This window comes from Denticeps clupeoides, chromosome 11 (assembly GCF_900700375.1).
Source record: "Denticeps clupeoides chromosome 11, fDenClu1.1, whole genome shotgun sequence".
Lineage (NCBI taxonomy): Eukaryota > Metazoa > Chordata > Actinopteri > Clupeiformes > Denticipitidae > Denticeps > Denticeps clupeoides.
In genome coordinates this window covers 488,814-555,462 of record NC_041717.1, presented here as the reverse complement: position 1 = coordinate 555,462, position 66,649 = coordinate 488,814, and the positions used below count along the sequence as shown (strand labels likewise).

The 66,649-nt window shown below is 41.9% G+C and overlaps 2 protein-coding genes across 3 annotated transcripts; both read right to left on the bottom strand.

The window, feature by feature from the left end:
- Positions 1–4,192: 4,192 nt before the first annotated feature.
- LOC114799590 (interleukin-1 receptor type 2-like) lies at positions 4,193–11,636 on the bottom strand. Its single transcript, XM_028996369.1, has 9 exons — positions 11,625–11,636; positions 11,204–11,285; positions 10,820–11,081; positions 7,442–7,613; positions 7,179–7,356; positions 6,061–6,123; positions 5,815–5,950; positions 4,598–4,731; positions 4,193–4,407 (listed from the first exon to the last, which is right to left on the bottom strand). Exons 1-9 carry the CDS (start codon positions 11,634–11,636, stop codon positions 4,262–4,264), a joined length of 1,185 nt encoding a protein of 394 aa, XP_028852202.1. The 3' UTR covers positions 4,193–4,261.
- Positions 11,637–14,885: 3,249 nt separating this feature from the next.
- On the bottom strand, positions 14,886–58,531 carry LOC114799037 (mitogen-activated protein kinase kinase kinase kinase 4-like). Of its 2 annotated transcripts, XM_028995158.1 has the most exons (29): positions 58,229–58,531; positions 58,046–58,111; positions 46,127–46,183; positions 44,989–45,114; positions 44,317–44,427; positions 44,141–44,231; positions 41,954–42,084; positions 40,359–40,413; positions 39,687–39,765; positions 37,673–37,848; positions 35,672–35,744; positions 35,118–35,328; positions 34,856–35,017; positions 32,229–32,315; positions 27,509–27,661; positions 25,990–26,081; positions 25,768–25,865; positions 25,602–25,690; positions 25,168–25,349; positions 24,762–24,879; positions 23,493–23,604; positions 23,022–23,189; positions 21,927–22,070; positions 21,089–21,223; positions 19,632–19,732; positions 18,487–18,636; positions 17,857–18,016; positions 17,609–17,748; positions 14,886–16,938 (listed from the first exon to the last, which is right to left on the bottom strand). In XM_028995158.1, the coding sequence occupies exons 1-29, from the start codon at positions 58,283–58,285 to the stop codon at positions 16,855–16,857; spliced, it is 3,408 nt and encodes a 1,135-aa protein (XP_028850991.1). In that variant the 5' UTR covers positions 58,286–58,531; the 3' UTR covers positions 14,886–16,854. The 2 variants fall into 2 exon arrangements, with proteins under 2 accessions (XP_028850991.1, XP_028850992.1); XM_028995159.1 differs by lacking the exons at positions 25,602–25,690; positions 25,768–25,865; positions 25,990–26,081.
- Between the last annotated feature and the right edge of the window lie 8,118 nt (positions 58,532–66,649).

Here is a 66,649-nt window from a genome sequence, read left to right as displayed (position 1 = left end):
AGAATTTGGCAGTACATCTGCAGCAACATTTGTTTTGCATAACCAAAGACTTGCACAAACTGTCAGAATCTGTCTCAGGGAAGCTTTGTCATCCTCATTGAGATCTGGACCTGACAGCAATTCCTCATCATAAAGGACATAACATAATAGAGTGGGCAAATGCTCACATTCAGTGGCATCTGGCACGTTGGAGAGGAATTCTATTTATGGACGAGTCCCGGTTTTCACTGTTTCACTAAGGCAGATGGCAGACAGCATGTGTGGCGTTGAGTGTGCAAACGGTTTGCTGACGTCAGTGTTGCGGATCAAGTGGCCCATGGTGTCAGTGGGGTTACGGTATCGGCAGGCATATGCTACAGACCACAAACACAGGTGCATTTTATTGATGCCACTTTGAATGCACAGAGATAATGATGATATCCTGAAGCCCACAACCATCCCATTCATCCACAACCATCCCATCATGATGCTACATGTTAATGAAATGTGCCATATTGCCAGGATCTGTACACAATTCCTGGAAGCTTAAAGCATCCCAGGTTTTGCATTGCCAGCATACTCACCGGACATGTCACCATTGAGCATGTTTGGGATGCTCTGAATGGATGTATATGACAGTAAAACTGTTTAAAGTTCAAATTGGCCTTTTCTTGTGGGCAGTCTGAGGCACACCTCTGCGATATTCGTGATATGCCATGCCTGTGAGGTGGAATAGATTATCTTGGCAAAGGAGAAGTGCTCACTTTAGCAAATAATGCTGAAACACCACTTTCATCATCCAAACTCAGTTCGTTAAGTTTATAGGGAGAAGTGATCTCTTCTCTGAGGGGTCACATTTCTGCAATCTGTGAACGGACATTTTCATATTCTGGCATATTTTTCAACAGAAATATTCAGCAGGACATTTAAAGCTGCTTCCTATGTAGTTTAGTACAAATATACAACATTTCAAAGAACGTTAGCTCCAGAGGGTATTTTAATCAGAATTTTAGCATCTGTATTGCATATTTTATTTGTATGTATTTCTTTTTGTTTATATTATATTATTTGTTAATGTTTTTCATTGTGGCATAATGCTTTAATTGCATGAAAACTTCTTTACAAATTACATTTCATAATAATGATTCAAGTTTAAACCAAACTTACATTAGATCAAATAAAGTGCATTGCACATGGTAGGATAGATGGAGCATCTATGGATGTATTTAAGTTGAGTGAAGGTCATCTCATTTCATATGAGCTGTTTTAGGATGTGAAAGTGCCTGAGGAGTAAAACTACTGGGCGCCTCTCACTTCTCCATGCCCCCAAACAGAGAACATGCTGCCTCAGCATTAAATCCAGATTTTTTCCTTGAGTTTAAGGAACATAACAAAGTGCGGTGCGACTGACTATGGGACAAAAACAACAGACCAAAAATTCTACTAGGAACTGAACAATTATCAATTATTTGATAGAATGAATATTAGTACGACAGTTTTAGTGTGATGAGTTTTAAATGATGGGCTGCCATCCAAGATCAAATGTCAGAGATCTTGGGAATTGGCATGTACATCTGAGGGAGGAAAAGAGAAGAGTTGTTTGTCATTGCAAAGCAGTGGTAGGATAATCCATGTGAGGAAATAACCTCACCAAGTGATCTCATGTAGAGGGAGAAAAGGAGAGGACCTAGTACTGAGCACCAAGTCTGCATGAAGCAGACGTGGATTCTTTCCAAGTCACTTGGCGAAGTTTAAAGTGAAAAGTGAAGTGATTGTCATTGTGATACATAGCAGCACAGCACACGGTGCATACAATGTATCACAATGACAATCACTTCACTTTAATGCATGGATACTGCAATGCTCAAACAAGTTCAAAATGGCACTACAAGAATCTTAACTGGAGCAAGATTGGCTATGGCTAAAATCTCGCATACAACTATAAACTATGAAATTATTTTATTAACATACAAAACTCAACATAGACTGGTCCCTGATTACCTGAGTGAGTTGTTAACAGAGTACTGCCCTGAACAAGAATTATGCTCACAAGGCTCCAGGCTTTTGCTGGAATGAAGAATTAACAAATTCTCAGAATGGTGGTAGTAGACTAGTGGTTAACACACTTGCCTATGAACCAGAAACAGAAGACCCTGTTTCAAATCCCACATAGTACCATTTTTTTAGAGGAAAGCCACTCTCAACTTGAAGTGAAGTGATTGTCACATGTGATGCACAGCAGCACAGCAAACGGTGCACACAGTGAAATTTGTCCTCTGCATTTAACCCATCACCCTGAGTGAGCAGTGGGCAGCCATGACAGGTGTGTGTGAGTGAGTGTGTGTGTGTGTGTGTGTGTGTGTGGGGGGGGGGGGGGGGGGGGGGGGGGGTGCTTTGATCAGTGGCACCTCAGTGGAACCTCAGTGGATCGGGATTCGAACCGGCAACCTTCTGGTTACGGGGTCGCTTCCTTAACTGCTAGGCCACCACTGCCCCACTTGTGCCCCACATTGTGACTCTGAGCGAACTTAACCCTAAATGGGGAACTGTCCCTGTAACCACTATTTGTAAGTCGCTTGTCAGTCCAGGCTAAAGACACATCTTTTTAGCCAAGCATTCCATAACAGTTAAAACACACATATATTATTACTGTCCTAGATAGTCCGTCAGTCCATTGTTGCACTCGAAATGTACAATGGCATCTACCATAACCACTCAGTCCTAGCCACCCCAGTTTTAATCTCTCTGAGCTATTCTAGATTCCGGTTAATTGATCTGATGATGAGACATACCTGCATGAAATCTACCAGATGGACAAAACAGCCACCAAGCTCAATAACTGCTGAAGCTAGATGGGATCTTCAAATGTATCATTATAATTGACATACACCGTGGACCATAATTGGACTGCTTGAAACCTACTCTAGACAGACATGGACCGACCATTTCTCTAATGCATCATGTTGGATTTTATTACCAACTTTTCCATTATACCTCTTGGGCTGTTTCGCTTGGACAAATCATTACCAACCCTGCACTGACACCTGTTGCACCCTCACTCTATCCTGGAAGGGGGTCCCTCTGACTCACTTTTGTGTCTCCCTTTTTCCCCTGGATATTTTTAGTGAAGTTTTTCCTTGTGTGCAGAAAGGGTCAAAGTGTGGGGGGTGTCAACTGTAGGGCCTGTCAAAGCCAATTGAGACAAACTGTGTGTGAATTTCGGCTAAAAAAGAAATACATGTTTCTGCAAAATCACTTGTTCAGTATTTAAATCTAACCTTCTTTACATGTTCTGTAAATAGGCTTCTAGACCAATGCAGAAGGAACCCTCTTTTTCCTGTAGAGGATGACAACAGATGCTCAGATGTAATGTCACAGTCAATGACTGACTGCCCATCAGGGACGCTGGGACATTTCCAATAGCATCAGTGAACAATTAATGGACAGTCAAAATGTCAAAATTCTTTCACCTGTTTGTCCCTGCTATATTCACTAGAGTCATGGCAAAAATATTTAAATGTTTACAGAACAGGTTTTGACAAATCATTGACTCAAGGCTTAATATTGTGAAAGCTGAGTCTGCACTGAGCTTCCTGTAGCTCCATACTGGAATTCTTGTAAATCTAAAGGTTGCCAACCAACAGAGAATAGATGGATAGCCTGATGACATCTGTGACCCACGCTGTGCTGTAATCCAGCCTAGCTCTCTTTTTGAGTGATCCAGAAGAAATGCCACTTTCATCACTCAATCTTATTTGGCAACATGAAAGGTGTTCTCTACTTCAAGCAGCTCCATCTTATTTTAAGTATGTCAGCAATGATTTCTAAGTCATTTAAGGCATTTGTGACTAGTAGAAAAGGCTGTGTTAGTAGAAAAACGCAGGGCTGGAGAGAGAGATGGTATGCTTCAAAAACGTTGTGCAAAATTTGAAATTGCAGTCTATACATTGTGTATTTTATTTAATATTTTAACATCTTTTACCACACATTTGTATTTAATGTTTTTTATGCATAATCTTATGAAAGTTCCCAGACAAATGACAATGATAATGATAACCACTGGCATTGTAAGACTGAATATTAATGGATATAATTATGAAAATCAAATAGGGAACATGCAAGACAATACAATATTTAATTTAGAAATAAATGAAATAGTGTAACAATACTTTCATGTAGCTGAAAGTGCCAGTTTTGTTATGCATTTGTCTGTGTCTTTATTTAAAATGTCTGAAATGACAAGTTACTGAAACATTTTTGTACTGTGCTTATGATCCCATGTTTAAAATGTGCTATCTTGCCGAGCCAGGAAGTAGTCCCTCTGTTTCTGCTGTCTTGGCTTGAGGAGAAGGTAGAGGAAAACAGACACCACCAAGAGACAAAAGCTGGAGCAGATAACAGCCACAACCATCCACACACTCACAGAATCTGGAGAGGAGGCCGTGAAAAAAGGGGGATTGCTGTTAATGCGCATTAAAACTCAATAAATCAATCAAAAAAAATTTTTTTTTATTATATAAAATTACAATTTAGATACCCTACCATGGACCGTGAAAAGTTGCAATGATACATGAAGGCTAGATATTTGATTGAAACAGACCAATCAGTACACTCTTACCTGCCAGCTTGATCTGAGCAAACACTTCCTGCAGTCCAGAAGATGTCTGAGCGACACATTTAAACTCCACCTCTGTGTCTTCTTCCCTCACCTCCAGCACAACAAGACTAGCCTCCACATAGCTGGCTGTTGGCCTGACAACAGACAGAATGCAAAATCTCACACAGTCTTGGCTATGTATGTTTTCGTGTGAGATTATTTTTAAAATGCCAAATGTCTGATAAATGTTTGCACCATGCATGTGTAAAATATAAAGCTCTATATTGACTGTTTAAGCAAGCATCATCTAGGGCGGGGACATGTAAAGACATGCCACCTTCAAACAGGTGAGTTTGGGCACAATGAACAACAATGTTTGACCAAACTAATTCAGCATTCCTCTCTGCCTCATCCTCCATCATTACTGATTTAGCACAGGATGTCATAGAGGATGAACCCTCTACTGAATACACATTGACAGCTTCTCTCTGGGTGGCTTCCAAGATGGCTGCCCACTGCTCACCAAGGGTGATGGGTTAAAAGCAAAAGACACATTTTGTTGTGTGCACCCTGTGCTGTGACAATCACTTCACTTTCACCTCATGTGATCAGTAAGTGACAATTCACTGAATTTTATTTAGGTCTTTCACGGTTCAATTTAAATAGCACCGCCTCTGTCATATTAATACAAATAATTAATAATCAAGTACTAATCTCTTTTTTACAATAATCTCTTTTTGCTGATTTTTAAATTTTTCATCACTGATCTTTTTTTATATATATTATTCATATAACACTTACACACACATTTAGTTTCTCTGTGTTATTATTTACACAACTGAGTATTTTTAAAATATGAATGATCTTGACTATAATAAGTAATCCTCTTTAGTTATACCATAGTTAAATGCAGCTTCTGGCGACGTCTTGTGGTCAACATTTGTAATAAACTTGGTGTAAGAGAATAGACATCCTCAAAATCCTGACTTTTTAGGAATCCGCCAAGCACCTGGTTGGGACAATGTGCTGCACTGTGTGAACGGGACCCAATAGGGACAGCACTATCTTGCCAAGCCAGGTGGGAGTCTCTCTGTTTCTACTAATTTGGCTTGAGGAGAAGGTAGAGGAAAGACCTCTCATACTCACATTGAACAGATTTTTCACATCAGAATTATTATTCTGATTTCATAGAGATGATTGCTAAGTAGCATAAGAGGTCAGAACAGAGCATTCTTTACCTTCTCAACTCCTGAAAAGCTCGAGCACTCAGGAAGGAGTCCTCTACTGACTGGCCGCGAACCAACCATGTGACCTGAGCGGTCTCCGCTGATGGGTCTCCTGTTGATGCTCTACAGCGCATAACTAAGCTGGATCCTAAAAGAGTTGATCAGGAGCAACAGAAACAAAGACTAGGCTCACACACCCTGCACTATATACTTATACATATAGAGACACATGAAAAGCACATAAGACAAAATCCTTACCTAACTGACTCCTGTAGATGGTATTGTTAGCAGGAGAGATAACTCGAGGTAAAAGATCTGGAGCTGCAGGAGTTAAAAAAAACTGTCTGTAGCTTCCGTATCAACCTTGCAAGCATGAATACATCTACATAACAAATTATGCAACAAGTAAATGCAATTTAAACCTACCCCAAGATTAAAAGCACATATTTAGTTCTAAAGTCAAGTACTTTTATTTAGTAAATAATCTTTTGTTAAGCATTTTGTCCACTTATATTTGAATACTTTTTGAGCACTATGATATAAACACAAATATTCACAGCCTTAAGAACAAATTATTGAACAAAATAAACACAGAAATATGTGACACCCAGAGAAACATACTTTCTTGTGTGTGTATGACACTGGAGGTGGAATCAGGTCTAATAGTAGGAAAAAGGTCTTCTGTAACAAAACACACACATTAGCATTTTATTACATTATAAATATGGTTTTCGCAACACTGGTACATGTTTAGGGCCTTAAAGCAGAATGCCTATAAATACTGCATGGTTGCTCTTCTGGGAGTAACTACTTCACTTCAATCACCTCAATTTGGACATATTGTATATGTTAAACATATGATTAGATCATCTTTTTTTGAATTACATTATGTTCCTGACAACGTCTCATACTGTTCATCAACCCTCACCAGTTTTCTGACTTCCACTCAAGTCCCATGGTGTGAGGGAGTTCCTGAGAACCAAACTCTGCCAATGCCTGGCTACTCCTGCGCCACACTCGTTCATAGCGGAACTCCCGTTATCCCTGTCCACAACGGTTCTCCAGTGCATAAGCCTTTGCTGCAGCACTTGTGAATTAATGCCCCCTGAATCCTGCTGTATTTTGCTGCTCTTAAATCTCCAACCGGACAGGGTTGGTTGAATTTGCATATATCCATGTATCATTCCAATGATGGTCTTATTGGGGATGTCACACATATATGCAGACAGGAACAACCCCATAGACAAGGTAAGTTAGTGAAATTTATTGTCATCTCTGCGATATACAATAGAGTATAGAGAGTGATGAGACGATGTGGCCCCAGGTTACACAGAAACAAAAGAAACAGATAAGGCACATAATTTTTAGATGTGTACCTGTGGTATGTATTCTGAAGATTCTGGTAATGCGGTACAGTGAGTTAAAGACCCGCACAATGACTCGGCAGGTGTACATGCCGGCGTCTGCAGAGGAAAAGTTGCGAATGGTCAATGCCATATCTCTCTCTGAGGCGTAGCGCCCTCTTCCTACTGGGAGGGCGAAAAGACTGTAATCCTGCACACAGACATACACTCCTCAGAGACAGGTCACAACAGAGCAACACACATGTTCATACATTAATACACAGTCTCTCACTCACCCTGAACCACTGGGGGTGCTCTGTCCTGTTGAAATCATTTGCTGGACATATGATTTTGACATTTTGACCAGGCTGAACAGACGGGACTGAATATGACATCATGTCTAGATTGGGTCTTTCTGTTGGGTAGACAGTCAATGAGACGTTGGCTTTTGCACAGAATGTTGAGTTCCTACAAAACACACGTAAACACACTTGATAAGATTAATCTGATTCAAGGATTAAGACCAGTTTTAAAACAACAAAAAAAAAAAAAAATTGGTTTATCACTATGTGTCACAACCCTGAAACATTTCTGCCATTTGTGTTCTTCCTTCAGGCCATAATTTACAAACTCAAAACTGAAAAGTTATGTCTACATAAAAAAGTATAGCTGAATATCAGAACAGCCACACTTCATCTCTGCTGGAGCCAAAGAAATAAATGCAGAAAAAATGGTTGTGTCTCCTCTTTGAACCATCACCTTATTGTGTAGTTTGAGAGCCCTAATGATCCTTGGAGCTATGTTGTCTGGGGCACCTGGTGCCCATGGTAGGGTTTCCCATGACAAATTGGTCTTAGGTAAAGGGCGAGTCAGTGTACCAGACTTGGGGGGAGAGCCTGGTAGCCGGGCTTTCGCCAATGGGGCCCGACCGGGCCCAGCTCGAACTGGATACATGGGCTCATCCAACTGTGGAAACACCACCCGCAGGAGGAACATGAAGGGTCCGGTACAATATGGATCGGGTGGCAGACCAAAGGCGGGAGCTTTGGTGGTCCGATCCCCGGACAAGGAAACTGGCTATTGGGACATGGACTGTCATCTCTCTGGCAAGGAAGGAGCTGGAGCTTGTGGAAGCGGTTGAGCAGTACCGACTAGATATAGTCAGACTCACCTCGACACATAGAACCCAAGTCCTTGAGAAACTGTTGTTTGCACTTATGCCCACCCTTGAGTCCCTGGGACGAGTGCTAGATAGTGCTCCGACTGGGGACTCCATTGTCCTGATGGGGGACTTCAATGCTCACGTGGGCAATGACAGCATGACCTTGAGGGGCCTGATTGGGAGGAATGGCCCGCCAGATCTGAACTCAAGTGGTGTTTCATTATTTGACTTCTGTGCAAGCTGCAGTTTGGCCATAACGAACACCATGTTCGAACAAGTATGCCCATCAGTACACTTGGTACCAGGGCAGACTATGTCGCTGGTCGATGATTGACATTGTAATTGTATTGTATGACCATATGTTTTGGATACTCGAGTGAAGAGAGGAGCTGTCAACTGATCACCACCTGGTGGTGAGTTGGATCAGATGGCAGGGGAAGATACCACGTAGAACTGGCAGACCCAAAAGTATAGTGAGGGTCTCCTGGGAACACCTGGCAGAAGAACCTGTCAACATGGTCTTCAGAGTTTTGACCGCATCCCGAGAGCAGTGGGGGGACATTGAGTGGACCTTGTTCTGCTCTGCGATTCTTGAGGTGGCTGTTGCTAGCTTTGGTCACAAGGTGGCCAGTGCCAGTCGTGGCAGTAACCCCTGTACCCGCTGGTAGACACCAGAGGTTAGGGGAGCTGTCAGGCTACGGGGCATGGCTGGTCTGTGGGTCTCCAGAAGCAGCAGGTAGGTACCAGACGGACAAGCAGGGTGCAGCAGTGGCAGTCGCCGAGGCAAAATCTTGGGCATGGGAGGAGTTCGTTGAGGCCATGGAGAAAGACTACCGATCAGCTCCAAAGAGGTTCTGGCAAACCATCCTGCGCCTCAGAAGCACACTGATTACAGTGGGGATGGGGAGCTGCTGATGTCAAGTGGGACTATAGTTGGATGGTGGAAGGAATACTTTGAGGAGCTCCTCAATCCCACCAATGCACATTCCGATGAGGAACCAGAGCTGGGATGCCTGGATATGGACTGTCCAATCTCAGGGGCAGAAGTTGCTGAGGTGTCAAACAGCTACACAGCAGTAGAGCCCTGGGTGTGGATGAGATCCGTCCTGAGTATCTCATGTCTATGGATGTTGTAGGACTGTCATGGTTGAAATGTCTCTGCAACATTGCGTGGACATTGCAAGCAGTTACAGTGGATTGGCAGAGTGGCGGTGGAGTGGGGTGGTGGTCCCCATTTTTAAGAAGGGGGACCACAGGGTGTGTTCCAACTATAGGGGATCACACTCCTCGGCCTCCCTGGAAAGGTATACTCCAAGGTACTGGAGAGGAGGGTCCGGTCGATATTTGAGTCTCAGATTTAGGAGGAGCAATGTGGTTATTGTCCTGGCTGTGGAACTGTGGACCAGCTCTTTACCCTTGCTGGGGTGATGGGAGTTTTCCCTACCAATCCACGTGTTTTGTGGATTTGGAGAAGGCTTATGACCATGTTCCCAGAGGCTCCCTCCAGGAGCATGGGGTGGATGGCCTTTTGTTAAGGGCTATTCAGTCCCTCTACCAGACAAGTGTGAGTTTGGTCCGCATAGCCGGCAGTAAGTCGGACCTGTTCCCGGTGAGGGCTGGACTCCGCCAGGGCTGCCCATTTGATGATGTGGTCCTCCTAGCCTCCTAGGTCTCTGACCTTCAGCTCTTGCTGGGTAGGTTCGCAGCTGAGTGTGAAGCGGCTGGGATGAGTATCAGCAACTACAAATCTGAGACCATGGTTCCCGACCTGAAAAGGGTGGCTTCCCAACTCCGGGTCAGGTGAGAGGTCCTGCCTCAAGTGGAGGAGTTTAAGTATCTTGGGGTCTTCTTCACCAGTGAGGGAAGAAGTGAGCAGGAGATCGACAGGTGGATTGGGGCAGCATCCACAGTGATGCGGACGCTGAACCGGTCTGTCGTGGCGAAGATGGAGCTGAGCCAGAAAGCAAGGATCTCGATTTACCGGTCGATCTACATCCCGATCCTTGCCTATGGTCATGAGCTTTGGGTAATGACGAAAGAACAAGATCGCGCATACAAGCGGCCAAAACAAGTTTCCTCTGTAGGATGGCCGGGCGCAACCTTAGAGACAGGGTAAGGAGCTCGGACATTCGGGAGGGACTCACAGTAGAACCACTGCTCTTCCACATCATAAGGAACCAGTTGAGGTGGTTCGGGCATCTGGTCAGGAAGCCTCCTGGACGCATACCTGGGGAGGGGTTTCGGGCATGTCCTGCCAGCAGGAGGTCCCCGGGTCGACTCAGGACTCGCTTGAGAAATATATCTCCAGTCTGGTCTGAGAACACCTTGGGGTCCTGCCGGAGGAGCAGGTGGAGGTGGCTGGGGAGAGGGCTGTCTGGGATTCCCTACATGGGATGCTGCCCCTGCGACCCGGACCCGGTTAAGTGAAGGAAGAGAACGTGTTTTGTATCTGTTATGTATGTGTGTGTGAGTATGCATGTTTATGTGCATTAGTGAAACACAGATGTCTAACCTGAGAAAACAGGTGTAAATTCCAGTGTCTGACTGTTGAGATGGGAGGAGCCATAGACCACGGCCTTCAAATCGGAGCCGGCCCCCGATTCCTGATGGGTCAGGCACAGTGCCATTGGCATGGATTATACCAAATTTGTAGCCGTTGTCTGTAGTCAGGTGAAACCTTCGGATAAGGCCATCCATAAAAGAGCAGCGTAGCAGCAGAGGTTCACCCTCAAAGCGATATGCACTCAACTCAGAGTCCATCAAAAAGCAACCACCTGAACACAGAAAATATTATACATATGGAAAAAACAGGAAACCACACACACACACACACACAATACACACATCTGCATATGAAGGCATGGACAGATCACACACACAAACACACTCTAATTACCTTCAGTTTGCTGGTTCAGCAAATAGTTGTCAGTGCTGATATGCGCAAGAGTGCAACTTAGAACAGAGGACAGCAGCAAATACTAAGGAGCAAAATGAAGCAATTAAATTACACACACCTGCACACACAGTCACTCTCTTATCATACAAAAACACTCACATTATCAGAAGCTCTATATATATATAAATATGAATATATATATGAATCAGTTAAATGAACAAACTCATCTGAACAGATGAAAAACAGATTTTTCTAGAAATGTAATAATAATAATAAATGCTCACAACATATCATTATTCTAATCCATTATATATAAAATCATTTAAACAGTCAACAAACATCAGTTTACATGATGTGCACTAAAATTGGATTAATTATCTATGATGGACAGACAGACAGACACAATAGAGACTCTCTTTACCTGAAACTGCATTATGATGTGAGATGAAGTGTAAAATGTTAATGAGCAAGGTCCCAAGTTCTCTGCTCACTGTGATGTGTCTGTCCGGATTTGGGGAAGAGCCACACTTTTAAAGTCTCTCTTGAACAAGGGAATTCCCAGACACGTTTTGGATTAATGTCACACATACATATTCATATAAAAACCCATCACACAGAGGAATTTCTCAAAAGTAATTTCTACAGCGAGATGCTCACTAACCACAGTGTCTGATTTAACACTTAGGGCATACACAGATTACACATTGAAAAACACACATACTTATTGAGCCATAGATGTTCCTAATCGTCAGTACAGGATGTTCTGTGGCCAAAAGGGGGGATTAAAACATCTGCAATACACTACAATGTTCTGTCTACACACCAAGCACTGTTTAACATATGTGTGTGTGCCTTATTCTTTAGTATAACTGGCCATTTTGCCCTCTCCACCTATCAGGCACCTCAGCTTGACGTGCTATAATCAGAACGGACAAGGATTGAGCTGCTAAGGGTGTAAATGAATACAGAGCTTAATGGACCCATTAAAGTCTAACCTTACCAGCTTCAATTATATTTACTGTCCTTGTATCATTTTGGGGAAAAAAAAAAGTTTATTAATATGAACATATAATATACATTCTAATATATTTGTATTTCCTTACAAGACATTCTGTGATGCAGAGACACACCAAATCTACCTCTTGGGTTTAAACAGTAGATTCATTTTTAATATTTCAAATTTAATGTAGTTCGTTTAATGTATCAAGCCATTAAAATTTCTGTAAAGACAGGATTCTGTTGCCTGATTTCATACAATATCATACAGAAAGAAGCAAAAAGATAAATGTGCAGCCTTCTTTATCTGTCAAAATAAAATAATAAACATAAAGTGTCTAATAAAGTGGTAATAAACAAATCTGTCCATGATTTCGCAATCCCAGTAATTAATACTAAATTAAACAAAAATGTTTTACTTCCAATTTGGCTTCCTTCCTCATCTTGATACATGCTGAAAAGTTATGCTCTTTTGTCACCATGACAACTATTATGGAATATGTTTTCCATGATGACTATGCAGCACACATTTGACATGAAAGCACATGGAAACTGGAGAGGAAGACCTGACAGGGTTGTGAAAGACACACAAATTGCATGTTGTTGGAATTCACCCAATAACCTGAGCCTGCGACATGTTGCTTAATACGACACTTTCCACTTACAAGACAGAGGATGTTGTTCCAGGTTTATCAGCAGCAGAAATGGTGGACGACATGAAATGATCAATTCTACATCTCCCCTGACATCATTTCCTGAATGTATGAGCCCACATCCCAGAAGTGCATTATCTCCTGTGTAAAATAATAAATGCTATTCATCAAAATAGTTTAAATAATAGTTGTTATGATGCCCTTATGCAGTTCCTAACTTTTCACCTCTCATTGTGTCCCTCTAACAAAGGCAACACTTTTAATCAAATTTCTTTACTTTTTTTTCCTTGACTGACACAGACACATTACATTCTACAGAAAACATATATTCCTGAGATAAAGCTAACATTGATACTCTATAACAAGTTTGCATTGCATTCTCTTAATATCTACAGAAAAATTTAATAATATTATAACCATGTGCCCTTTTCAGAATGTTGACTCTCCTCTAGAATCCTTTTAACATCATGCTGAACTTGTATAAATGTATACTCATTGTGTCATTGTGCTATTGTGTGTCACAAGTGACACTTTCTAGTCTTGGTCAGGTCATGTGGGCAGTTGTCCTGTATGTCATGTTTCAAGTAAATCCCTGCTATTGGTAGTTCGATTTATACATTTGCATTGTTATAGTTTAAAAGATTCTATATATATTTTGTAATTTGGTTTGAACCTGTCAAAGGAATCATAGTGTTCTTAATTTTTATGGCATATCTGGGTATTTGTTATGCAATGCTCTCACATTATTATGAATCTTGTTGCATTCAAATAGTTAATTTGGGCCTGTCAGTATTATAGACCATTTACTATTGTTCTGGGAATATGTTTTTGGCTCCCTGAAGGTACCCGTTGAAGCTAGTGACCCTGGAGTAGAGACCTGACATATGGGAGTCGGGGGTTGGGAAAACATGGAATACTGGCCTTCGGCCTGACCTCTCCACACAATAAGATATATTGTTTATTTTGGTAAGTCGTACGAGCCGCCCACAAATCGGGTTCAAAGTTTAAAAGTACAGTTTACCATTGGGTAATGCAGAGGAAGAACTTCTCAGATCCCTGTGAGGCCTTTGGCCTTGCTGAGTCTCATAATCTTTCTTTATTGGATGTGTCGCTACCACCAACAGGGGTCAGGAAACCTGAAAAAACCTGGAAAATTTCGAAAAGAGGAAAAAAAGCCATGTCTTGCATTCGTGGCTGCCACACTAAGACCTTGAAATGCACAAAAAAACAGAGAGGTCTGGCCTAGGTCTCTTGACAAAACACAACAATGACAAAGCAGTTTTTTTAGAATTTGCGTGACATGGTTGAGCCCACACACACGAATTTCATGTTAGGTCGTGTGGCTTTTTGTTATGCACGGTTTAACATGTGGCTTGGCTCGGTGGGATTTACGGTACTGTGTCCAGATGGTTAGACATACAAAGACCAACATTTTGACAAATGGCTTGTCTGTCTGATTACGCACAATTTTGGAAAAACAAAAAGTGTCAATGGGTGACAAAAAATTATTTATTATTCTTTTTCACTCACTTTTTCAGCTATTACAGTGCTATTACTTTCATAAGCAATCGGAGTGGGCGTGGCCTAGTTATTAATGCTCAAATAGGGTCAATTGTCCATAGGAATTTTAATTTTAGCATTGGTAGCATTTTTAAATTGGGGGCCCTAACAAGTGATACTGCTACAGTGTCATTGCCAACAAAGGGGGCCCTACAAGGGGTACTGATACTGCAGCATCGGCAACACTGTAAATCAATGTAATCTTAAACCAGCCACTTCATTAGGATGCCTTGTTCTATTACACCTTAGCCAACATGCAACATATTCCAAATGTCACCACATACAACGTGACGCATCTTGGCTACGCCACGTTAGCATTTTTTTATATTGGTAGCTAATGCTAATTTTTGAACATTTTCCAAACATCACCTAAAGTCATGTGATCGTCTGTTTCAGCGGCTACTTTAATTATACATTTTTTTACTTTTGACATGTTACATGTCCACAAGGAGAGAAGGACAGCAGGACACATGTTCATTAAATCATTTAAAGTTTAATTTAAAGGAAAAAAGTAGAAATACAGGAGCCACACGCGCACACACACACACACACACACACACACACACACACACACACACACACATCAGAGCCAGTGCCGGCACATGGCTGGTCACTGTGGAAATACTGGTGGGGTGTGGAACACTGCAGGTCACCATGGGAACACCATCAGGTTTTGTGACTTGCTTGCTTTAGCAGCTGTGTTTGAGTTCAGTTGTGAAAGGGTCACATTTCAACCACTGACAAATCACTTATGAAAAGAACAAGGAACATAAGACTGCTAGAAATCATAAGCCATGGAGAAATAAAACATAAATATTAAGGATACACATTAGACTTACAAAAACATTACCCCTTTAAACATCTCAGAATAAGGTGTTATAATATTAGCGCATTGCAGTTAAATTATTATTAATTACTATTTATGATGATTAAATACAATAACAGAGACAATGGAAGCAATCATTGATCCTCTTTACTATCTAGAATGGAGGAATATACAACATTTCAAGTGAGGGGAAAAAAGAAAATTCTAATCTAATGGTTTCAGTAAACCGCGTCTTTTCGCCATCTTCAAAATCGCCATCTTTAGTCAAAAAAACAAAAAAACTAAAAAGGCTGTTTTCTTCTTTTGACACCTTCATTGCTTTTCACATTAATGGCTTTCATGGTAATTAACTCTTCTGAAAAGTGACAATAAAGATGAAGGAAGAAAGTGTCGTGAGAACCTGGTCCAGAACAGCTGGAATCTCTCAACCTAAAGAACCAACATCTCATTCGCTCCCACTCTCCGAACTGCCAAGAAAAGGGTTGGCTTTATCTGTCTTTGAGACAGATATAGTTCTGCACAGAGTGGGGCTCACTGGTGAGAAGAGTGCATATATGTGTGTGTGTGTATATGTGTGTGTTTTTGTCCATAAGTGACAAAAAACACAAGAAAAACACCTTGGTCTCACACACACACACACACACACACACACACATACAGACACACACAAAAAAAACGTTGTTAGCAGTAGAAACACAAGCATTAATGAAAACTCTCCAGAAAGAGCCAGAAAACAGACATCCAGCAGGGCTGCAGGTCAGAGATTTCCCATGATCTATGTGGATCCTGGTCACACACACACACACACACACACACACACACACACACGTCTGACATCACAGTCACTCCAACAGAACAAGGGCATCTGGCAAAACCAAGACAGGAGCCAATCTTGTCAGTCCCATCTGATTCGGTAACTTCTGTTTTTTTACCCAAGCACCCCTCTGCAGGTGGAAGGCGTGGTGAGTTGAAGAAAAGTTTTTTCTAAACATATTCTTTCTTCCATCTTCCCCAGCCAGAGGTACCAGATCACACATACCAAAAGTTAAAATCCAATTACACTTAGAAGTCATTTTAGAACAACAGTAACTATAATAATAACAACAAAAACAATAACAATTATTATTGTTATTATAACTGTTCTAATAGAAAATAAACGCACACACACATTAGTCCTATCTGTCACTTTGGCCCATTTGCGCACACAGTCCCTGCTCTCTCAGCAGGTCTCACCAAAAAAGCCTTCATGCATCTTGAGGACAACCCTCATATTTCCCTTTTTAAAAATCCAGTCTCCTTCACAGAAATGATTGACAAGCAGCGTCGCCTAATCAAACGGCACCATCAGCCTCACATGCTCCAGTAGAGACAGTAACACAGACTAGCATTAATACTGAAAGCTCAGGTGGCCCTACCCACCTCACACTCATTTCAACATCATGTTTTCAGGTTTAATTGGTTGCTGTACATGTTCCCAGTCTGTGACATCATCAGGTGCCACATGGCTCCTCACAGTGGGGAAATCCAGGCGTATGTCCAGTCCATTCATGGAAGTTGTTTTTTTCTTTTTCCGTCGTCTTGAAGTGTCTTGGACTGGGCTTCGCTGGGCAAGACTTTTACCAGCTCAGCAGTGAGGTGCGGCCCAAGGTCATGAAGTACACCTGACTGGAGCCACCCGAACGAACAGAAGCGAAGAAAACCTGAGAAGATAAACACAGTTTCCTGCTCAGTTTATATTCTGTGTGATGATGAGACCTGGTCTTACATGGATTTACCCTTAGTTATCTGACTGATGCTGTTTGGTTGGCCCAGGTATTTTCTACTTTGTGATTTTCTGTTTTCTATTTACAGTGTGCTGTGCCATGAATCACAATGACAACAGTTTGTTCCATTTCACTTAAATTCTGCTAAAACCGAGGTGCTATTAATAGGAGCAGATGACTCCCTGTCTTTATATTTGACTGTCATGATAAAAAAAAGACCTGAGCCTTACATTACTCATATTATATTAGTCATTACTCAAATATATGTGGCTTTCATTTCATGTGTACAGATGGTATTGAATGCCACAGCATTGATCACATTACAACTATACTGGATTCCCAACAGTTGGTTCTGGTCCATGCTAGGGTCTATAAATCCCTACATGATCAAGCAGTGCTGTTTATTGTGGTCTACCCTTCTTTTAATTAAACTATATGAATAAGTATATCAATAACCCATATTTACATATAAACCACAGAACAGAATACATTACTTTTTCATTCTTTACTGTTGAATATAAAATGTTCTGTATCCTAATGGGAAAAGACTTCTTGTGGTTTTGTCAGTGGGGTAGTGTTCATGTTTGGAAAACCGTGAACATTTCACCTTATCATTCCTCTCACACAAAAACTTGAGTCTCTGTGCTCTCTTGTGCATGAAGACACCATCCAGATGTCCGGTCTCCACTGAGCGAATCTCTATGGCCTTCTCTCCCCAACCCATAATCTGGTTGGAACGAATGTAGGCTGCAGGGAACACACAAGCAAAGAGGAAAAATCATTCACAAACACAGACACACATAAACAGTCACAACCAGCGTGGTTGAATATGTATACAGTCAAAGCCACACCCACCTACGGAGGTGGGCATCTCGCCCCACTGGAGCACCACGTCCTTGGTGATACGGCCATAGGTGTTGACATAAACGCCCTCATCTTCGTAACAAAGCAGCAGCTCAATGCCATCAGTGTTGGGCAGGATGATAATGGCATGAGGCTGGATGCTGGTTTGAATCTGACAGAAAAAATGTGAGAAATTTAGAAAACATTTTTTCCATCCTATTAGAGAAAATACATAGATATGTAAAATACTATGGTGCTGTTTTTATGTGTTTTTATATCAGAAAACCAAATAACCAACTGTGGTCGGTTTTTGCAGTACAGTGGTAACGTAAAAAAAAAATGTAGTAAAAAATTTAGTTACACACACCATGATATTATTGTCGACTACTGTCCTGTCATCTCACCAAAATTAAAAAGGTAATTTTTGTAATGTGATTTTAAAAGGTAAAGCTTCCTACATTGTACACATTCATTTTTGTTTTACATTGATTGATCTAATATTATTAGAATATTGCATACAATCATTTAAAAGATTCAAAATACATAAAGGTATTCTCATTTGTATTCATTTACAATATTTTGAGTACTGATATCCACCAATATCACAATCACATAGGTATATATCACAATGGTAACCATTACATGGGTGGGCAAGTAGATGTCATACACAGCCCCAGAGTCCACATCCACTGCATGAAATCCAGAGCATGATCCGTAGATGACCTTTAACCTCTGGCCTTCCTCGACTGTCAGGTCAACCAGCAGTGGTTTGTGCACCAAATCTCCAAATGACTACAACAAAAAAATAAGACATTCATTCCACATCTACAGTTTAATACAGGATGTCTCAAGATCAACATTCAAAATATGCTGTAATAGCTTGCCTATGACTTTTAAGACAACGTGGACTTGCCCTGTATATAGTGATTGCAATCTGTTCTAAATTTTGCAATGTAATATAATGTGAGTAAATTATGTAACCAAATCAGAACTTATTTTGAACTCAAATTAGAGCTATAACTCAAGATTTACAAATGCTCTAAATATGAGAACTTGTCCATTAATGTCATCTATATACATACATTTGAACACGCAAAAAAACTTGTTAAGAGTGTCACCCAAGAGTGTCCCTTAATTCTTAAGAATAAGGGTAAACCCACATTTTGGGAGGATGCTTAATTTTAGCTTAATTATGCTAATTAATTATATTAATAATACATTTTAAAAGTCTTTGCTATTAAACCTTTAATGGGTCAAGAGATATGTTTTTTTATTTTCAACAGAAGGCTTATATTTTGTCAACTGTCAGGTCCATGAAAATGTGCAGTAGTATAATAAAGTAGTAAATAAAGAATGAATATTATGTTAATGTTTAATTAATTAAACACCCATTATACTGCTCAAACATAAAAGCATTTATGAATCAACATGTACATACATTTAATGACAGATGTTACACCCATTCTTGAGAACGGGGACAAAAAGGTCCTATCCCCAAAAATTAACAAGATTATGTATAACTAATATGATTTGAATTATGTTGATGAATTTATGAAAAAAAAGAAAGAAAACAGAAAGCTTTCTAGTGCTTGAGCAGCATTCCCTAAATCTATACCAAGAAATCAGACAGGGTGCCCAGGATACAGCTAACCTTTAAAATAATGTTTTTATAATGATAAAAGATGACAAAAACCTTGGATACACATTTAAAGACAAAATGTGTGTTTGTGTGTATATATTCTTTTAAAATCATTATCACCGTATTTTTCTGTTTGCTTTCAGCTTACCTTGAATGCCATGAACTTGTGATATGGTTTGGGGGCCCAAGCATAGACCTCAACTGAGTTCTTCAAAGCCAAAACCAGGAATTTGATTCTCTCATATTTGACTGTATACCATAAGAGGGGAAACATTCAGAGCAAAAAGAACATTTACATTAGAATTCTCATATGTGAGGTTAAAGTCATTAAGATAACAGTGGTAATATAAAATCTATAGGCCTTGAATATACAGCAAGTCAATCTGGTCCTTAATCAGGATATACATTTTTTTTGTATGATTATCAGTTGATGAGGATGACATTTGGCCCACCACACTGTTCAGATAATTTCCCCCGGGCGCCCACTATTCATGGATGCCCACAGCTCACTAATGATGATGGATTAAATGCAGAGGACACATTTTATTGTGTCACCGTGTGCTGTGCTTGCTGTGTATCGCAATGACAAAAACAATCACTTTCACTTGAGTTTTGCAGGCCTTTGTTTATGCAGAGTTCCATTAAGGTCCTGCCAAAACTCTCAGTCGGGTTGATTTTCAGCCATTCTTTTGTAGATGTAGCTGAGAGATTGGCTCAAATTTGACTATGATATTTTGGTATACAGAGGAGTTCATGGTCAGGAGTTCAATGACTGCAAAGAGCCCAGGTCCTGTAGCTGCAAGACAAGCCTGAATCATCAGCTTGACATTTGGTATGACATTTGTGCTGTGTATGATGGCCAAACACCTCTACTTAGATCCTGATTGTCCAAAGGACAGTTCTAGGACGTCTTGTGGTTTGTTCAGATGAAACTTTACCAACCTAAACCATGCTGCTATATAATTTTTTGAGAGATAATTCTCCTGGCAATCCTTTCAAAAAATCACTTCTACGACTTCATGGACAAATTTTGTTGCGTGACCATGTGTTGTGCTGCAGTGTTTCTCAATGACAATTACTTCACTTTAACTTAATTCTGACAAAAATCCAACTCCATTTGCGAAAGTGAGCCTCAAACCTGCCAGGAACCCCTTACCATGCTTCACTGTTGCCTGCAGACACACATTACTGTACCGAATTCCAGGCCTGCAGCAAACAAACTGCCTTCTTCTACATTTCTATATACAAGCTCAAATACAAACATACATCTTAACTTTTTTGGTTGTGTGTGTCTTTATATATGAACAGTCTCTGGTATGAATCTGGTTTTATTTTTTATCATTTTAGTGTTCTTGTTTCATGACACAGGCCTGGCTTTTAAGCCTAGTCAACAAATTTTCAAGTTAATGTTAGCCTGATTTATTTTATTTTTATTTTATGCTGGACAATTTGGAGAAAGTCCTCCTATCATGAGTTTCTGGAATGTTTTAATATAAAATAATAATAGGACAACATCTGCAGTAATAACCAATTATTTTTATCAGTTTGCTTGCAGGCAAAACTTAAGTGTCTTAATTTTTAGACTAACGTGACAGGAAGACATACCAACTTTGTAATGAACACAACCCTCTAGGTCACCCACTGTGGTCCAGCCCTGCTTCTTCTCCACCTCAGGGTCATTGTGCAAGATCTTGTTCCTCAGCCAGGACAGGTAGTACACCCGTAACTTATTCTTCTTACCTGCAAAGAGGGACACAGAATGGCATGTTTAATTTATTTTTATTTTTTATATAAAATACCTTAGTTTAAGAGGGCTAAATGATTAACATTCCTTCTATTAATTTTGATGCACCACATGGTTGGCTGTTTCAGCAGTCTCCAAATATCTCTTTGGAAATTTTTGTTACTTTATTTGAACATCCATGGTCATTCTCTAATGATCTATTAGTTACTGCACATGACAAACATGGATGTTGTTGCTCAAGCACATTTGTGAAATCTGACATATAAAGGTCAAGGGCCAAGAGCTAACTCGACAGTCGCTGCTACTGGTGAAATCTTGTGTGTGTGTGTGTTCTCTTCTCTCTGTGATATGTAGATGAATGCATTTGTCCCCTTGAAGTGATGCAAGAACATGTATGAAACACAACAAAACACACACGTTACTCAATTTCCGTCTTATTTCTGGACGAGGGAAAGTTGCAAAATTCTTGGCAGCAAAAAACCCTGTTAATGTTGTAGACATGTTTGTGTTTTACCACAAAGAGGAAGTGCTGTAGTAATAGCAAAAAGTTGTGGGAAAATACATATACAAAAATATATACAGTATAATATAATATCGCTACCTGAATGCAGCAACATGAAGTATTTGTACTTCTTGGCACTTACTTCATTAATCTCTGCTTATTTCACAGTGAAAATAATTCATGTATGTGTGAGGTACCTGAAATGGTCACCAGCACATTGAGGCCTTCCAGGACATCCATCTGCTGAAAACGCCTGCGGTTGATAAGTGGGTAAACCTTTCCCTGCCCGCTGCGGTCCAGGAGCATCAGGCCGGATTCCGTCCCCACCAGCAGATTGACGCCTGATGCACACAGCCATATAACCATAACATGACAAGTGCAATTACTTAACATTGAAGACCCTTTCAGTATATTTTAAGCACTTAATGACAGCTTTATAGGCATGTTCACTACATGCAAACCTTTAATCAAAGTGCACAGCATATTCAGAATTTTGTCTTTAAATACAAAAAATGCAGGTCATGGGAGAGAGAGGGAGGTTCAATTAAAATAAGTTGGCACAAGGTGCTAATAGGTAATTTTGAAAACCACAAACCAACTGTGCCTCGGCCCACTAATGGGACATGGCTTACCTCTCACTAACAGCGGTATGAAAAAAACAGCATGCAAAGTCTACATTATATGAAAAATGGACTTAGCTGTGAGGAGGCACACCATATTTTGCCAAGTATTTTGCCCACAGGTTTAATTTAGCCTGGTGTTCCCCTCATCACACATCTGATGGCTCGCATGAGGTGAATTGTGGCCTTCTATCACTGAAGCCTGACAAACTCTTGTGAGGTGGAATCCAGCTAAACATGCAAGACTAAAAGTGTATTCTTTAGGAATGGACAAAAGTGAGGTGCTTTGTGTGCAGCCAGAAACTTGTTCAATAAAGTTGTTCCAATAAATTGAAATACTTGAAATACTTCATCAAGTAAAATCAAAATAGTAATATAACAAGTAATATAACATGATTTTTCTTTTAACTTATTTATTTAATTTTTAAGTTTTTTTTTTTTTTTTACATTTTATTTCAATTATTTTGCATTCGCTGTTCTGTTAGGGAAAATAAAAGTTTAATAGTCAGTTTTGGTCTTTCTTTTATGTGCAAACATTGTTATGCAGTGCGCAAAGTGCAAAATATGCAGACACACCAAAATTCACTTGCACTTTCCACTTAGATAATGCAGCACCTTGTGTGTAGTGATTGCATAGTTCAAATATACTATACCCCTTGTGTGTTTCCTCACCCCAAAGTGCAGCGCACAGGATCTCAGAATTAAATCTCTTCTTGTATTTGCGGATTTCCGGCGTGTCGCTCTGAGGACGTGTGTTTACTGGGTTCACGTTCACTACCGAGCCTTTACGTGATGCATCCGCACGGAGGGCCTCCTGCAGTCGGGCATCATTCCCGTAACCTAAACATCAAAGTCTGAAGTAAGTACCAAGAAGGTCATGAAGCAACATTTCGAGTGTGTGTGGATTGTTTTGTGTGACTGAGAAAGGATGGCCAGAATTTTGATGACAATTTTGATGAAAAAGTCTCTTGTATTCTGTTATCTTTTGATTCTGCTCATGATTGTTGTGAGTCATCCTGTCTGCAATAAAGTCCGTGACTGGCTTGTGCATTGTGCCTCCTGTTATGACATTCCTGCTGATGTAGTGATTGAGTTGTTGACATTTCCAAGATCTTCTGGGTGTCTGTGAGAGTGTGTACTGACCAACATTGTTGAGGGCGCTGCCGGTGGATGGAGACACCTGCAGGAGGCGTGGGTCAATGAATGGAGTGAAGGAGGAGGACGACTTGTGCTTCTGCATTGTGGCTGACTGAGACTGTGGAAAAAACATGCAAATAGGTACATCACATACTAATGTAGTTGTCATGATCCGATCCAGCAGGGGCCACTCCGGGTCCGGAGTTCGGACCAGAGTTTCATGTTAGTCCTGTTTTATTATGTTTCCTGATTGTTTTCTCCTGTGTATGATTGTATGACTGTTCGTGTCTGTTCGCCGTCGGGTCATTGTTTGGTGATGTTTCCCTTGTCCGGTCCTGTTTTAAACCCGTTTGGTGACGTCGTGCGTATGTCCAGCCATCGTGACAGTAGAATAAATATTGAACCCAACGGTTCATACAGTCTTGTACAATGGTCTTAGGCAAGCCTGAGAATTATATCTTTGAATAGTTATTTTGTCTTCATCCAACAACGGGGCAGTGGTGGCTTTGCAGCTAAGGAAGCGAACTAATTTCGACTTTATAAAGCACACAATGACACAACTAAATGAAATGGTGTTTCAATATGAAAGCTGTTACCACTTCTGGAAGGGGATCGAGTTTTCATGCTTTTGTCATCACTGGGTACCACATGTATTATGTATTTATAAAGTTCTTTGATTTGGTCTCGCTACAGTCTTTGTTTATCTGTATCACCACTGGTGATACACCACTGGTCAGTTCTGCTGCTGCACATCTCTGCAGTGATGGTTCTGTACTTCAGCTGTCAATATTAATAACCTGAGCTGCATCGTTGCTGCCAAAAAATATTTTCTAGGAATGTCTAGAAGAAATCATGTTTCCAGCTTGTTGATGAGCTAATAATGTAAATATGCGAGATATAAATTTATCATGTCCTGACCACAATTATGTCTGTTTAAAAACACACAGAAAGAAGACTCAGATGTTCCAGGACATGTGTGATCCTTGGCCAGAGAAGCAGTCTCTGCACTCAACAAATAATTTCATTTAGTTGTTTTTTGGGACTGCAATCTCTTTTTTTTTCCTCATTGAATAAAGTTTTCTGTTTTAGTGACATCATTTTAGTGACCTTTTATGACGTGGAAGCGAAGAACCCCCCGATGATTGCTTATGAGGAAATTTCTTTATGTTTCCAAATGTCTAAATTATAATGCCCATGGTGATAACAGACTTGTTGCTCTGAGTTCACTGACTTAAATTCAGTTTGAGATGTAGGGTAGGTGAGGTCTCATCATACCTGCCGCACCACCAGCGTGCTGTCCTTGCAAGAGGTGGAGGTGTGGTCACTCTCTCCATCATCGTGGACAACCATGGTCTTTGCTGACTCAGTCTCTCCATTACTTAGACGAGATGAACTGCATCATCATAAGAACATAAAAGAGATGATGTTTGAGCCACTTAGAAAAGTTAAGTAGTGGGAATGATGTTTATAGAGGAGATTTTAGTCAGAACTTCAAAAGGCCTGATTAACTGACATATGTAGTTGTAAAGCGATCAAAATAAACTTAATATACAAAGTCTGTAAGTTTTATATCACACCTTCATGCCTTCCAAAAAACAAAAATTAAAGTGTCCAGAACATGCGTCTAAATTATAAACTGGCTATACATTCCTTTAACATGTTTGCAGTGAGTTTTGCATACACAGCACGTGAGTCTTCAGGTCCTGAGGTTGACTCCTCTCCTGCTTCCTGGTCCACCTCTTCATCGTCATCATCATCATCAGTGGTGCCTGAGTCCTCACTAGAGGAGGAGTAGTCTGTCACTTTGTGCAGAGGCCGGACATCCTCCACTGCACGCAGCTCCTTAGCCAAGGCAGTGAGGTCCTGTAGTTTAGGGATTAGGTCTTTAATATTTCAGTCTCATTAAGCACTATATAAATGGAGTCTCTCTCTCTCATCTAACTTCACTGCTCCAATCTGCACAGGCAGTGGGCAGGGCGCTGCTAAGGAAGGAACTGGTTAGACAAATGCGGCAGTCAGCATCTAGCAAAGAGAAAGCAGGGTCCATGTTGCATTTTAAAACCTGTTAGACAAAGCAGGTTAGTCACACTGAGAAGCACACACAGCCCCTCTCACCCCTGGACAGCCAGTGCGGGTAAGATCCTTCTTCTCCTCCAATTTTTTCCCAGCATGCTCAGCATGCTGCAGTCCCGATTTAGATGAGGCTGTTAAAATGGAGGTCAAATGTCAAATGACAGTCAGGGTCCAACAGGTGTGTGTGTGTGTCTGTCTATGTACTCACTGCGTGTTCTATGTTTTTCTGAGCCAGTGCTGGACCCAGAGGAACTCCCACTGCCTAAATGCTCCATATGTTCCCATAGCAATCTAGGCTCCACATTACTGTATATAGAGAGATACAGAGAGGTTTGCACACCATAATCTTTCTCTCTCTCTGCCTCTCACACACACAAAGACACATACAGTGAAAATGCACACATTCAAATTCAGCATGCTAATATCATACCTGGGAACATTTCTCTGTGCTGCCTGGCTGCCATGGTAAGAGTGTTCTCGATGGGAAAGGGCAGGTGACCTGGAGTTGTTCCTTACTAGAACCTTTCATAAAGACAGTTGTGCTCATACAAGATGCAGGCCTTCAGTTGTCAAGGCATTGCCAAAACTGCATTTGACTCAACCTTCACAACCTGAAAAGTGAAAACCCAAGACTCTGCTGCCCTCTACTGGCACTCAGCCAGGTCCCCACTGGGGTTCAGGGTGCAGAGGTCAGGCAGGGTGGTGAGGTTGCTAAATGTGTGCGAGTGTAGGGACGGACAGAGCGGCCCTTAAGGGAGGACAGTTGTGACCACTGGACCATCCAGAAATCATTTTGCACAATTTAAGGAGGAAGAATCACAGCTAGTGAGGTCCTTTGCTGTAGCTAATGCTAACATGCTAAGAAAACACAAGATGTGATGGTAATGTGTACGTCTTATGACTACGCTCTATAGGTGGTGACAGCATTTCAGAATAATAATGTTATATATACTAGTGGGTATTTCTCAGATTCAGGGCAGTCAGTCAGCTGTATCATAATTATGCCTGTTCCATTGTTTCCATGGCAACTGAGACTAAAGCTAAGAACAGCACAACTAGAATGAAAATAATATCGCTGTTATGCTGCTATTCAATGCTGGAAGCATCCACAAGAGTGCACATGGCCAAATATATAGTTTCTGCCCTGCATTCTGTGGGGATGGTGCCTTGCTTACGACCTCAGTGGTACCTTGGTGGTCGGAACCAAAAATCTTCCAGTTACAAGTGTACTGCAAGGGCTGCACGATTATGGCCAAAATCACGATTCATTTTTATCAGTATTGTAATCATGACTATTAATCACAATTATTCATTATTTTAGGCAAAACATTTTAAACAAAGTAAGTGAACAAGGCTTTCAGATTTTTGGCGATAAAAGACAGCCTCTCAACCTTTTCTGGCTTAAGAGTTGACCGAAGGCAGGTCACTATGAAAATACTTTTAAAGGCTCAAACATTTTTTGTGTATGTTTCATTTCTATTTGCACTGATACTGAGGCACAGACTGATGTATACTAAACAGAGATCTATAAAGCATGAGCGCTGGAAAGGAAGAGAAGGAAGAGGTTAACTGTAAATTATTACTAGTCCCCTATGAAGAAATCAGGAAACAGAAATACACAGGAGTCAAAGAGAACAATTATGACAATCACAGACAAAGAAAGATTAAGATTTACATGCTGGCGATTACACAAACATTTGCAGCAACCTGCAAGAAAATGAAAAAGACGTTCAAAGATAAGGAGTTAGGAAAGCAGTTAGGAAAGCAGTTAAGCAGTTAAGTGGAACTAGATGAGAGAGAGTGAACCCCAGTAAGAGAGAAACATGACCAGTGAAGAACATGTACAGCAAAAAGAAGAGGGTCATGCGGTAATACATTAGAAAGTTACAGAAAAACAGAGGGAGAGGAAGCCAGAACAAGCGGAAAGACAACAGGGCTACCATGGTTACCTGGGACTCCATCGGACGCTGAATAGCAGATTGGTTGTCAGGGGCATTGCCGTTGGGGTGGGCATCCATGCGAGGTGGAACGGCAGGCGGGGGTGGCTTGGACGCAGCTGCCTGAGGGGAGCCCTGCACATTCTTCCTATAGCGTTCATCAGCCTGGAGCCAGACATGAAATTTCCAAATGAATTCAATAACAATGAAAAGAAAATATGTGAAAACACATTTCGCTCACAAAAGTTCCCTTAGTGTTCCTATATGTTCACAAATAAACATTTCTCATGATTCAACATGGTTGAACTTTCTCTTGATAAGGATCCTTTCATAGTCAGGTCTTTCAGAGACACATCAAGACTCCTTCCTAGCAGTGGAACAGTCTAGCAAGAAGTGAAAGTGAAGTGATTGTCACTTGTGATACACAGCAGCACAGCACACAGTGCACACAGTGAAATTTGTCCTCTGCATTTAACCCATCACCCTGAGTGAGCAGTGGGCGGCCATGACAGGTGCCCGGGGAGCAGTGTGTGGGGACGGTGCTTTGCTCAGTGGCACCTCAGTGGCACCTTGGCGGATCAGAATTTGAACCGGCAACCTTATGATTACGGGGCCGCTTCCTAAACCGCTAGGCCACCACTGTATCAGTACTCTAGCCCAAGTAGAAAAAAGAAATTCAACATAAATTACAGCCTTTTACACTTGTACCTTATCCCCTGCTCCTCGTCAGCATAGCTTTTGAGCTTCTGGCAGGAGCCATCATCTTCCCCAAGCTATACCCAGTAGAGGTGGTAGAAGCCTAGGAAGGTCTAGCCTAGTAACCAGAAGACCACAAAGTCACAGGTTCAAATCCCACTTCCTATCAGTTGTTCTGGATGTCCTGAGCGGCCACAATAAGTGTTGTCATGCCTTTCGACCTCTCACACTGCTCAGTGAGTCAAACAAGACTTTCCAAGAATGATCGTAGTCTTCTTGTCTGACCTCCAAACCCACTTCCTCTCCAGGTCCTACTGTCTCCTCAGACACAGACTCTTCGTCAAACTTGAGAAATGTACCTTCCTGGTCTATGGACCCTGCCAAAATGTCACTGTGGTCTTAGACCAGGGGTGGGCAAACTTTTCAGTTCAGGGGCCACATTGACTTAAAAAAAATTGTCAGATGGGCCGGGCCATATCAGACATAAACATAAAAAAGGCATGTTAATATTTACATTCACTTTTGTGGGAACTGTGTTGCTTATCAGCTTTCACTTCAGAGAAAGGCTTGCTAAACTAACAAAGAAAAGGAAATGAGCGGGTTGGATGTAAATAGTTGAATGTTGCATGTTGAGATGTGTGTTACATGGGGGATAAACACAGTTTAGTGTAGGTGGGCAGTTAGGCACCAGCTTCATTGTGTGGTGCCAGAGAGTAAGAGCAGCCACGTTCTTGCTAGTCAGTAAGTAGAAAATGGGCATGTTGTACTGTTTTAAGGTGAAGGATAAGTGTGAAGCACAGCACTGCACACAGTGCACACAACTAAATGTGTCCTCTATTTTTAACCCATCACTCTTGGGGAGCAGTGGGCAGCCATGACAGGTGACCGGGAGCAGTGGCACCTCAGTGGAACCTTGACGGATCGGGATTCGAACAGACAACCTTTTGATTACGGGGCTGCATCCTTAACCACTAGGTCACCACTTCCCCACGGTGGGGCACTTCAGCTACCAGTTTATACAAATAAAAAGCTCTTATTCCAGCTCTCCACATATTCAAATGTGCGCATCACACAGTATTACAGTTGTAGGCACCAAATGTTGTATTGTTAAAGGTTGTAATATAGGGGTGGAACACAGGGTGGCGCATGCAACTATTCAGGTATAAACAACTCTATGTTGTTGGTAGGTGTTTGACCCGGAAGGGCTTGCACAAACGCTACGCCAGCGCTTACGGGACTGCTTGCATGAGAGCTTACACCAATGCTATGTGCTGCTATGTGCTGGCTTGGACATTTTGTATTAGACATCAAGATTTGTTTCACTGTGTAGCATAGAGAGTTTAGCAACGTTACATCAAGCACGTCAGCCAGGTCACATCCTGTGTCAGGCACCTCAGTAGTTCGGTAATAGACCAAACTCCTGTAATAACAGTCATAATTATGCCTTGATTTCGTTTATTATATACCAATCTTCAGCAGGCCAGATTAAAAAGACCAACAGGTTGGATGTGGCCCACGGGCCATAGTTTGCTCACCCCTGTCCTAGACTGATACTCCCACAACCATCAACTATCTGTCTGCACCTTTAATCTCCCACCTACTAGCATTATAGCAGAGGGAGAGTGTCCCAAAAACCAAAATATAAAACGCATTTCATGTCAGATTTTCAGGTTTTTGCAGGTTGGGATGTTTAGGCGTCTGAGACGGTAGAATATGAAAGCCACATGCACAGTACCATCTCACTAAGGCTAGCAAAGAGTGAAATGCATGAAAATGGAGCAGAAATAGTGATTTTTATATTTGAATAAACTGTTTATTATCTCTGGTGTCTTTGGTTTCAGACTGGCAATATCAGAAAAAAACTTCAATTTTTTGTTTTGCCATGTCACCCAGCTCTACCACCTATGCAACAAACCTTCTGAATTCGACCCCAGCTGATCAGATTGCATTCACCCTGTCCAAGCAGCAAGTCACCTCTGCTCCCGTCCTGGACCACATTGAGCCCTCAGCTTCCTTTTGTGGTTGACAAACGTGTGTGTGCCATCTCCCTGTCACCCCTGGTTCCATGTCACCATGGATTTTGTGTTGAGTCTTTAGCCCTCTGATTGCCACTAGAAACTCAGAATGTTATTATTGTTCCACCAACCAGTCTTCCTGGTTCTGAAATTCCCTTTGGCCAGAGGTTGCTCACTACCTCATGCCCTTTGGCAATCCACCTACACTGTGAAGCAACACGTGGATTAATGCCATCACACCACCCTGTTCCACCACCCAGATGACCAGGGATTACCCATGCTGGGTATACAAGGCCATTCCGAGTGGTTTATCAGGTCAACCTGGTGGCAACTCAACGTTCCATTCCCCACACACTGCCCTGCAAGGTGTCTCTTTCTACAGGCCCTATGCACCTCGTCACACCCACCTACACAGTGCACAGCTTGATGTGTGCCACCAGGGCCGAACTATGGAGTATTTTGAGATTAGGAAGGACACATTTAAAGCATTTATCAGATGTTGGATACGATCCAAAAGATTGCTCTGTCATAACATCTACAAACCAAAGCTCATCCAAGACTTGTATGACTCAAAGCCTGACCTGGTTGGGCCATCCGGCCCTAGACAAGGGGGTACTATCACAACCTAGCAACCTTAAAAGCACCTTGGTCAAGCAGTTCTACACTTGTTCACAATGTGTGCTTCTTCACATTGTTCTACTGGCGTTTTTCATCTGGCAAAGCTCTTCAGGTTACGACTCTTCAGATTACCCTTAGTTCTGAAGATGTCACAACTGACTTTCACAATGCACCTAAGTTTGTTTCCCTGGCTCTTCCAAAGTGAGTCTTCGTTATCATGCCTGAATGACTAGTCATGGCACAGGTGAAGAGCAACCTCCTCCACTCATTGGACCCACTACAGTTGAACAGGTAGAGCGAAGAAGACATTTCCACTGCACTCCATCTCACCCTTTCCCACTAGGACAAGAAAGAGATTTACGGTACAGGCCAAATGTTTGACTCCACAGTCACCGGACTTGAACCCAGTCGAGATGGTTTGGGGTGAGCTGAACCACAGAGTGAAGGCAAAGGGGCCAACAAGTGCTAAACACCTCTGGGAACTCATTCAAGACTGTCGGAAAACTTTTTTTTCACCTTTTTTTTTTTAAGTACGATAAGCATCAGACATTTCTTGTCAGACAGTGTGATATAAGACTGATTCTTCAGTCATTAAGAAGCCCTTGATATCTATTCTTTGGTGTTTCCGTGACAGAATTTTTATGTGAAAGGTAGAAGAACATGAAGTCTGCAGGAAATAAGCATGCCATTGTGAATCAGAGATAAGGGATTAAGAAGCAATCTGCTCATGATCCTAAATCTGTAAAGCATGATGCCTTGAGTATGACTGCTTCTGGAACAGGTTCTATCATTTAAACACAAAACAGAATAAACAGTATAAACACATAAAACATTGCAAGACGATGAAACAAAACACAAATGCCACCTTAACAAAGCATCAAGTCAATAACCAGATCTTAAGCCAACTGAACATGCATTTGACCTCCTGAAGAGGAGACTGAAGATAGAAACCCTCCAAAACAAACACCAACTAATGGAGGCTGTGGTAAAAGCCTGGGAGAGCATAACCAATGACCAAACAAAGAACCACAGGTAATGGAATATATGGGCTGAAGGGTTTATGAAGTTATTGCAAGCAAGGGCTGCAACCAAATATTATGTATTATGACTTTAATTTAGTTATTTTACTATCAGCTCAAGGGTTTACAATTGGTAAGTCTGAATTCACTGCACACCCAGTACCACTGCGCTGCTAATAAATGTCACAGCTTTCAACATAAAATATACCTGTGTTCCTGCAATCATCTAGACAACAGACCAGCAAAGGGGCTTCACAGCAGAAACCCCAGCCAGACACCATGACCAAGTTCCCCCAGATATGTGGGAGCCCTTGTGTTTCTATAGGTGAGTAAGAAAAAGAAAAGGAGACAGACGTTTCCATAGAAGTCAAGGTGGTTCCTCACCAGCAGCATGGCTTGTTCATGTAGTAGCTGCTGTTGCAGAATCTCCAGATGTCTCTGTTCTTCCTCCAGCTGTCGGCGAATATACTCCTGTCAATCAACACAAATCATTAACCCCTTTGTGCACTGTGCCCCCCGTGTGTCTGTACACTGCTCAGTTGTATTAATCTTGATAATTACAAAAAACTTTATTGACGAAACATGAAGCCCAATCTGCACATCTGTATTTTACACATATAATACACATATATTGCACATACAACACATTGCAATGTACATCGCAACCGATAAGTAAACTCTTTTGTCAGTTAATATTCTTTTATTTAGTTGCATACACTGTAAAGGGTAGCATTGGGAAAATAATGGTATGCTGACAGTAAGCATGTAGTAAAAGACATGTCAAAGACATATCAGCTTTGTTGAAAAGGAATGCTAACCAGCTGTGTATGAGAAAACAGTGAGAAATATCCTGAAATATTAGTAAGCATGGGTTAGATTTAGATTTTCTTACTGAGGATAACATCAAGTTTAGTGTAACTGTACTTGCTAGTGGGACATATTGAAATGTGCCTAGAACATAGCCAAGCAAGGTCTGCTTCACCATTAGGTAACATTATTGGATGAAAACTATCTAGCCATCTACCATATATAATTTGTCTATTTAGGGTAGGGGACACTTGGGTGTACCTAACCTCACCTTATAAAACTGTAATTTCACTCTAACTAGCACTACACGGTGGAGCATTTTTGGGTTTGTTCGCGCATACGGCAGCACATTAGGCACTGGAAGGTGGGGTTGTTGCATTCTCACTGTTCATCGTGTTACTGTATTATTAGCACTGTTTACTGATTATTGCAATATTGACATCCTGGTATTGATATTGACATCGGGATTTAGACCTCATCATAGCACTGAGACAGCGCTGGTTAAAGTGGTTAATGACCTGCTGTTGGCCTCTGATCAGGGATGCATCTCACTGCTTGTCCTGCTTGATCTGAGTGCAGCGTTTGACACTATCGATCACGCTATTCTCCTTGCCAGGTTAGAGAATGTTATTGGGATTAAGGGAACAGCCCTTGAATGGTTCAGATCATATCTGACCAACCAATATCAGTTTGTGGACATCAATGGTGATTTGTCTTCACATAGTAAAGTAGAGTTTGGTGTTCCACAAGGTTCTGTCCTCAGAGGCAGCAGCTGAACAAAATAGAGAATTGTCTGAAGGACATTAGACAGTGGATGCTCACCAACTTTCTCCTGTTAAACACTGACAAGACAGAAGCTCTCGTACTTGGGTCTCAAGCAGCCAGGCATAAGCTGGCTGACTACAGCGTAACCCTGGATAGCCTTTCTATTTCACCAAGTATTGAAGTAAACGATCTAGGGGTCATCATTGATGCAGGTCTTTCACTCAATTCGCATATAGATAATGTCACTAGGATAGCATTCTTTCACCTTAGAAATATTGCAAAAATAAGAAATATCATTTCAATGCATGATGCAGAAAAGTTGGTCCATGCATTTATTACATCAAGGTTAGATTACTGCAACGCATTACTGTCTGGATGCTCTAGTAGGTGCATGAGTAAACTCCAGCTAGTACAGAATGCTGCAACCAGCGTTCTAACTAGAACTAGGAAGTTTGACCACAAATCACTGCACTGGTTTCCCATCAAATTAAGGATTGACTACAAAATCCTACTTTTGACCTATCAAGCATACAGACTACTGGCAGACTCCAGTGAAGAGACCAGCAGATAAATCCTGGTTCCTGACAAGTGCTAAACAAGGACTTAGCATGTCACCACAGCCACCACCACCGTAACAACTACAGCTTCAGGGATCTTCAAATGGACCAGTAACACCATAATGGACATGTAATGTAGACCATGACACTGGAATACATTCTGGACCAACCATACAACTGTAGGACTTATTATTATTTTTTCGTTCTTTCTGCACTGACACCATTTGCAGGCTCACTCTACCCTGGAAGGGGGTCCCTCTCTGTATCATTCCTTCCCAAGGTTTCTTCCTTTCTTTTTTTCCTCTCTCCAAGAGTTTTTTTGTGTGGAGTTTTTCCTTGTGTGCAGAAGGGTCAAGTGTGGGGGTGTCAACTGTAGGGCTTGTCAAAGCCCATTGAGACATACTGTATGTGATTTTGGGCTATACAAGTCCCCTTTTTTATAGTTATACTATTCATATATTATGTATACAAGGCTTATTGTTTTATTATCAATATGCATAGAAGCACATTCAATTTATTAATGTAATTATGTGATATGATTATTTTCACCGTAAATTGTTCTCTTTATAAGTGCCAAAGTGAAACATGGATTCTGGAGTAATCTTGTGCTCAAAAGTCTTTTAAAAGTCTTTTTTAAAACTGCCTCCCTGCATTTAAATGTCCACTCACACCACCCGCAAGCTCATTTACATGAACCCCCTCTTCCTTCCCACATTCCAACATTTTGTGCCTTTTGCAAAGATGAAATTAGGAACCTGCTGTAAACATAATTTGTGTAGGTGGTCTACATTCACACCTGTATTTAAAACTGTCCCTATCTCAAACACAGTAAAACAAGCATCTCCAAATCTCCAAACTCCACTTATCAACATAGAATTGAACCTGTTCACGGTCAGCCCTCCTCTTCTCTTCCTCTGCCCTCCTGCGTTCCTCCTCCTCTTTACGGCGGCGCTCCATCTCCTCAATCCTCCTCTTCTCCTCCTGCTCCCTCCTCCTCTGCTCCCTCTCCTGCTGCCTCCTCATCTCCCGCTCACGCCGCTGTTGCTATGGGTCACCAGCAGGGGTAACAGAAAGAAGAAGGGGTCAGTGACCACTTTTTATTAGAGGAGCTGAGTGCAAAAATGAGTACAGACAGTCAGTGTACCTCCTCCAGCCTCCTCCTCTGCTCCTTCTGTTGCTCAATGCGCTTTTGCCGCTCAGCCAGCAGCTGCCGCTTGTACTCCTCCTGCTCTCGGAGCTGCTGCTCCTGCAGGAGCTGCTGCCGCCTCAGTGCCTCGGACCTCTCCTTGTTCTCCTGTTGGAGCCGAATGAAGTCCCGGCGCAGGGTTGACTCGCCAGGCACGTTGACAATAGAGCTGCGCTCAAGACAAATACACACAGAACGTGGCTGTAGGCGTGAGTGTGTGTGTAACATGTGCAATATGAATTTGAAGATGGACACATTTAGGCAGTTTTCCTGCCATTGTAGTATTAATGTTTATTTTTTACAACAAACATGATGAAAGAGTTCATCTTTGGTCAAGCTGTTCCTTAGCAACTTGTCATTTGATGTTGTGACCATGAACAATGTCAGGATGATGCTGAGAGTCCCAGGTGTTCTCTAAGCCACTAAAAATGCCGGGAAAGTACTGTGATACGATGGAAACTCAATACCGAGCCCTGGACAGAAGCATGTGTGTGTTCATGGTGGACACATACCTGGGTTCTCCCTCCTGTTCAGGAGCTTCCTCTTCCTCCTCTTCACTGCCACTGTACTCATACTCAGTCTCATCTACAGAGAACACAAATACAATGAACACTTTTGGACTGTAAAATGCTCTGACCTCATAAATCCCAGCTTGACAAGGAATCAAGGTTATCTCAGCAGCCACAAATCTATGAATAAAATGTAGTATGTGGTTTGCCCATAAGCCCACTAACACTAATTCTATATACACTAACACAATTTCTGCGACATCTAGTGTATATATATATGGTGTAAATATCTATTAGGGTTGCCAACTTTTTCAACCTCAAATAAGGTACACTTATATAAAGGTGCGCGCACGTCTCACTCTGTCACAATTTGAGGTTGCCGTTGAGTCTATGGTTTTGTTCGCCCCCTGGTGGTTGGTTTTTTTAAATGTCAATATCATTGTCAACAATCTTAATTTAATCGTGGCAGCCAAAATCGCTATGAAGATTAAATTCAATTAATTGTGCATCCCTAGTATAAAGACTCATTCCTATTTAACACTTTCTTCAAATGTATAGCATAGTTGATGTATGGCAATTCTGTAACCCAAATTCCCAAACATTGATGCAAGACCCCTCTCTTTGATAGGAGACTGCAGTTATGACCATAGACCCCTAACCATGACATTATTTTGTCCACTCACCACAGCGTTAGCCATTGAAGAATAAACCCTATGTCTTTCAGACAAAAAGTTTGTGAATTTTATTTCAAATGAGAATCCCCCGGTATGTCATCAACAACTGTACGGGAATTGTTTAAGGCATATCTCAGAGGGAAATTTATCTCATTCTGTGCAAACCAAAGAAAAAAGAGAAATAAGCAGCTAAAACAGCTCACAAACCAGATATTAATGTTATATGTATTACACAGCAAAAAACCCTTGCCAAAAATAACTACTGTTACAAACAGAATACAATCTCATTATATATCAACAAATACAATATTTTGTCAAAATTATCGTGATTTCTATGAGCAATGTGAGAAAATAGGTAAACTTGGATAAAACATAAATAAAAAATGATATTGGCACCAATTACAAAGATTTGGCAGAAATCAACTTTGGGCTTTCATAATTTTTATCAATCACCATTTACTCCGGATTCAGTTACTAACATATCAGTTCTAGACCAGTTTTTTTATTTATTTTATATTCCAATCATGGGGAAAAATATAACTACTGAGCAGAAAGGTAAATCCCCAGGCCCAGACGGGTACCTCTCAGAATTCTCTCGAATTCTCTTTCCCCACTGCTGCAGTCTGTTTTCAAATCTCTGCCACTCTCTGCTTGCACCTAGCCACATACACCCACCATGCGTCAAGCTGTCATGATCCGGACATTTCCTTGAATCTTGTTTCCCCTGTCTTGTGTTCCTGATTGCCCTGATTGTTTCCAGCTGTTCTTTTTTCTATAAATGTATCATGGCTGTGTCTTGTTCTTGTCTGGTAATTTGTCTTTTATCTTGCGTCCTTCCTTCCCTGTCTTCCCCCAGTTCATGAAGGTTATCCCTCCAGTGATAGGATCTAACCAAACAGGCTTTATTAAAAACCTCTATTCTTATTCCTACCACACTTTGCAATGTTCGGTGTTGCTCCTGGTGTTGTAAAATTAACTACAGGTGAAGCAGACATAATGGCATTCTGTTCGCTTGATGCTGTTCACTTGATAAGATTTATTCTGTGCAAATACAAAGACTCTTCACTTTCGATATATGGACACTGGTTCAAGGACATAATGTGCATGTGAGAATGTGCATTTTAAATTGTATAATGGATATATTTAAAACAAGTAAAAATAGTCCCATCCTGTTCCAACATGACCAAACAACATTGAACAAAGCAAGATTAAGACATAGATGAGCAAATTTACTGGCCTGCACACAGCCAACCTCAACTTGATAGAACTCCTTTGTGTGTGTGTGTGTGTGTTTGTGTTTGTGTATAAAGAGAGAGAGACAGAGCCTCACCCTTCTCGCCCCTCTTCTTGCGGGTGCGGTCAATGTGGTCTTTGAGCTGGATGCGCACCTGCCTCTCATTGGGCTGGTCTCGGATAAACGGGTGCTTCAGCAGCTGCTCCGTTGGTGGCCTCTGGGTATAATTCTTAACCAGAGAGGCTTCAATGAAGTTAAAGAACTTCTTAGACCTGAGGAGAGATGGATGGTGATAGAGACGAGAAATTAAATGAAAAGCTAGAAATGCTTATCCAGAGCGACTTAAAATCAGTAGATACAGGGACAGTCCCCCCCTGGAGCATCTTAGGGTTAAGTGTCTTGCTCTGGGACACAATGGTAGTAAGTTAAGTGATTGTCACATGTGATACACAGAAGCACAGCACACGGTGCACACAGTGAAATTTTTTCTCTGCATTTAACCCATCACCCTGAGTGAGCAGTGGAGCATGGGCAGCCATGACAGGCGAGCAGTGTGTGCGGACTGTGCTTTGCTCAGTGGCACCTTGGCGGATCGGGATTCGAACCGGCAACCTTCTGATTACGGGGCCTCTTCCTTAACCGCTAGGCCACCACTGCCCCTGAAAGTTCATAGGCGAGTGTGTTACCCACTAGGCTACTACCACCGCTAACCGCTGCACATGCATTCTTAGCCAGCATGGATTAGTAATTGCCTTTCATTTGCAGTTAAGATTAGGATACTGTAAGGGTTTTCATGTATAACTATCTTAATCAAATAACATGCTTGTTGTTTCGCCCTGACCTGTACTACAGACTAAAAAACAGTTCCTTGTTTTTTCTTTAGGCAGTTCCTGTTATTGTGAGAGTTGTGAAAAGATAAGGGCATTGTAAAACTGTCTGTTCCAAATTACTTTGGGGGGAAACTGCTTTCTTTGTGGACCTGGCAACTGTTTGGTAGTGTTTTGAGTTCTGGCAATCGGCACATGCCTGTGGGCTTGTTTTTGTTCTCCCCTTTATTCCCCCTGTTTTTGGCCATCGTGCCTGGTTTTGTTTGTATTGTAATAAATCACTGTTTCCCAGAATGTCCCGCCTCTGGGCTTCCTTCCCCCGTCAGCTCGCTGACATGACAGCTGATCAACTTCCCAAGCCATTTTTCAGGAAAAAAATGGGACATAGCTAGTGTTTTTTCGTGAACGAGATTAAGAAATTTCTTCATAAATAAACAAACCTTTTTGACATGATGAATAGGAGACAAGACATGTCATGTGACTATAACTAAAATATATGATGTAATATGGTTGGCTAATAAAAATGAGACTAAATATAGCTAACAAAATAAAAACTACACTAAAAACGAGACAAGACGTTATTTCTGCTCATGTAATCACGTTATTTATCGCGGCTTCTGTTTCCTGTATCTCCCCATTTGGTCTCACAGATGACGTCATTTCTGGATTATGCAATCACAGCATTAACTAGATTTCAGGATACTTGTGATGGGAGAACAGACGGCTGGAAGGAAATAAGGATCTTTGGCCAAACTTTGTTTACATGGAACAAATCTGAAAGTCTTCCATGTATGGAATGGATGTAGTGTATTCCTGAGTCTATTCAACGACAACACCTCGAGGATGGCAGGATGCTTCAGGCCAGCCAGGTTTGATCTGACTGTGAAATAACATGTGATAACTACACTGCTTCTTTTCAGTTTAACTGAAATAATGAGGTGTAATTATATAACACATTATGTGATTGGATAGAGTGAGTGGTGAGCTTTGATGGCGTTAATCACGCCTACACTGAACCCTGCATCAGGATTGGTGCTTTCAATTCATGCATTCTATATACTCAACGATATAAGAAGTTTAATAGGCATGTCTCTATACAAAAAAGGTTCACTTGTATCAATATCTGCTGTAATGTATCGGGATCGGATCGAAACTGAAAATACATAGATCGTCCATCCTTATTTACGATTGAATGGATTGAAATGGATAAGAGTGAATGGATTGAAATTAATATACACTGCAAAGTCATGCGTTTCTACATCTATTGAAGCAAATGAACTCACCATTTCTTTGACTTGAGTCGAGGTGGTGGGTTTCGGGGGATTAGGAAGAGCGCCCTCATCGGGTGCATGTCACACAGGGCTGTCCGAAATCAGCAGAACACAGAACATTGAATAAGTCAGGGTTGGCTACAGCATCAGTGTATTATGGGCAATAAAACTGGTACAATAAACTGGTGTATTATGGGCAATAAAATTGTACAATGAGCAACATTATTAGTACAATACCATTTATATATTATTAATGAATGTATTCTTATATAAATTATGCTTTACTTTGAATAGTATAGTAGTGGTTCCAAAACTTTTCAATGCCAGGGACCCCCAAAATAGTATTAGGTTCAAGCACAGGGGCCTTTTTTAGAACAGTAATTTAGGCCTTTGCAATATTGATTTAATAACGCTGAAGATTAAGTTAAACATGTGTTAAGAGAACACATTGGAGTAAATCTATACTTTGATTGAGTTTTACTTGGCCAAGATCCAAAGGAATAAATGTAAAACCCTTTCTATGTGCTAATTAATGAGACCCAAAATTCCATGTGACAGGTGCCCTGTAGTATAGTACTGTATACTGTAGTTGAGCAGATATCTACCATTATTTTAGTACAGCACAAATGCCATATAATTCACACCACAGTAAAACACAGTACATGAGAGTACAGTAATACTCACGTGGCGCGCCCTCTGCCATCTCTATTGCTGTGATGCCACATGACCACAGATCACTCTGCAACAAGACAAACAAGTGACTGTCTGCATGTTTAGTTAAGTAGCTTAAAAAAATCAATGACCACCAAAAATTAAACAAAATGGAAAATTGCACCTACCAACATATTTAAATATTTTAATGATCAGTTCTGATTGTGTTTCTTCAGATATGTGCAGCAGTCAAATGCTGTGAAACTAAATTTGTGGATCTGCCCCATTGTATGAATACAACCTAAAAATGTAAGGCTCATGCCATTTTATTGGAATGATTTGAAAACACCTGCACCAAGCCACATACAGTATCTCGCAAAAGTAAGTATACTACTCACATTGTAAATTTACTGTCCCCTCAAAACAACCAAAAACACAGAAATTGATGTCTAAACCAACTGACAACAAAAGTGCACCAAATTATTTGATCATCAGACCACATAGCACATGGTTCCAATGTTCATTTCCTTAGTCTGGTTGTCTTCAATAAACTGTTGGAAATTCTTGTGCATCATCTTTAGAAGACCTGTTTAATGCAGTGTGTGGTGTCTGTTCTGATGACTGACAGGCTGACCTCTGACATCAACAACCTCTGCAGCAGTGCTGGCAGCACTCATATGTCTATTTTCAAAAGACTACCTCTGGATATGACACTGAGCCAAGTTCTCTCAACTTCCTTAGTTGACCATGGCAAGAACTGTTCTGAGTGGAACCTGTCCTGTTAAACCGCTGGTCTTTACCACCATCCTGCAGATCAGTGTCAGGATCCTCTTATAGCCCTGGCCGTCTTTTGGTGCCAGTGCTTTAGACATTATTGGCTCTGTTTAGTTATTTTGAGGGGACAGCAAATTTAGACTGTTTGTCATGGGTCCTGTTGGAGGACGCAGGCGCAGACATTGTCAAAGTTTCAGGGGAGGAGGATCGAGCTTGCTTGGGTCAGGCTGAGGGTGACCGCCTGGTTTTAACGATGTAGCTAGTTTCTGACTTTCGGCAGTGAGCGTGCAGGCGCCCAACAGGCATCTTCAGGCTCCCAACAGGCATCGGCAGGGTCAGTCAGATAGAATCTGTGTTCTTAAATCAACAACATGGGGGAGGCAAGGGCCAGAGCGCTGTGAGAATTATTCCGTAGAGTGGTAATCCAAGAGGTGTGAGTCAGGGACATAAAGAGGGTTTGTGAATCTTAGTTCAAGCCGTAAAATAGCAATTAGCGCTGTCGTGGGGGGTGCGTGTTTCCTGGTTTGCCGATGCTGACACGGCAGATTGACTGGATCAGTGACACTGTTGCACAAGCTCAACACAACTTTATATCAAAGTGTCATATCTTCAGTGTTGTTCCACGGAAAAGCTATAATCAAATATTTACAAAAAATGTGAGGGGTGGACTCGCTTTTGTTAGATACTGAACTCAAACTGCACCAAAAAACATCTGCCAGTAAAAACTGTTCAATGATTGATGTTTGTGATGTTTTACAAACATCAGTTCTATACAAAACTTAAAAAATGTAATAGTCACATAAATGAATAATCCAATCCATAGAAAGCCATAAGCCATAGAAAGTGTTTTTTACCCTGTAATCATAGGTGGCATCAGGGTTCTCATCGCAGGCAATAACTTCAGGTGCCATCCAATAGGGTGTACCAATGAATGTGTTCCTACGTCCAACTGTACGGTCCAGCTGTGCGCTCACACCAAAGTCCACTGCAGAAAATAATGCAGAGAGCAGCAGAGAAAATCAGCAATTAACTTCCAATCCCAGGAAGTGTGTGTGTGTGTGTGTGTGTGTTCATTGAGTTTTAATACCAGCGTTATTGTTATTTTTAAACAGACAGAATGTACTTTGCTTTCGAGGTTCGCTTCTTAGCCCAGTCAATTCATTTAGTGTGAGCAGACGTCATCTTTTCCTGGGACATGTCCCCTTTTTGAGACCAGGAAATAACGTCAGGCCAAGTTTTTAGAATTGTCCAGGTTTTGTTGCGGTAGTTAGCGGCCCCTGTTACATCCCTGTGTACGTGGTGTTTGTTTGTCTGAGCTCTGTTCCGTGCGCATAAATCCATTTTTCTGAGAGGGCAGGCCCACTAAATTAATGGTTCTGCCCCAGTGCAATGACTGGTTGTTCCAGGCGTATCCAGTATTACAGGCGTAACAGGAGTTTGGGGAGGCACCTAGAAGTCACTGTGTGGCAGTTTTGGAGCAGAGAGCTAGTGTGTGGTTTTGTTTGTGTATAGTGTGTTGGTCCTGGTCTTGTCTTAGCACCTCCTTGTAACAATAAACTGGTCGTCAGAGATAATTTCCCTCTCCCAATTTGGCAGTCGATCTGTCTGCATTTAGCCCAGCGGATTAACATTTCACTGTGTGCACAGGGTGCAGTGCTGTGTCTCATGTGAGAACTAATCACTTTCATATGATGTACAAGCACCGATTCACCCCTCCCATTGGAAGAAAAAATATATAGTGATAAATGAGATTCATTTTTATGTTTCTTTGCCCATTTCTTAGTCACTAAGTGTATCCAAAACCGAGCAATGAACCAGGGCCCTCTTTTCCAGGGACACGTGAGACCATGGGCGATGCAGGCGAAGCTTGACTGCTAGCAGTTCCCAGTTGCCTATGCCATAATTGCACTCTACTGGTGTCTGATGACGGGAGAAGAAGGCACCAAGGGTGCAGATTTTTGTCCTTGGGGTCCCACTGGGAGAGCACCACCCCACTGATGTTCTTTCCTGAGTGGGCATGGCTCGATTTGAAGTGGGTGTGGCTTGGTTTTGTTTAGGCATGGCTTGGAGTAGGTGTGGCTTGTCACAGGGAGAAGGGCTGTCCCAAACGAACTGAGGTAATTTTGTATTGATCTTTGGATTGAAGATGGCTGTTGCAGGTGGGGCCCCACCCAAACATGACACCAGTGGTTTGTGGAGGAGAAGCCCAGAACAATTCTGCTACTCTCACCATGGGAGAGAGTACCCAACTGCATGGGTTCATCAGCAGAAACAGATGTGGTGTGTGGGCTCTTGGGGGGGCGAGGTGGTTAGGTTTGTGCACTCAGTGGGTGTTGATGTCACTCCTGCTGTTGTTTGGACAGACACCGGTCAATGGAAGTAACCAGGGAGATACTACTCAGCGATGATCCCCACTCACGGTTAACCCAGTTTGTCCTTGATCCCCTCTTTCATCCTTGCATGCTCCGGTCACCTTGCTTCACCGCTATGAGTCGCCAGTCTCCCCCTGAAAAACTAACTGTATCTCTCCAAGAATTCATCAATGGAGTCAGGTCCCAGTGGTCCAAAAGTTGGGTAGCCCAGTCTATGTCACAACCGAGCCAGGAAACAACATCATCATGGCGGATGAATAGGGTAAATACGGAGGCGGGTCATAAAACACTGACACGCCATAGTGTGGCCATCATACAGGGGCACATTGTAAGGGACACAACAGTGTTGTGGTGTGACAGAGGCGGTGGGGATCACGCTCTGGACATCGTGGCATGGTTTGTATGTGCTGTGGGAATTGGAGCGGGTGCTGCTTGCATGGCGTGTACCTGGGCGCCGAGAGTGGAGATGGCAGTTATAACTATATAACTGCTATAGCAGCGCCTGATTTTACTCTTCCTGCATTTGGTGTCATTGGTGTCATTTTATGCAATTAAGGGCTGACTTAAGCATTAATACAGTGAGTTAGATTCCAAGATAATTTAGGATATAGGATGTCGCAATATAGCTTAGCAAATCTTTTTAGGCCATATTGTACAGCTCTAACTCACCCAGCTTAACCTCAGCATTCTCAGTAAGCAACACATTCTGGCCTTTGATGTCTCTATGAATGACGTGATGGGCATGAAGATGGGCCAGTCCCTAAAACAAGAACACAGGAGGTAAAACTACAATTCCCATGGTGCATCACCGCTGTATGATGTGCATGTGTGCTGTATGATTTCACCCTGAGGATCTCTCTAGAGATGTAAGCTATCCAGTCCTCCTTCAGTGAGTTGCCTTTGGTGTTCTTCACCAGATCTGTAATGGAGCCGGCCCCACAGAATTCCATCACCAGCTTCACACATGTGCACACATAAAAACACAAAATTATCCAACATGCTTAGAGTTACATGAGACATAAAACCCAGTCTATCTGCAGTAGTGGTGTCAAAAATAGACTTAAATATTAATCAGTACTAAAATATACTACTAGGCTAGATACTCATTGGTAACAGAATCAACACCAACAGTGAGTAGCACATTAAACCTGTTTGAACAACATGAATGATGTGGTGGGAAAGGGCCCTTGCAGCAACTTCTTGGTGACTGCCTAAAGGACCTATAAAATAACATATTACTTGATAAAATATTCCTGACCTTCTTTTTCCCTCTTGTTGCACCATGGAAGTAATTATGTGTGAACTCACTGTCCCTTGGGAAGATACACATGCCTTATTTGGTTAAAGAGGGAATACCCTTGTCTTGTTGCAGCTGGGATTCAAGCCAGCTGACTCACCTGGGTAAGGGGGTCTGATGTTGAAAGTCCCATAACCCCAAATGACACATCACAGATAATGCGTCCCAGCGCATCACAAAAACCCTTTTACAGCAATTACAAATGTTAACCTGGACTAACCCATAACTGGTCGTCATGTCCTGGCGGACTCTTCTTAATGAAGGCTCCATAGTAGGTGGCAATGTTACGGTGGTGGGAATACTTCTTCAGCATGTTAATCTCCAGCTTAATCTCTTCCTCTTCATCCTACACACACACACAGTCTTTTTTTAAATCTTTCAGTGTCAATCAACAAACAATAAAGAGAGACTGATTATTAATGCAACAGATGATATATGCTATACAGTGTAAGATGGTGCTCCACATGGAACCACATGTTCATCCTGTACATTTCAGACTTCTAGTACAATGTGGAGTCATGACACAACTCTTGTGGGGTGTGTATGGAGGGGGAGTACAAGAGCTTCATTTACACAACACATAACTTAATTTACAGACAGTGATAATTTCATTTATTTGTATAGACTGGAATTTGTCATTACTGACACCATGTCCATAGCACCTTCAGAAATGTATGGTGACATGTTGATACTTGTTACTACAGTAACTACAGTTACTACAGAATAGTACAGTATTCCGTGCTTCTGCTCTTACACTGATATTTGTTCCATTTTAACTAGCTTCATTATAGTAACATTATAGTGCTGTATATTGTCCAGCTGCCCTATGTATGTCCATACCATTTATCTGTAAAAATCAAGAATTATAATATGTCTGTGTGTCTATGTGTGAGAACATAAAGTATGAACATACTCACAGTAAGATGTGTAATAGACAAACTGCAACCTTTCAGCTTTAATTTGAGGGTATTTACATCCAAATCAGGCGAGAGGGGTATAGAAATTCTAACGCTTTGTTTATGTGCCTCCCACATGTGCTTTCAGAATATGCTTCGGGCCATTGTCCATCTGCACTGTGAAGCATAATCCATTGAGTTCTGCTGTATTTGGCTGAATATGAGCAGATCACACGTCACATCATCAACAAACACAAGGGAACCAGTCTTTCACGCCCACGCCATGACACCACCACAACCATGCTTCACTAATGAGATGGCATGTTCTTTTCCTTGTTGTTAACTTTGACAGATATACACCTTCATCTAGAGAGCTGTTGTGAAAGGGTTTTTTTCAGCCTGACAGCTTGCTTTACTTGCTTTACTCTTTTGACAGCAACAGAAACAGCCTTTTTGTCTTACCTCAGTAACATCCATGACTTTAATGGCCGCCAGCTGCCCAGTTTTGACATGACGTCCCTGAAATTAGATTTTTATTATTTAATCAGTATATTTGCAAATCAACACACAAACAGTAATGTGGAAAAGTGGTGACATTTTTTTTTTTATCTAAATGGAGGAGGTCACATGACCGATTGGAACACAAAAGATTGGAACCCAAAGGCCCCTCACTAGCTTGGCTGCTAAGGGGGTCATGCAGTTAAATCATGTATCATGGATGATGGAACCGGTTTGTTTTGGTACCTGTTTTTCGTACTCGTTTTGTGGTTTGTTTTGGTTTGGTACCTGTTTTGGTACCCATTTTGTGGTTTGTTTCGTGGCTTGTTTTGGTTTGGTACCTGTTTTTGGTACCTGTTTTGTGGTTTGTTTCGTGGTTTGGTACCTGTTTTTGGTACCTGTTTTGTGGTTTGTTTCGTGGTTTGTTTCTGTTTGGTACCTGTTTTTGGTACCCGTTTTGTGGTTTGTTTCGTGGTTTGTTTCTGTTTGGTACCTGTTTTTGGTACCTGTTTTGTGGTTTGGTACCTGCTTTGCGGTTTGTTTCGTGGTTAGGTACCTGTTTTTGGTACCCGTTTTGTGGTTTGTTTCTGTTTGGTACCTGTATTTGGTACCTGCTTTGTGGTTTGTTTTGTGGTTTGTTTTGGTTTCGTACCTGTTTTTGGTACCTGTTTTGTGGTTTGTTTCATGGTTTGTTTCATAGTTTGTTTTGGTTTGGTACCTGTTTTGTGGTTTGTTTCATAGTTTGTTTTGGTTTTGTACCTGTTTTGTGGGTTTTTTTGGTTAGGTACCTGTTTTTGGTACCTGTTTTGTGGTTTGTTTCATGGTTTGTTTCATAGTTTGTTTTGGTTTGGTACCTGTTTTTGCAGACATTGCAAATAAAAAACCTTTGTTCATTTGGGTCGAAGCCAAACCAGTTCCATTTCACCAATGCATTTTTTTTTAGGGAATATCACGTTTCACTTTTGACCATTGCTTCCCGCTGGGGACTGAGAACTGTACATGAGTGCAGCGTTTGACACTATTGATCACGCTATTCTCCTTGCCAGGTTAGAGAATGTTATCGGGATTAAGGGAACAGCCCTTGAATGGTTCAGATCATATTTGACCAACCGATATCAGTTTGTGGACATCAATGGTGTTTCATCTTCACATAGTAAAGTAGAGTTTGGTGTTCCACAAGGCTCTGTCCTAGGTCCGTTACTTTTTTCTCTATACATGTTACCTTTAGGCAACGTCATCCGCAAACACGGTATTAGCTTTCATTGCTACGCTGACGACACACAGCTGTATCTGTCAGCAATGCCAGATCAGAGGCAGCAGCTGAACAAAATAGAGAATTGTCTGAAGGACATTAGACAGTGGATACTCACCAACTTTCTCCTGCTAAACCCTGACAAGACAGAAGCGCTCGTAATCGGGCCTCAAGCAGCCAGGCATAAACTGGCTGACTACACAATAACCCTGGATAGCCTTTGTATCTCACCGAGTATTGAAGTGAAGGATCTAGGTGTCATCATTGATGCAGGTCTCTCATTCAGTTCGCACGTAGATAATGTCACTAGAATAGCATTCTTTCACCTTAGAAATATTGCGAAAATAAGAAATATCATTTCAATGCATGATGCAGAAAAGTTGGTCCATGCATTTATTACATCAAGGTTAGATTCCTGCAATGCATTATTGTCTGGATGCTCTAGTAGGTGCATGAGTAAACTCCAGCTAGTACAGAATGCTGCAGCCAGAGTTCTAACCAGAACCAGGAAATTTGACCACATCACCCCAGTCTTACAATCACTGCACTGGTTACCCATCAAATTTAGGATTGACTACAAAATCCTACTTTTAACCTATAAAGCTCTAAATGGTCTCGCCCCACAGTACCTGAGTGAACTTTTGGTTCCTTACGAACCGCCACGCCCCCTTCGATCAATGGGTGCGGGGTCACTACTGGTACCAAAAGTACAGAAGGTCACAGCTGGGAGCAGATCCTTCTCCTATAGAGCTCCGCAGTTGTGGAACGGCTTGCCTGTCAGTGTCCGGGATTCAGACACAGTCTCAGTGTTTAAATCCAATCTCAAAACCTATCTGTTTTCTCTGGCTTTTTGCTAAAGTCCTAGACCCTCATTTCACTTGATTTTGACGCAGTGTCAATTATAAAGTCCAGTTTATCACAGAGTCCCCCTGTTAGACACAGACAAAGTTAAATTCACCAGTTAGGCTGTCCTAGTTAGGGTACCGGGCCACTGTAGCACCAATATACCATTATAACCACAGATTTCAGTATCAGTCGTACAGTGCAACCGTCTGCCGCTGCTTCTGTTTGTTTTTCTCCGAGACACGGAATCAAGCACCCAGACTACTGGCAGACCCCAGTGAAGAGACAAGGAGATACATCCTGGTTCCTGACAACTGCTTTACAAGGACAAAACATAAAACAAACCAGAGGGTCACCACAGCCACCACCACCACTACAACTACAGCTTCAGGGATCTTCAAATGGACCAGTAACATCATTACGGACACGTAATCTAGACCATGACACTGAATACATCCTGGTCTTCTCCAACCCTACAGCTGTAGGACTCATTATATCATATCCAACCCTGCACTGACACCATTTGCAGGCTCACTCTACCCTGGAAGGGGGTCCCTCTCTGTATCACTCCTTCCCAAGGTTTCTTCCTTTCCTTTTTTCTCTCTCCTAGAGGTTTTTGTGTGGAGTTTTTCCTTGTGTGCAGAAGGGTCAAGTGTGGGGGGTGTCAACTGTAGGGCCTGTCAAAGCCCATTGAGACATACTGTATGTGATTTTGGGCTATATAAGAAATAAATGTTGTTGTTGTGTTACATCAATGCCATAGTTCACTGGTTGGTTGAGTGCTGTTTCTATAAAGCAGGCATTAAGTGAACTGGGAAATGGTGCAATTTTGCTTAAAAATTGAAAGAATATAGAACCTGATCAGTTGAAGTCCTTATTTGCCATGAAAATGAACTTTTCCACTGCATTTCAGCCCTGCCACAAAAGACCTGCTGAGATCATTTCAGTGATTAACACAGGTGAGAATGTTGACGAGCATAAGGATGGAGATTCTATCATGCTAATTGAGTAGAATAGCAGACAGGATGCTTTAAAAGGATCATATTGCTTGAAATCATTGTTCTTCCTCTGTTAATCATGGTTACACGCTAGGAAACACATGTAGTCATCACTGCGTTGTATAAAAAGGGCTTCACAGGAAAAGATACTGCTGCTACTAAGATTGCACCCAACCAATTATGGGATCATCAAGGTAAGAGGTAAGAGGTTATGGCTTCAGGATGCCCAAGAAAGTTCAGCAAGCTCCAAGACCACTTCTCATACAAGGGAGTGGGCTCACTCACACTTTTGCCTAAGAACACAGCCATGAATAAAAATGGTACTCTGACACCAACTTCTCCCAACCGTCCAAGAACATTATGGTGAAAAAGAATACCTTTACCAGAATTTGCTTTCGGAGCACCATGCCATAAGTGATAATTAAGTGGCTTGAGGAACAAAACACAATCCATGGCCAGGAAACTTCTCAAACTTGAAAATGAAAGCCTTTGAAACTCCGTACTTCACAGTTGGGATGTGTTCTCATGCTTGAAGGCTTCGCCCTTTTTCCTCCAAATATGACGATGGGCATTATGGACTTCAATACACCACAGAATCAACTGACAAAAGATTGAAAAACAATGAAGCAGCACCCTTTGTGAAAACCAGTATTTAAGTCATTCTCAAATCATTTCCCCACAACTGTAAAATGAAAGTGAAAGTGAAGTGAGACATGGTGACACAACAAAATGTGTCCTCTGCTTTTAACCCATCATCCTTGATGAGCAGTGGGCAGCCATGAAAGGGGATGAGCCGGCAACCTTCTGATTACGAGTCTGTTTGTATGCTAGGACACCACCACCTCAAAGTGAAGGTAGTCGACCCCGCAACCTTCATGTTATTATTATTAGCACCACGCTCTAACCAGCTGAGCTAACCGACCTGTACATAGAAAAGGCAGAAACACTGGCATCATGGTGTCATGAATGCAGGTGCTGTGAAGATTATAAAATAATCTTCAAATGCATATTATTCTCCCTCAATAGCCACCACCCACAATGTATGTGTTTATTGTTTATGTTAAACATTAATTTCTGGCTTGTTTTTTTATTTGCACTTTGAATTTAGCCTATCTAAATTTGACATAAAATTGCACAATCCAATAAGAACAGGTCAGGATACATTTCTGACCTGTCCATGTGACAAATAACCTCAAACTTGAAACACCATGATTTTCTTTTTGCTAAGGGATGCCGTAAATTATATTAAGAAGAAATCATTATATCTAAAATATTTACTATGTGTGTTGTGTTCCCAACCCAATCAACAGTGTGCATGCATGTTTTAAAATGTATAATTGTATGTTATGTTATTATATGTATGATATCTCGACTCATCTGGACTAACCAGGTGCAGCCTGCTGAGAGGTGTGTTGGGTCTTGATCACACAGTGCTAATTGATGACACCTTGGGAGACCCTTATTTTTTATATATTTTGATACACTGTTACGTTGCATTTTGATTTACATTTATGACATGTTTTTCATTCATTTTCAAAACATCATTCATCATTAAAAGCCCTCTGTCACTCATGTCGTGCTCTGGTACCTGCACCTACTTTTTGTGCCGTGACTTTATATAATAGGAGAGGCCTATCATACTGGAATATCAGTATGAAAGCCGGTATGCTGAAGAATAATATCAGTTGCTACAACTGATATTGTAACAGTGTTGTAACAGTGAACACTGCTTGTTGCTGGTAGTATGAATGAAATATTATTTGCATGTTATAACTTATAGACCTAATTTTCAGTTTAACTGATATGATGAGGTATAGTTACTATATGCATTATGGATGCTTTTATGGATTTTTTTTTAATGCTTTTATGGATTTTAAGGATTTTAAGTTTTTTGCTTTTACACAACATCGTTCTATATTTCTGTCATAATCTACAGAAAAACCTGTTAGCAGCAGATCAGTATGGTTTGCTTGCATTTTGATGCTTTATAACTTATTGTTCATAGTTTCCCCTCAGTTTGTTTCAAATGTTGTCTGACAAAAATACGTGCATTTTACTTTTTACTGTGTGTGTGTATGTCACACTCACACACACACATACACACATTTCCATTCTCAGAAGGGAATGAACAGTCTGCCCAGTGACAACATAACACTGCTTCAACACTCAGCCAATCAGCAGCTCTGCTTACAGCCATCTGACTGTTTCGTATCCAGGAAGATACAATTAGTAGGACAGATGAAAACAAGCCTCATGGACCCCTGTCTGCATGTTTTTCTGTCTTTAAATGTTCACCAATACTGCAGTGGTTTGCCTAACGGGTAAAGAAACAGATCTGTAATCAGAAGGTAATCAGTTTTTGGTCCTCACGAGGTTAAATAAGAGGCCGTCTGCATTGAAATCTGATGGTCTTCAAGAAAATCAGGATGCTCTTTGTATAGTGTAAGATGGGAAATTCCAGGTCCATGGCATTTTGTGCTTTTATCTTTTGTGAAGGTAACCTTAAACTTGTATCTTTGTCAAGCTGTGACATCCCCCAAACAAGAGGTGTCAAAAGCCATCAAACGGCTTGGGATGTCATGATGAGAAAGACAAGGCAGGGATATCAAAGGACAAACCCTGTCCGGTCCTATCCTGGCCTATTCTCTCTTTCCCCTCCACCAGGAGCTGGGGGGGTTTACCCCACCCCCAGCTTTCTGGGCCTTTTCTCTCCCTGTTGTGTGCTAAAGCCTGGTTCCTGGCCTTTTTCTCCCTCGTCCTCTCGTTCTCCTTTCTTTTATTTGGGATTTTTCTATAACATCTGTACCATTTTTACATACAATATTAACAGTTATCTGTTTGTGTTAATACATCAGGAACTGTTCATTCTTGTAATTGTGCCATGCCTCTTTCATGCCAGGTAACATCAGATGAGTGTGTTTACATTTACAGCATTTATCAAACAGCCTTATCCAGAGCGACTTACAGCAAATCAATAGTTAAAGGGACTTAGGGTTAAGTGTCTTGCTCAGGGACACAATGGTTGTAAGTGGGATTTGAACCTTGGTTCGTAGGCAAGTGTGTTACCCTTAGGCTACTACCACCCACTCTGTTTAAATAACGGTGCTTCCATCTCTTCTTTACAACAGCACAGGCTACATGAACAGGCAAAATGCAGTGAAGCACATATACACACGTTCTCTCTTTTTCTTCATCCGTCATGTATGTGCTTCTTTCAAGTGCGTAATGTACAAGCTACTGAATCACCTGTATGCTCGTTTGCTCACTTTCCTGAATACTTTGTGGGCATCGGGAACCTGCCCACTGAGACTCACAGACTTGGGATGTCTAGCAGCTGCAAGTCTCCATTTGAAAATGATATAAAACGCACACTCACAATATGCTAGTTTCTGCCATTTTTATCGTGATTGAGAAAATGTGCAAAGCTGATCACAGAGATAAATCTAAATTTTAATGTGATTATTGATCAACAATGTATAATTTCCTAGGCCTAAGTCAATATATTTAAAATGGTCAAAAAATACATTGATCCTCTCTCTTAATAAGCTGCCACGCCCCTTCCAAGGCTGACAACAAGCCAGGCTGTGGAGCGAGTCTCAGGGGCGTTTGGAGCACGGCAGGAGACATAAATGGGCTCAGGAGAGCTCTAAGATGCAGGGAGTTGGATGAGCAGCATGAGGGGATGGGGGGCAGTGGGCTGAGGAGGTTACCGCAACTGAGGTGTAAATGAACACGGCAGGCCTTAGAGGATTCTGGGAGTAATGGTCATGCACGGCCTCTGGTTTATACTGCGCACTGAACACGGGTTCAATTGTTTCCGGGTGCCCGTCCCCTCAGTAATCCACATACCCCTGGGGGCGTTGGTAGAGTGGCCATTACAGTTGGGTATGAAATTATCCAAATACAAGTGCAATAAGCATAGTAAACAGAACAACTTTATCCGGTCTAAAACACTCCACAGACTCCACCACAGAAAAGATAAAGTGTTTATCTTTATATAAATTAAATATGCAGTTGATGACACATGGACATGGATGACACATGATCTGGTCATGCACCAAGATCAGAGTCTTCTAGTTTTCCATTTTACTGAATATATTACATTGACCCAAAAACATAAATGATTTCGATACGATTTCTTAGTTTTCAGTCACTCTTATTCTATCATAGGTAAAATATTTTACTAAATCCTTTGCTTTTGATATAGCAAAGGATTACTATATACTAGTATACTATATATAGTATTTAAACCCTGGACGTACAATAATTGCTAGGAAATGTGTTGATTTTTACTTATTTCAAGGAGTCTGGTGGTTACAATATGAAGCTTTTAATCTTGTACAGTATCAAATAATCCCATAGAGTAAGGATTGTGGTTTGCACAGGGACTACTTCTGCAAAAATATTTACATTTATGCTATTTATAAGGTGTCCTATAGTCCGAAGGTCCCTGTTATACCAATGCGGTTGCAGCAGGGAGATATAGGGCAGCCTGTGGCAGACAAGATGGGTCTTGTGGAAGTCCTTCAGAAAAATGGAGAATATGTTTTTTTTCCATTTTAAAATGTTAAAATGTTCATTAATCACAATCAAATTATCAAATTAGCTCAAGGTAAATCAACATAACTGATCTATCATTATATTCCCTCATTCACCTATACATGTATACATATTGTTCAATTTTGTGGGAAATAAAAAAAGCTTGTAACAGTTGTATTTATGAAGTACTCCTCGTTTTAAAAGCACACAGTACAATGCTGTGGGCACAGTTGTCTGCAACTGCAGAGTGAGTCTTCGCCAAGCAGAGGAACTGAGCAGACTGGTCCCGTGGTCCCTTTTGGAATGTGTAGTGTCCCAATCTTCTATACAAGCAGTTACCGATATAAACTTGGGCATGGCAGAACAAATAAATATATAAATGTGATGGTGAGATTCTTTCTTCCCAGCGGGCCTCCATTGTCTATATGCTTCACCTGAGTTTTCTCCACTACACACCGAACCAAACCGTTACAAGCTCCCTAAGTAATTAGTCAATATCCCGATATCCAGCTTTTAAATCAGAGCAAAAACACCATGTGTGACACAACCTCGATGCCAGCGAAACACCAGGAGGTCACGAAGAAGACAGCAGACACCACAAGGTGGCAGTAACAACAACAAACACTGTGAACTCTTTCGCCAAACTAGTTTACGTTTTTTGCCTCACGAAAACCACCTTGTTCTTGACCATGTCTTTGGATTACCTAACTGAGTCTTGTTCGAACCTGATTTTACAGACCGCTTTTTCCATCTTTACCACTACACATTACAGTAAAGCATGCAGAGAAAGGCGGTCCACCGGAAAGAAAGAGAATCTCACACGATTCCATCACGCTCTCTATTTGTTATGCTTACAGCATCTCAATTCCACCAGACCCGGGTAAATGTTGGTAACCATGGGCGATGGGCATTATGGACTTCAATACACCACAGAATCAACTGACAAAAGATTGAAAAACAATGAAGCAGCACCCTTTGTGAAAACCAGTATTTAAGTCATTCTCAAATCATTTCCCCACAACTGTAAAATGAAAGTGAAAGTGAAGTGAGACATGGTGACACAACAAAATGTGTCCTCTGCTTTTAACCCATCATCCTTGATGAGCAGTGGGCAGCCATGAAAGGGGATGAGCCGGCAACCTTCTGATTACGAGTCTGTTTGTATGCTAGGACACCACCACCTCAAAGTGAAGGTAGTCGACCCCGCAACCTTCATGTTATTATTATTAGCACCACGCTCTAACCAGCTGAGCTAACCGACCTGTACATAGAAAAGGCAGAAACACTGGCATCATGGTGTCATGAATGCAGGTGCTGTGAAGATTATAAAATAATCTTCAAATGCATATTATTCTCCCTCAATAGCCACCACCCACAATGTATGTGTTTATTGTTTATGTTAAACATTAATTTCTGGCTTGTTTTTTTATTTGCACTTTGAATTTAGCCTATCTAAATTTGACATAAAATTGCACAATCCAATAAGAACAGGTCAGGATACATTTCTGACCTGTCCATGTGACAAATAACCTCAAACTTGAAACACCATGATTTTCTTTTTGCTAAGGGATGCCGTAAATTATATTAAGAAGAAATCATTATATCTAAAATATTTACTATGTGTGTTGTGTTCCCAACCCAATCAACAGTGTGCATGCATGTTTTAAAATGTATAATTGTATGTTATGTTATTATATGTATGATATCTCGACTCATCTGGACTAACCAGGTGCAGCCTGCTGAGAGGTGTGTTGGGTCTTGATCACACAGTGCTAATTGATGACACCTTGGGAGACCCTTATTTTTTATATATTTTGATACACTGTTACGTGTCATTCAAACATGACACGGGGACATTACACGTACCAAACATTACTGCTTTTATGTAATACAAAGCTAAATAATAAAGGGATCACTGCTCTCCTCTGCTTGGTAGAAAGTTGATCATGACCGGAGCAGACATCTAACTCCGCCCACAGCATAGTGCCATGTGCATTTAAAGGAGTACTTTATATATATAGTGTACAGGCCAAAGGTTTGGACACAACTTCTCATTCAATGTGTTTTCTATTTTCATGACCATTTACATTGGTAGATTCTCACTGAAGGCATCAAAACACCTCTGGGAACTCATTCATGACTGCTGGGAAACCATTTCAGGTGACGACCTCTTGAAGCTCATCGAGAGAATGGCAAGAGTGTGCAAAGCAGTAATCAGAGCAAAGGGTGGATATTTTAAACTGTACATGTATCTACACACACACACAGCTCAAAAATAAAGGGGACAATAAAATAATACATCTTAGATCTGAATGAATGAAATTCTTATCATACTATGTTCAATTGTCAACTGTAGGGTCTGTCAAAGCCCATTGAGACATACATGTGATTATAGGTTATATAATAAATAAATGTTCCTGCTTGCACAAAGATGGAGGTAGCTGTCCTGCTGCTGGGTTGTTGCCCTCCTTTGGCCTCCTCCACATGTCCTGATGTATTGGCCTGTCTCCTGGTGGCATCTCCATGCTCTGGACACTACGCTGACAGACACAGTTAACCTTCTTAACCAGTTAATCTGCCATCCTGGATGAGCTGCACTACCTGAGCCACTTGTGTGGGTTGTAGACTCCATCTCATGCTACCACTAGAGTGAAAGAACCACCAGCATTCAAGTGACCAAGACATCAGGCAGAAAGCATAGAAGTGGTCTGTGGACACCACCTGCAGAACCACGCCTTTATTGGGGATGTCTTGCTAATTTCCAACCAATGTAAACTTTGGAGTTACATTATGTTGTTTTAGTGTTCCCTTTATTTATTTGAGCAGTGTGTGATATACACACACACACACACACACACACACACACACACACACACACACATATATATATATATATATATATATATATTCGGTCTAGAATCGATTGTCCGGATCGACTGATATACAAACTCTCTCTCTATACACACACACACATCAGTGTGTGTATTGTCTCGGTGGCACAGCAAAACAAGGCAGGTGAAAGGATGGATGCAAACGCATGACTACTACAAACAAGATTTAATACACAACACGACATGACTTACAAGGACAGGTAGACAATCAATGACCTGACAAGGATGGGAAATAGGCAAATATTTATAACAACAGGTGCAAACAATCAGGACTCTTGTGATGACACGACTCACGAAACTCACAGAGCCACGACACTCTTTCGGTCTCAAATCAATTATCAATATTGGAACTGAGAAGACCGGATCAGTCTATTCCTAGTGATTATTGAGTCTTTGTATTTTACCTGTACATTGTACCCTTTACATCAGATGACATCAGTTATATTGTAGTCTGTTACAGTATCTAAAAATAATTTATTCAGAATATTTTAAAATATTTTTTTTCTGGCACAACACCCATGCTGTTTCCTTTTTTTTTGCAGTTCTTCGGGGTGGTCAATTACTTTCTCAATTATTGATGTAAAAAGTAAGTATACTTTAAATTTTTTATAAAATTACTTTCAAAGTAAACATATTTCAACTTCCTAGTGGAATGTAACTTGGACTGAAAACAGACTACACATATTGCTGTTACAACCACACCCAGAGCTGGGTATAGTGCTGCAAAGTCACTGCCAATCCTGACACGTCGCTCCATTCACACCTCTCACCCACTACACCAGACCAGACCACATCAAATCCGGGACCCTGACTGACAGCTCCTGCTATTCATTCCAGTGGGACAGACAGGAGCAGAGATTAGTGGATTCACATGACCAGCCACTATGTAATCAATATTTCCAGCAAGTACCGGACAGATGAGATGTAAGTTGGGAAAGTAGTTTGGGACAGTGCCTCAGATGATATTGAGACAGCATCATTCTTAAACGTGCGTGCGCTCCGGATGACCCCTGACCAATGGCCATACTGTCATTATCATCATCATCATCATAGTCGCTGCGGCCTGGAAGGATGAAGCAGGGTGGATGGATGCATGGCTCGTTTGGTTAGGGCGGGGGTCGAGAAAGGGCGCTGATTGGTTTGGAGGCTGCACTGCGGGGTGGCTGTGAAAATGAAGCCGAGAAAGGAGCAGGGCGGACAGGCAGGGGACACTGGAGGGCTGCGCCCCATTTCCTACTGTCTCCTGATAACAACGCATCTGTCCCCAGCCGCTTGCGACAAATATTAATACCGACAGTGGACACATTAATATACAGGAGCCGATTATTCGTATTGTGTGTAACACAATGCGCGGACCCACCTTGTAAACCTGTCCGTAGGTCCCATTCCCGACCACCTCCACCAGTTCAAAAATCCCAGCCGGATCCTGCGGATACAAATGGGTGTTGGCGCCAGTAGACAAATGCAAAAAAAACCCGGTTCGGAACCGCCGGACCGTATATGTACGGTACTCGCCGCCGAACAATGCCCGGCCGCCGCTTACCCGCAGAGAGGCGAGGTCGATCTCCACCAGGCTCTTCGCTGGAGAGTCGTTCGCCATCTTCTCGCCTCTGAATGGAAAGCGCCCCTGTGTCCAGGCCTTACAGTCCGCTGGAGGCGCGCATCGTTCGGTACCGGCTCGCTGTCCGTGCGGATGTGGGTCCCGATCGGCGTTTTATCCTTTTGTGCTCCGATGCGGCGAGCTGCTACTCCATGACCGGCTGGGCAGACAGGCAGACGGCGGAGTCACGGAGCGAGAGGCAGGGCCTGTGGGCAGAGAGACAGGCCCCGCCCCGTCAGGCCAGGGCCGGACCCGGATCACAGGATTCAAATCAGAGACGAATGGGCTAACAATATATTGTTAAGGCACAAAACAATTTAATATCATCCTTTATTATTCCCACAAATTGACATATACAGTACACTACAATGAAGGCAACAGACTATAGTATAGTGTAATTCATTATTATAGTATATATAGTATAATTCATTATTGTTCAATTTACAGTAGTACAATACCAAACTGTACCGTACAATTCAGTACAGCTGGAATATCCTTGTCCAAGTCTCTAAATACATTCTGGTCAACAGCAAATATCATCTCCAAATCATTATTTTATTTCCTTTTATATTAACTGAACAGTTCATAAGTACCATAAAACAGATGCATAAATCTAGATGTATGTATAACAACAAAGTCCACTACACTGTGCCCAGTGTGCCACTGGGCAAACAGGGAAATTCATCCTATGTGACGCCCTTCAATCGGTTTATCTTTGTGTTCATGACATGACTGTCATTTTTATCATATTTGTCTAATGCTTCAATTGAAAGGAATAAAAATCTAAAACAGATCAATATTTTTGTGACCACCTTTGCATTCAAAACATTATAATTTCTTCTAGGTACACCTGCACACAGTTTTTAAAGGAACTCTGCAGGTAGGGTGTTCCAGATTAACTTTATTATTGTTTGGGGGCAATAAAGGTCAGATTGCACAAGAACGGAACACAAAAACCTCCCTCCATCAGTAGTGTTGCCAACTTTCACAACCCCAAATGAGGGGTTTCCTGCAGGTGCGCACACAGAGCAGCTGACACCCTCACCCCCGGAAAATCCCACTGCACCCTTTTTATTTTGGTTTTCCAAACACATTTAGTTTTTGTAGGAGTTATCAGTATCGCCGATACCAACCTGAACTCAAATCAAAGAAGAAATCTATGGTATAGCCAGTAGTTGAGTTGTAAAGGAAGCGGCCCCGTAATGAGAAGGTTACTGGTTCGAATCCTGATCCGCCAAGGTGACACTGAGAAAAGCACCATCCCCACACACTGCTCGCCAGGTGCCTGTCATGTGTTCTTTTTGTATTAAGACACATTAATACAAGCTAGTGTTAAGAAATACTTTTTTTTTTCTTCCTTTGTTTGTGGCGCTACCTGGATGGATGCCGCCATTAGCATCTGCCAATACTGCCTATGCCACGGGCAGGCCTGCAGTCACATGTACCGCAGCAGGGGTTACAGCCTCTGAGTGTACTGTACTGTTAAATTTAACGTGACAATGTAATGCAGGTACAGTCCCTGTTGGTACAGGACAGTCATTACAGCATGGTCTGCGCTGCAGGACAGTGGCCCGGTGGCTCGGTAAAGTCCATAGTGGAACATGACTGTCATTACTTTATGCACTCTCTATTTGATATAAAGAATGTGTTACACACTTAGGATAACTATTTGTATGTGTGCCAACAGCCCTAAAAGAAAGAAAAAAAAATAATGGGTGTTTATTAAAACTATTTTAACAATAGTGTAATTGTCACATATTCAAAAACAGTCAGCTAACTGCTACCACCAACATAGAGAACAATTTGTGTGAGCCTGCGTTCAAAAGTAGGTTCGGACCTTAAAACCATTTTCTATATAAATCAACTGTCTCCTATGATAGAAAATCATTTTACGATATATAGTGCAATATTTCTCCAGAGTTTAGTTTGTAAAGCCGGTTTTAAATATATATTTCAGCAGGGGTTAACAGCCTTAAGTTTAGTTTAGTGTTACATTGTTACATTCAAGACAGTCACTACAGCTTGAAATGCGCCGCACGACAGTGGCTCGGTACAGACCCTAGTGATACAGGACAGTAACTACAGCTTGAAATGCGCCGCAGGACAGTGGCCTGGTACAGTGACCTGGTACAGACCCTAGAGATACAGGACAGTCATTACAGCTTGAAATGCGCCGCAGGACAGTGGCCCAGTACAGACCCTAGTGATACAGGACAGTCACTACAGCTTGAAATGCGGTGCAGGACAGTGGCCCGGTACAGACCCTAGAGATACAGGACAGTCATTTCAGCTTGAAATGTGACGCAGGACAGTGGCCCAGTACAGACCCTAGTGATACAGGACAGTAACTACAGCTTGAAATGCGCCGCAGGACAGTGGCCTGGTACAGTGACCTGGTACAGACCCTAGAGATACAGGACAGTCATTACAGCTTGAAATGCGCCGCAGGACAGTGGCCCAGTACAGACCCTAGTGATACAGGACAGTCACTACAGCTTGAAATGCGGTGCAGGACAGTGGCCCGGTACAGACCCTAGAGATACAGGACAGTCATTTCAGCTTGAAATGTGACGCAGGACAGTGGCCTGGTACAGACCCTAGAGATACAGGACAGTCATTTCAGCTTGAAATGCGCCGCAGGACAGTGGCCTGGTACAGGCCCAAGAGATACAGGACAGTCACTACAGCTTGAAATGTGCCGCAGGACAGTGGCCTGGTACAGGCCCAAGAGATACAGGACAGTAATTTCAGCTTGAAATGCAGTGCAGGACAGTGGCCTGGTACAGACCCTAGTGATACAGGACAGTCACTACAGCTTGAAATGCGCCGCAGGACAGTGAACCGGTACAGGCCCTAGAGATACAGGACAGTCACTACAGCTTGAAATGTGCCACAGGACAGCGTCCCGGTAAAGACCCTAGTGATACAGGACAGTCACTACAGCTTGATATGTGCCGCAGGACATTGACCTGGTACAGGCCCTAGAGATACAGGACAGTCATTACAGCTTGAAATGCGGTGCAGGACAGTGGCCCGATACAGACCCTAGTGATACAGGACAGTCGCTATAGTTTGAAATGTGCCCCAGGACAGCGTCCTGGTAAAGGTAATAGTGATACAGGACAGTCACTACAGCTTGAAATGCACCACAGGACAGTGGCCCGATACAGACCCTAGAGATACAGGACAGTGATTACATATTGAAATGCGCCGCAGGACAGCGTCCCAGTAAAGACCCTAGTGATACAGGACAGTCACTACAGCTTGAAATGCGCCGCAGGACAGCATCCCGGTAAAGACCCTAGTGATACAGGACAGTCACTACAGCTTGAAATGCGCCGCAGGACAGTGGCCCAGTACAGGCCCTAGAGTGGACAGTGAGGAGTCTTTGTTCAGCCCTTAGTGATCTTGTGGGATCTTATGGAATTAAAAGATCAGTATGGAGGAGCTAAGTTTGCTACTTCTGTTTATATTATGTCAATTTGCATATACTCCAGAATGTTATCAAGAGTGATCCCGTGAAAACTCCCTCTTGCCATGAAAGTGAACTTAATCTTAAACAAAAATTTCTACTGCATTTTAGCCCTGCCACTAAAGGACCTGCTGAGATCATGTCAGTTATCCTCTTGTTAACACACATGAGTGTTGACAAGCACAAGGCTGGAGTTCATTCAGTCATGCTACTGGATGCTTTAGAGGCTGATGCTTGAAATCATTGTTCTTCCTCTGTTAACCATGGTAACCTGCAAGTAAACAAGTACAGTCATCATTGCGTTGCATAAAAAGGGCTTCACAGGCAAGGATATAGCCTCTGCTAAGACTGCACCTAAACCAACCATTTATCATATCATTAAAAACTTTGGATTGGAAAAATTGGATCATCATAAACTTGTCCTGGTCATTTTTATGTACTGGCTATTTTTATCTGGAATTTTCTACTTTTTTCATTCGTGTTTGGAGACCCAAAGCATGGCTGTGGGTTTTTGTTTGTACACCCGCCTCTGGAGGGTTGACCTCAAGAGTTCTCAATTGGATTAATATCTGGGGAGTTTCCTGGCAATGGACCAAAAATGTCAATGTTTTGTTCCCCGAGCCACTTAGTTATCACTTTGGCCTTATGGCATGATGATCCATCATGCTGGAAAATGCATCATTCTTAACCAAACTGTTTTTGGATGGTGGGAGAAGTTGCTGTTGGAGGATGTTTTGGTACCATTGTAGGTGAGCCCTTGGATGAGAAACTGTCATGATCCGGACCGGCAGAGGTGACTCCGGGTCCGGAGTTCGGTCCGGATTTTCATGTTCGTCCTGTGTAATGTTCCCTGATTGTGTTCACCTGGTGTATATGTATATAATTGTATAAAGCTATCCTGTCTGTTCACTGTCGGGTCATTGCCTGTTCCCTTGTCTCGTGAAGTTTGTATTAAACCCCTGTCGCATAAAATTGTGCGTATGCGTCCTCCTTCATCGCCATGTCCAGCCCAACGTGACAGAATGACGTGACAGATCCAGGGGTCGTGGTTCGTCGGGAGGACGTCTGCCCCACAGTTCCATGTCCAAGGTTCCATGTACATTTACATTTACATTTACATTTACGGCATTTGGCAGACGCCCTTATCCAGAGCGACTTACAACGTGCTTTCAAGTTACCATCGATGAAGAGATCAATTCCGGTTCACTAGGACCCCAACTATGAATACATCTATTTAGTTCACTCTGTTGTAGATTCTGTACACAAAGTTCGACAACAAGAAAATTACAATTTAATCTAAGTATTCTTTAAAGAGGAAGGTCTTGAGCTGTCGTTTGAAGGTGCTCAGTGACTGAGCTGTTCTGACCTCGAGGGGAAGTTCATTCCACCACCGAGGGGCCAAGATGGAGAAAAGTCTGGATGAATGTTTTCCTTTTACCTTCAGAGATGGAGGGACCAGGCGAGCAGTACTGGAGGCTCGGAGTAAACGAGGTGCAGTGCGGGGTGTAATAAGAGCTGTGAGGTAGGATGGTGCTGCTCCATGTTTGGCTTTGTAGGCCAGCATCAGTATTTTGAACCTGATGCGTGCAGCTACTGGGAGCCAGTGAAGGGAACGTAGCAGAGGGGTGGTATGGGAGAATTTGGGGAGGTTGAAGATCAGTCGTGCTGCTGCATTTTGTATGAGTTGAAGAGGTCGGATGGTACATAGTGGTAGACCAGCTAGAAGGGAGTTACAGTAGTCCAGTCGTGAGATTACTAAGGACTGAACCAGTAGTTGGGTGGCCTGGGTTGACAGATAAGGGCGAATTCGTCTGATATTGTAGAGAAGGAATCTACATGAGCGGGAAAGATTGCTGATGTGAGTTGAGAAGGAGAGTTGGTTGTCTATTGTTACCCCAAGGTTGCGGGCTGTTGCAGAAGGAGAGAGCTGCGAGTTGTCTAGGTAAATAGCAAGATCCTGATGTGGTGAAGAATCTGCTGGAATGAATATTAGTTCAGTTTTGGTGGGATTGAGTTGGAGGTGATGGGCTGCCATCCAAGACGAGATGTCGGTTAGACATGCAGAGATTTTGGAAGCAGCATGAAGATCAGAGGGAGGAAAGGAGAAGAGGAGTTGTGTGTCGTCAGCATAGCAGTGGTAGGATAATCCATGTGAGGAAATGACCTCACCAAGTGATCTCGTGTAGAGGGAGAAAAGGAGAGGACCTAGCACCGAGCCTTGAGGGACACCAGTGGAGAGTCTACGTGAGGTAGAGGTGGATCCTTTCCAAGTCACTTGGTAAGATCGCTCATCAAGGTAGGAAGCAAACCACTGCCATGCTGAGCCCCGAATTCCAAGCCTCTTCAGGATTGACAAGAGAGTCTTGTGGTTAACGGTGTCAAATGCAGCAGATAGGTCGAGGAGAATAAGAACTGATGACAGTTTTGCCAATCTGGCTGCATGTAGCTGCTCGGTAACCGCCAAAAGGGCAGTCTCGGTGGAATGAGCTGTTCTGAAGCCAGACTGGTTAGGATCCAGGAGGTTGTTCTGTGATAAATGGAGTGATAGTTGGTTGTAGACACAGCGCTCAAGGATTTTGGACAGAAATGAGAGGAGGGAAACTGGTCTGTAATTGTTAATGTCTGTAGGATCAGCAGTGGGTTTCTTTAGGATTGGAAGAACCCTGGCTGTTTTGAAGGCGGATGGTACGTGGCCAGATGAGATTGAGCTGTTTATGATATAAGAAACGAAAGGGATGAGGTCAGGGGAGATAGTTTGAAACATTGCAGAAGGTATTGGATCTAGTGGACAGGTGGTTGGGTTGCCTGTGGATATAATCTGAATGATTTCATCAGATGTGATTTTAGAAAATTGATTTAGAGTAGTTGTAGAATTTTCAGAAGGAAGAGTAGGATTAGTGGTGGAGAATGTCTCACAGATTTTTTCAATCTTCCCTGTGAAGAAGTTGGCAAAATCATCAGCTGTTAAGGAAGTTGGGGCAGGGGGAGTCGGGGGGTTGAGTAGGGATAAGAAGATGTTGTGGAGTTTTTGAGGGTTGTGGGCAGAGGCTTCTAGTTTTGCTTTGTAGAAAGCAGTTTTAGCAGTAGTGAGGTTAGTAGAAAATTTGCGCAGAAGATTCTGGTAATCCAGTAGGTCTGAGTCAAGTTGAGATTTCTTGTATTTTCTCTCCGCTGCTCGAAGAACTCTTCGATTGCTACGCAATGTATCGGAGAGCCAGGGCGCAGGGGGAGAAGTCCATTTGGGTTTAGTTGATATAGGACAGAGTTGATCAATGGAAAGGGAAAGTGAGGAGAGGAGAGAGTTAGTAGCGGTCTCTAGTGGTAAGGAGAGGAATGAGTCAGAGGTTGGGAGATGTGAAAGAATGCAGGAAGATACAGATGAAGGTGAGACAGTGTGAAGGTTTTGTCTAATGAAGGATGGACGGGGGACAGTTGTGGATCCTGTAGGTACAGTGAGTGTAAAGGTCAGGAAGTGGTGGTCAGAGATGTGAAGGGGAGTGGAAGAAAGGTCAGAAGTTGGAGAAGGACGACTGAAGACCAGGTCCAAGACATTCCCTCCTTTGTGTGTGGGAAATCCTTCAAAAGTCTTCGCCTCACTGTGTGTGCAGATGCACTCATACCTGCCTGAAGCTATTCCTGTACAAGCTCTGCACTGGTGAAACCCCAATCCCACAGCTGAATCATCTTTAAGAGACAGTCCTGCAGTGGAAATGTTCATTTTCATGGCAAAGAGGGACTTTACAATTCACTGGCTCACTCTTCATAACATTCTGGAGTATATGCACATTGGCATAATAAAAACAGAAGCAGAAAACATTGTGAAAACCAGTATTTGTGTCATTTTCAAAACGTTGGGCCTCGACAGTACACATCTATTAATCATGTCTTATTACCTTCACTGGACAACTGACCACCCAGTTTTTCTGTTTAATTAGCTCTTTCATACCTCACTGATCTTTTAATTCCATAAGATCCCACAAGATCACTAAAGGCTGAACAAATGCTCCTCACTGTTCCAATGTCCAGATTAAAACATGGTGACCCCCAGTTCTCGACTGGAAAATACAAATTTGCACATTCGAACAATAAACATTGTTTATTGTACAGTACTTTGGTTAAATATTGTTTTTGTAACATGCTTTATAAATAATCTTGAGTCAACTGGACCAAACCAACAACTGGACAGCAGAGGGCGACGTTTACCCTTCACTTTCTTTGTTCACAGCTGAATGGCAGATGAGGAAGATTATTAATTAAATGGGAATCAGGTTGTAAACAAAGTGAGCAGAGCAATGATAAAATACTGTCTATGTTAATAGTATCTGGGAGGGATGGAACTATGTGTTGTATTTGGTTTAGGAGTATGGTTAGGTTTAGTATTACACAGTATTATTAAGTAAAGACTGTTGCCTGTTGCACATACATTTTTGTCAACTGAAAGTGAATGGTTTCCAGACATCCTGTTTAAGACATGAAGCTCAGGTATGACCCATGCCCTGAGGGAGCAGTGTGTGGGTACAGTTGCTTTGCTCGGTGGCACATTGGCAGCTTGGGATTTGAACCAGCAACCTTCTGATTACAAGTCAGCTTTCTTACACACTAGGCTTACCCTCATGACTACAATCATGACTGCATATGAAAGTGAAAGTTATAAAAAAAAAAAGGGAACTGATTGTCATTGTGGAACACAGCGCAGTACACGGTGCACACAACAAAATGTGTCCTCTGCTTTTAGCCCATCACCCTTAGTGAGCAGTGTATGGGGATGGTACTTTGCCTGGTGGCACCTCAGTGGTTCAGGATTCGAACCGATAACCTTCTGATTTCAGGGCCGCTTCCTTAACCACTAGACACCACTGTCATAGATGCAGAAAACAGGACCCAATTAAAGT

Bases quoted from the DNA above. Each gene is read 5' to 3' on its own strand.
- LOC114799037 (XM_028995158.1), bottom strand. From the start codon at position 58,285: ATGGCGAACGACTCTCCAGCGAAGAGCCTGGTGGAGATCGACCTCGCC. The intron at 37,849-39,686 runs GTGAGTTCATTT...ATCTCTCCTCAG, and splicing joins CGACTCAAGTCAAAGAAATG to GTCTAAGAAGTTCTTTAACT. The intron at 26,082-27,508 runs GTAACCATGGTA...TCTTTATGAAAG, and splicing joins AGCGTCCGATGGAGTCCCAG to GTTCTAGTAAGGAACAACTC.
- LOC114799590 (XM_028996369.1), bottom strand. The intron at 7,357-7,441 runs GTGAGTGAGAGA...GTCTGTGTGCAG, and splicing joins AGCACCCCCAGTGGTTCAGG to GATTACAGTCTTTTCGCCCT. The intron at 5,951-6,060 runs GTAAGGATTTTG...CAACTCTTTTAG, and splicing joins CATCTACAGGAGTCAGTTAG to GATCCAGCTTAGTTATGCGC.